This window comes from Lissotriton vulgaris, chromosome 1_1 (assembly GCF_964263255.1).
Source record: "Lissotriton vulgaris chromosome 1_1, aLisVul1.2, whole genome shotgun sequence".
Lineage (NCBI taxonomy): Eukaryota > Metazoa > Chordata > Amphibia > Caudata > Salamandridae > Lissotriton > Lissotriton vulgaris.
In genome coordinates this window covers 921173903-921245991 of record NC_141685.1, presented here as the reverse complement: position 1 = coordinate 921245991, position 72089 = coordinate 921173903, and the positions used below count along the sequence as shown (strand labels likewise).

The window sequence follows — 72089 nt, the reverse complement described above, 5'->3', positions numbered from 1 at the left end:
CCAAGATGGCGGCTGGGCCGGAGACCGGGGTTCTGGAAGGGACCCGGGCCAGCCGCTACGGTGGGGTTCAGGAGCCAAGGTTCCGTCGGGGGAGGCTGGTGGATTGCCCCGGTGGGTTGCGTGGGTGGTTCTTGTCCGGGGGAACAGGAGAAACAGGGGTCCACGACCCACCATGCGGGGAGGGGACGGCCGGCCACGGGGCCTGTCCAACACTATGTTTTGTTTTGCTATGCTATGTTTTGTTTTGCTATGCTATGCTATTTTTTGCTATGCTATGTTTTGCTATCCTATGCTTTGATTTGTTATGCTATGCTATTTTTTGTTTTGCTATGCTATGTTTTGCTATCCTATGCTTTGATTTATTATGCTGTTCTATGCTGTGTTTTGTTATGCTATGCTATGCTGTGCTGTGATTTGTTATGCTATGTTATGATGTGTTTTGTTATGCTACGCTATGTTTTGTTATGCTATGCTATGTTTTGTTGTGTTTGGTATGCTATGTTTTGCTATGCTATTATGTTTTGTTTTGCTATGCTATGTTTTGTTGTGTTTTGTTAACCTATGCTATGGTTCGTTGTGTTTTGCTATGTTTTGTTATGCTATGTTTTGGTATGTTATGCTATGTTATGCTATATTTTGCTATGCTATGCTATGCTATGTTTTGTTGTTTTTTGTTAAGCTATGCTATGTTTCATTGTGTTTTGCTATGTTTTGTTATGCTATGTTTTGTTATGTTATGCTATGTTATGCTATAATGCTATGTTTTGTTGTGTTATGCTATGTTTTGTTGTGTTTTGTTATGCTATGCTATGTTTTGTTGTGTTATGCTATGTTTTGTTATCCCATGCTTTGATTTGTTATGCTATGCTATGCGTTGTTATGCTATGCTTTGTTAAGCTATGTTTTGTTAAGCTATGTTAAGCTTTGTTTTGCTATGCTATGCTGTGTTTTGTTATGCTATGCTATGCTGTGCTGTGTTTTGTTATGCTATGCTATGTTTTGTTATGCTATGCTATGTTTTGTTATGCTATGCTATGTTTTGTTGTGTTTGGTATGCTATGTTTTGCTATGCTATTATGTTTTGTTAAGCTATGCTATGTTTCGTTGTGTTTTGCTATTTTTTGTTATGCTATGTTTTGTTATGTTATGCTATGTTATGCTATGTTGTGTTTTGTTAAGCTATGCTATGTTTGGTTGTGTTTTGCTATGTTTTGTTATGCTATGTTTTGTTATGTTATGCTATGTTATGCTATGTTGTGTTTTGTTAAGCTATGCTATGTTTTGTTGTGTTTTGCTATGTTTTGTTATGCTATGTTTTGTTATGTTATGCTATGTTATGCTATGTTATGCTATGTTTTGTTTTGTTATGCTATGTTTTGTTGTGTTTTGTTTTGCCATGCTATGTTTTGTTATGCTATGATATGTTTTGTTGTGTTTGGTATGCTACATTTTGTTTTGTTATGCTATACTATGCTATGGTTAGTTATGCTATGCTGGTGTGTGTGTGTGTGAGGGTGTGTGAGGGTGTGTGAGGGTGAGTGAGGGTGAGTGAGGGTGAGTGAGGGTGTGTGAGGGAGGGTGAGGGTGAGTGAGGGTGATTGAGGGTGAGTGAGGGTGAGGGTGAGTGAGTGAGGGTGAGGGTGAGTGAGTGAGGGTGAGTGAGTGAGTGAGTGAGGGTGAGTGAGTGAGTGAGGGGGTGTGAGGGTGAGGGGGTGTGAGGGTGAGGGGTGTGTGAGGGTAAGGGAGGTGTGAGGGTGAGTGATGGTGAGTGAGGGTGATTGAGGGTGAGTGAGGGAGGGTGAGGGTGAGTGAGGGTGAGTGAGGGTGTGTGAGGGAGGGTGAGGCTGAGTGAGGGTGAGTGAGGGTGGGTGAGGGTGAGTGAGGGTGAGGGTGAGTGAGTGAGTGAGGGTGAGTGAGTGAGGGTGAGGGTGAGTGGGTGAGGGTGAGTGAGTGAGTGAGTGTGAGTGAGTGAGGGTGAGTGAGGGTGAGTGAGTGAGGGGGTGTGAGGGTGAGGGGGTGTGAGGGTGAGGGGGTGTGAGGGTGAGGGGGGTGAAGTGGTGTGAGGGTGAGGGGGGTGTGAGGGTGGGTGAGGGTGGGTGAGGGTGGGTTAGAGGGTGTGTGGGGGTGAGGGTGTGTGAGGGTGTGTGGGGGTGAGGGTGAGAGAACGGGTGAGGGTGTGTGAAAGGGTGTGTGAGGGTGGTGAGGGTGTGTGAGGGTGAGGGTGTGGGATGGTCAGGGGTGTGTGAGGGTCAGGGGTGTGTGAGGGTCAGGGGTGTGTGAGGGTCAGGGGTGTGTGAGGGTCAGGGGTGCGTCATCGGGGAATTTCCCAGTTGATCGAGAATCGTGGTGCGCGGAAGGCGTGTTCGTGTTCCTGTGCTGTCGCTGCGTCGTTTGATAGGTAAGAGTTTATTTATATGTGTATTTTTAAGTTAATCGAATGTACTGTTGCTAGTGTGTACAAAGGAAGTAATGTTTATTTTTATTTTTTGAAAAATTCTTAGTTTTTTGTTCGCGTCTGTATATGTAATAGCATATTTTCTTGTTTTGAACGAAAGTAAATGTTTTTTAAGTAGATGTATTTTGTATATGTTTCTGTTATTTGAAAATGTATTAATCTATAGCTTTTATTAGAAGTTTTCTGTACACATTCTGTATTTTCCCTTCGATTCAGTATGTACTTTGAATCTATTTATATTTGCTTTGGATGCGCTCTTTTGTAATGCATTTTATATTGAGTTTATTACATTATTGTAATTGTTGGCATTGTATTTCATCCATATTGTGACATGTATTTATTGCGCGTATGTAATTATTGTTTTATTGTGATATTTATTTATATGAAGGTGTGGCAATGTTTTATTTTTTTGAATGTATTTTATTCTTATTTTAGTGTGAATAGAAATATGAGAATAATGTTAGGTAACATATTTTAAATGCACAAATGTTGATGTTCCTTTGAGTTTGCATTTCCGTTTTAGTTGTATGTTCACTTTATTTCTATTTATCCTGCAATCTTTTTTTGTAGTTTGTTTAGCAAAGATTTAAATTTTTGGTGAGTGTTACTTAAAGGTGACATGTATGTACGTAGTATTGGTTTGTTTTTTGATTTGTTGCTAGTGTAGTTTTGATTTACTTTGTGAGTCAAAGATCATTATGTATTTAGTGTTTTATAGAAGATAATTTACGACATTCACCAAGTAATGTTGTGTTTGTGGTTTGGCTTTATTTTTGTTTGTTGTTGTTTGCATCGGCAAAAAAACGATAACGTTGACCATAGCTTTAAATGTTGATGATGTCAAATTTCTAGAAACGTGTCGAGAAATATTGCTACATGTAATTGAATAAAAAGAGCTGTTTATTTTACAAAAAATGTTTTTCCTTTCTTATTAAAATGTGTATTCCATATCATTCAGATTATAGTTAGCTAACAAATATGTTCTAATTTGTGAGTAAATGGTAGCGTTGTTATAACAAGGTAATAGAAGAAGCATGAAAGCAACAGAGTTTTTTTGTGAAATGTAAAATGTATTATTAAAAGTACGAAATGTTTATGGAGAGTATGTCCAGGTTGTTTGTATTCGTTTTTTTTATTTGCGATGTAACATTAGTTAAGCAACGCTTGCAAAGATTCTCCTGGATACCTCACATTCACTACAGGGAGCACGTCTTTTGAGAGTTGTGCATACACTGATGGATGTGCAGGGGTAGATCATATGATTTCCGGCTTTATGGGAAATCACATTTCCAGAACGTATTGTGATAGCTCATACTAATTTTACTTCCTAGACATATCACTGGGACTGTAATTAAACTGCTGTTGCTAAAAGTGCCTTAGATCACAGCCGGTACATTCCCGGACCTTGAGGTATACTTGGCTATGTTAGAGGACGAAGATGGACAGTTGTAGAAAGGATATACATTTGAGAAAACCTAACATGGAGGTAGACTGGGACACACTGGGAAAGTAGCAGACTGAGTGAGACGATAGGATTGTAAACTAGCATTATGAAGCAATGAAGTGGCACATATTATTTTGAGGGAGATGTGCAGGGGTGTTTCTATAATTTTCAAAATTGTAAATATGTATAATTTGTAATTAACTGTAGAGTGCACTATACTGAACGTGGGCTTCCGTAATTTTTTAGAGCATCCTCATGTCACTGTAACGTCCAGTATAAACAACCTACTTAAAGAGTCATGCATGCCTGCAGAGTGACAGTCCTAGGACATGCAAGTCCATCTCGTTGCACAGTGCAAGTTTACCAAAGGCCTTTGAAGCGCTTTTTTCTATGGATGGCAGATTTGATGCAACATCGTTTCTGTATGTGCTACAGAATCTAAGTTTACACAAGATCCTGTCCACATAATACATTGCACTTTGAAATACAGTTATTGTAAGTGCCAACTAAACATGTCTAGCAGCCATATTTTACAGGATTTTACATGGTCCTACCAGCTGCAAAGCAAATCTAAAGGCATGCCATTGCACTGTCATTAATGCCTACTACCTATAGAACAATTTAAGAGAACCCTGCACACTGGGACACAAACTGTGACGTTCCTAAAAATCATTTCAAAGTAGCCCTACATGAACGTTAGTGCAGTATTTATTATTGCCCTGCTTCCACAGAAGCTCAGCAGCCGACGATCGGACAAGATTTCATAAAACTCGGACCACTTAGTTTCTACTTTGTGGCGTGTGTTTCTGATAGGCATATATTTAGCAATGTTCATTTTTTAATAGCATCTTTGGGGATGTCATGTCACAGTATGGATCATAGTGTCATAGGAGTGCCACTGGCATATATTGTGATCTGTACGTCAACGACTAGGGCTGACTTCATTTCCAATATGAAAGACAAATGCTTACATGCCTGCCATGGACACCTGCAGTGTGACCTATTTGTCTCAATTCCTAGACCCCTGATGACAATACTATGGTCAATTTGTAACACGGGCCACTTATGTTTGCTGGGTGTTTATTTATAGACGTTTGGGGCGTGCCCATGTAACTACCATGCAAAACCCTAGTTGTCTTTGCTATGCATTTTTTTTCTTTCTGTAAAGGTAGGTATTGATATCATAATTCCATGATCCTGATACGTTGCTAAGAGACAGTAAGCAAGTTAGATTAATACCCTACCTTGTTGAAAAGAAATCTCCAGTTCAGACAGCGATTTGCAGACAGCCGTTTCCATTACGGGTGGCCACCTCTCTTTTCTTCTAGTTACCTGCTAGTTAGGTGTTGCTAACTTCTGTTTTTTGCTGCCTTCATGACTCTTTTTAGCCTTACTGATGTCTGGTGGTGTGTGTGTGTGCATGGTGAAAATGTGCACTGACGGACGGTGGTGTGTATGCCTGTTTAAATCGTGCAGTGATGCCTGGTGGTGTATCTGTGTGTGCCGGGTGAAATTGTGCACTGATGCCTGGTGATGTGTGTGTGTGTGCATGGTGCAAGTGTGCACTGATGGCTGGTGGTGTGTGTGTATGCCTGATGAAATCGGGCACTGATGGCTGGTGGTGTGTGTGTGTATGCCTGATAAAAGCATGCACTGATGGCTGGTGGTGTGTGTGTGTGTGGCCTGAGTAATGGAGTTTGAGATTTAAAAAAATGGAGCTCCAAGAGCGTGCATGAGAGGAAGGGGGGTTGAATGGACGAACATGCATCTGAGAGAGAGAGGCTGTGGTCTGCGTGTTTGCGATGAAGCATGAAACTTGTTTCATATATTTGTATGCAATGACCGAAACAGCAAAATAAAAGTCTTGCGCCACACTTTGTACTTGTGTGACTTGTATCATATATTTGGATTTAATGTCGACTTGTATCCACGAAAAGATTAGCACGCAAGTAATGAAGTCTGTGACCTGAGTATTGTGGTTGGTGAGCAAAGACCGTGCATAAGAGGGAGGGGGGGGGGGTGGGGGGGTTGAATGGACGACCGTGCATCTGAGCACTCCAGTATCCTGGTGTGGTATCGTCACCAGACGGCCCCACCACTCCCTCTAAAAAAAAGAAAACATGAAGGTCCACAGAATTACCGAGTTTTGTGTTATTTCCAATGTTCTGTGTTGCAGAGGCCATAGTGACTAGGTCTTATGTCACTTTCCAAAAGCCTGATTATCACGCAACTTAAGGAGCAAGTCTGTGGCCTAATTAATATTGTTTGCGATTTGTTTAAAAAAAGGACTGCGAGGAGTCTGTGGCCTGAGTATTGTGTTTAGAGAGCGAAGAGCGTGCATGAAAGGGAGGGGGTAGGGAGGTGGACTGGACGAACGTGCAGCTGAGTGATAGGTAGGCTGTGGTCTGCGTGTTAGCATGTTGGCCCTCAAATTATGGAGCAAATCTGTGGCCTGATTAATATTGTTTGCGATAAATTTTAAAAAAAGGATACAGAGGAGTCTGTGGCATGAGTATTGTGTTTGGAGAGCGAAGAGCGTGCATGAGAGGGAGGGGGGCTGGAATGGACGAAGGTGCAGCTAAGTGAGATAGGCTGTCGTCTGCGTGTTTGCTTTCAGTAAATGAAAACTCCCAAAAGCATGAAACTTGTATCATATATCGATATGCAATAACGAAAACAGCAAAGTATCACAAAGAAGACACAGCATAAACATTGTTATTTGTTTTGCAGGAAAACAGGTGTAAAACAACAGACCGTGGCTGGATTATGGGAAGAAGATTGCTCTCTGGTGACACATTGTGTTCCTCCATGGTATTTAAACAATTAGCAATGTTGTCACGTTTGAAGATGCACTCCATTCACCTTTATTCAACATATTCTCCAAGTTTTCTCACTATCTCACTAGCCTGCCATTCTGTGTGCTTTAGTTCATTGAAATGACTTACAAGTGGGGTTGTGAGGTTTTTATACCTAATCTGGCTTTAATGTCTACGATTAAACTGGTTTTATTTTTTGGGTGGTCCCTACGTGCATGTGTGATATTACCATGAACAAACGTCTTTGTGTGACAACACATTATGCAGCTATCACAACGGTTGTGACCAACAATATTATCTTGTCTAAAATAAGTACCTATATCAGGATGAAACAAAGAAGCTTGAATACTCACATGAACAAAATGGTCCCCGTAGGTTTTATACCTATGCAAACGGAAAACATGGAAGCCTGTTTGGATAATCTGATGGAAGTAATCAATGTAGTGCTGCATACAATATAATCAGTCTCTCTTTAGGTTTCCCCTGCACTGTGCTTGGAAAATCTCTTGTTTTAAAAAAAATTAATCTTAAAGGAGGCTTAGAGCCTGCCCATTACTTACCTTTACTTGCAATTGGCTGGCTCACACATGGCTCTGACATCACTTTACTTACCATTGGCTGGCTTCCACATAGTTCCAGCGTTACTCTTGTTTCCTTGCTTCCTATTGGTCAGGGGCTCCTCCTCGCCTCTGTCTTCCTCCTGGCTTTGGATTCTTCGCATCTTGGAGCCTGGATCATGTTCTGCTTCTGGCGTCCAGTGTCCTTCCACTGCAGACAATCTTTTTTTTACTTTTCAACATGCACTCTCTGAATGCATGTCTCCGTAGTCCCACTCCATCACCCCTACTTATAGTATAGAAAAAGAAGCACTGGTAGCCCCAATAGGTCTCAGCAATCTGAGAGCGATTGCTGTTGTCAATGTTACTGTCTTTTAGCTATGTATTATGGAGTAAGAGTGGGTGTATGTGGAGTGGAGTGGAATTATATGGGTTGTATTGGAATTGTATGTTGTGGCATTGTGTGGTGTCGAGTGGAACTATGTGTAGTTGAATTATGTGGCATGGTGTGCATTGGAATTATGTTAGTAGTAATTATGTGCTATTGAGTGTGATGAAATTACTTGGAGTGGAATTGTGTGCCATGGAGTGGAACTATGTGGCGTGGTATTGTGTGTTGTAGAGTGGCATGCAAGTACTTTGGATGGATCAGCAGGCAGGGTGAGTTGGAGGGGGGAAGAATAAATAGCAAATGTACTGCTGCTGTAGTGATTTTGGGCTACTGTACTGATTCCGAAGGAGATCAACATCATGTGTAAGTAATCTACAGGTTGATAAGATCCTGAACCAAAATGTAGCCCCTGGGGGCCCAGCCGAGATAGAAAGTACAGCAGACATGCCAGAATAGTGACAACTGCAACGCAAACAAATGATGAACGAATGCTGAATAAATAATATATTCACGCCCAGTCAAGGGATCTTGGTTAAATCCATCGTTTTTTTGCTCACCATGCCACCCCAGTTTAGACCCAGCCATATGCAAATCATTCTTGACCCTGTGCCTCATGGGAACAGTCCAGACCGAACTGCCAAGCCAGGTCATCCTTAGACCGAAAACAAACATCCTGGGACCAATTTCTGGGTACTACCCTTCGTCAGCCAGGCTAGCTTGAATCCAGTGGCACAGTGAGCAAGGGACCCAAGTCTGGGCAGACCCATCCCACTTAGGGTGAAAAGTGCTACGCAAGCAAATGATGGACGGAATGCCGAATAAGTAATACATTCACCCCTAGTCAAGAGATCTGGGTTAAATCCATTGTTCTTTTGCTCACCATGCCACCCCAGTTTAGACCCAACCATATGCAAATCAGTCTTGGCCCTGTGCCTCATGGGAACAGTCAAGACCGAACTGCCAAGCCAGGTCCTCCCTGGACCGGAAACAAGCATCCTTGGACCAGTTTCTGGGTATTACCCTTCATCAGCCAGGCTAGCTTGAATCCAGTGGCACAGTGAGCAAGGGGCCCACGTCTGAGCATACCCATCCCACTGAGGGTGAAAAGTGCTACGTGAACAAATGATGGACAGAATGCTGAATAAATCCTACATTCACCCCCAGTCAAGAGATCTGGGTTAAATCCTTCGTTGTTTTGCTCACCATGCCACCCCAGTTTAGACCCAGCCATTTGCAAATCAGTCTTGACCCTGTGCCTCATGGGAACAGTCCAGACTGAACTGCCAAGCCAGGTCCTCCCTGGACAGGAAACATTATTATTTTCCCCGTACTATCCACCCCATCCCATTCTTACTTAATATACCCCTCCCACCTGCTGTTGCTTGTTTTTTGTTTAGGTCTGTCTGCATGCAATTAGGAGCATCTTTTGCTTAAAAGAACCTCACTGGGCTTTAGCAGACCAGCCAAGCAATAAATCACAGAGGCTTTTCAAAGTGAAAGGCTTGCAGGTAAAGCAGATCAACCGAAGCAAGAACAAGAGGCAGTCTCAGCACCCTGAAATAATCCTCATCACCCTGAAATAAGGAGGGAGCAGACACATGGGCACCGGAAATATATAAATAATAAACTGCGCTCTGTGCTAATGAGAACACTAGCGCTTCTGAGAAGGGTGCTTAAAGGAAGCAAAAAGAAGTTCCTAAATTGATCACCAAATGAGGGATAGTGGAGGGAAATTGTGCTTGGTTGCTGCTTTTGAGGAGGAGAAAACACAGGATGGGCCATGACAAATGCATGCGATGGACAAATGGGGAGAAGAACTGGGAGAGCGACGATGGAGCCAGCAAATGGGAAGCCTATGGCCGGGTTGGAGCCCACAAAGTAGACAAATCATATCTCTTTCGAAGACAGCGCATCCGCATATCTGAAGCCGAGACCTAAAAAGGGCAGAATAAAGTGTGCAAATTGTATAATGTGGCTCTCGCTTCCCATCCCCAGTGCCTTTTGAAGGCACTGGCACACATTGAAGTGGCCAAATGAATGCACTTGAGCACTGCAGGACTGTCTGGCTCTGCCCCAAACCTATCTGGTGATCTGTCCCTATGGTGTTGAAAGCCCCGTACACTGCAAGACAAAGTTCATCAAGATTTCTCTAATCCCTCTTCTCATTAGTCTAATGATCCCCCTCCAGTGTGCTTCTCTACGCCCTCTAGCCTGGGCCACTACACGCTCCTCTCACCAGGGAGGCGAGGGCATATGTTCTGTGTGCACGGACACCATTTCTGACCTTTATATGCAGGTGCAGACACATGACCATGATACTCAAGCAAGCCTTAGCCTCGCCACTACCCCTCATTTGCCCTGCAGTTGTTGGGTCTTGCAAGACTGTAGGAGCACTTGGGCTGCAAGGGTAGAGGTGCAATAAAAAATGATTATTTGAAGAACAGAATCACTACTCGTAAGTTGAGGTGGGACAACATAAAAACATACCACTGCACAGTAAAGCGACACTTAAATTTAGGAGAAACATTCTTGTTAATAGGATCTGCAGGGCCGTCACCAACAATCAGATCGTGACCATGAGAGGTTAAATAGGGCATGCCATAAAAATGTTGTTGCAAAGATTTGTATCTCAATACAAACATGTTCATGTTAGGCTTTCGGGATTCTGAGACTGAGTTTGCTGAACCGCAAGAAGGTATGTATTGATTTGCAGTATTTTATAGTACCTCTCGTAGTGTTAAAAACATTAAAAGTGGTCTGTTGTATAGGTTGAAACATGTTGGTAACTTATGGATTCTTGATAGCCAGGTGATTCATTGCATTTCACCATTATACCAGAGGAACTCACTAATTAAGGAAACCTTTGAGTATACCCCTAGGTATGTTTTAATTGCTTTTGCCTGAAACAGGACACACTTAACTGTCCTGAAAAAAATTTTATAAGAACTTCTTGGGCATTTTCCCTCGGGTGAGTCTGCTGGGGTGGCATTGTTCCTACCCCAGTGTGAGAGGGGTCAAATGATGAAGCATGCCTTGATACGTTAAGGGTGAGACGACCATTCAATTATGTTTAATGACCTTCTCTTCCAAGAAGTCCGAACTGAAAATGAACATTGGTGACCATTATTATCTCCAAGTATTTGTTGGTGCTGATGAAAAACGGATACTAATTTCAACAGAGTGGCTAATATGCATATTTCGCAAGATATCAATGTTTTTAAGTTTATCCTTTCTTTAGTAGGAGAGTAGCCTCCAGTCCTTTCTAGCCTGTGCCGTGCATGGTGGTTTTCACCAGCTGGCCTTTAAAAACAAACATTGGCAATGACAATATGTTTCGCCTAAGCAAACTCTATTGACTTTTACAATGTTTTCTTTACATGTTACATAACAGTTAAGCTGCTCTGTGACATGGCTTTAGAGAGAAAAAAAGCGCTATGACATGGACAATGCTGCAAGCATCATTGTGCTTTTAAAACAAATTTCAAGTCATGTTGCACAACAGCTCAACTGCTGTGGAACATGTAAAAAACATTGACAAAGCCAATAGATTTCATATATACGAAACCTATTGGCTTTGTCAATGCTTGTTTAGCTTCAGGGGTTAGGAGGTACTTCTATGGGTGCCCGCGGATATCCTCTAGCCAGTAACTTAGCACTAAGAATTTCTGCCTCCTGGAAGTAGTCCTGCCTCCACTTGCAGTTCCTGCCCGAAAGGAAGACCATCTTTTAGTGCCTTTGGGTGGCTACTGTAAGAAACTGGGCTATTATTTATGTGGCTCTCAGAGTAGCGATGCAGAGCAATCCAAGGCCTACTCAGGGGAGGTGGTGTGGGAGAGTAATCACCATTCTCTGGCACACATTAATAACACTCAATAAATGATTGTCCAGTCAGTGATTTTTCTATAGAAAAAAAGGAAAATACATTAATTACACACACTACTAAACACTACCCTTTAATTTACAAATATATACATTAGGCAGATGGAAAGTACCTTAGATGACATTGCATCATCACCCTTGAACCCCTAAAGGGTCCTACAAACATATAAGGTAAGTCTACCGGCATTGCCAAAGGATCAAGATCAACAAACTACATGTTAAAAACACCATCATTTGCTTATAAATACAATTACCAATCAATCAACCATTTGTAGAGTGTGCTACATACCCGTGAGGGTCTCAAGGCGCTGGGGAGGGGAGGGTGGGCCTCGACTGATCGAACAGCCAGGTCTTGAGAAGTCTCCTGAAGGTCAGCAGGTCTTGGGTCTGTCGTAGGCTCAGTGGGAGGGTATTCCAGGTCTTGGCGGCGAGGTGGGAGAAGGATCTCCGCCAGTGGTTGTTCTTCGGATGCGCGGGCAGTGGCGAGTGCAAGGTCGGTGGAGCGGAGCTGGCAGTTAGGGATGTAGAAGAAAAGTCGTATGTTGAGATAGGCTGGGCCGGTCTTGTGGAGTGCCTTGGGTGCGTGGATGAGGAGCTTGAAGGATATCCTCTTGTTGACGGGCAGCCAGTGCAGGTTTCTCAGGTAGGGGGGTGATGTGGCCGTGGCGTGGGACATCGAGGATCATTCACGCTGAAGAGTTTTGGATGTGTTGCAGTCGTTTGATGAGCTTGGTTCGGGCTCCTGCGTAGAGGGCATTTCCGTAGTCGAGTCTGCTGCTGACGAGGGCCTGGGTGACTGTTCTTCTTGTATCTGTCAGGATCCACCTGTAGATCTTGCGGATAATGCGGAGGGTGTTGAAGCAGGAGGAGGAGAAGGCATTGACTTGCTTGGTCATGGAGAGCGTTGAGTCGAGGATGATTCCCAGGTTGCGTGCGTGGTCGGTGGGTGTCGGGGCTGCCCCCAGTGCCGTCGGCCACCAGGAGTTGTCCCAGGCTGATGGATTCGAGCCGAGGATGAGGACCTCCGTTTTGTCCGAGTTCAGCTCCAGTCGGCTGATCTTCATCCAGTCGGCGACGGCCTTTAATCCTTGGTGGAGGTTGGCTTTGGCGGTAATGGGGTCCTTGGTGAGGGAGAGGATCAGTTGAGTGTCGTCGGCGTAGGAAATTATGTTGAGGTCGTGCTGTCGGGCGACGTGTGCGAGCGGGGCCATGCAAATGTTGAACAGTGTCTGGTTGAGGAAGGATCCCTGGGGTACGCCGCAGATGATCTCAGAGGCTTTGGATCGGAAAGGGGGGAGGCAGATGCTCTGGATTCTGCCGGAGAGTAAGGAGGTGGTCCATTCCAGGGCTTTGTCTTGGATCCCTATGGCGTGGAGGCGTGCGCGTAATGTGCAGTGGCAGACGGAGTCGAAGGTGGCGTAGATATCCAGGAGGATAAGGGCTGCGGTCTCACCATTGTCATGCATGGTCCTGATATCGTCAGTGGCGGCGATGAGGGTGGTTTCGGTGCTGTGGCTGCTGCGGAACTCTGATTGGGAAGGGTCCAGGATTCTGTTTTCTTCGAGGTATCGGGTTAGTTGTCTGTTGATGATTTTCTTGATGACCTTGGCCGGGAATGGGAGTAGAGAGATGGGCCAGAAGTTCTTGAGGTCTCTAGGGTCTGCCTTGGGTTTTTTGAGTAGGGCGTTGATCTCGGCGTGTTTCCAGCTCTCTGGGAAGTTTGCAGTCTTGAGGGAGAGATTGTTGACGTTGCGCAGGTGGGGTGCGATGGAGCTGCTGGCTTTGTTGAAGATGTGGTCCGGGAATGGGTCTGACGGGGAGCCGGAGTGGACTGTGCTCATGGTATTGATGGTGTCATCGATGCTCACGCTGGCCCAGGCTAGCAGGGGGTTGTGGTCGATGGTGTGCATAGAGTCTGTTGTGTTGCTGTCTGTTGGGGCTGTCTGGGTGATGAAGCTGTCGTGGATGTCTGCTATCTTGTCGTGGAAAAAAGTGGCAAGGGAGTCACACAGGGCTTGCGACGGCGGGATGCCATTGGTGTTGGAGCTGAGGTTGGAGAGTTCTTTCACGATGTTGAAGAGCTCCTTGCTGTTGTGTGCGTTGATGTCAAGGTGGTCTTTGAAGGAGGTACTCTTGGCAGTCCTGATGAGGTGATGGTGGTTGCAGATGGTGTCCTTGTGGGCTGCTTGGCTGTTGGGAGTCTGTTCGCTGTGCCATTTCTTCTCTAGTTTCCGGCAGGCTCGCTTGGAGGCTAGTAGTTCTGGGTTGAACCAGCTGGCCCTCTTGCTGGTGTCTCTGTGGGGGTTTCTTCAGCGGGGTGAGGGTGTTGGCGCAGTTGTCGATCCAGCGTGTGAGGCTGTGGGCAGCATCGTCGGTGTTGGAGGGTTTGTGGGTGGGCTGAGAGCGAGGTTTGCGTGTAGTTGGTCTTCTGTGATTTTTCTCCAGTAGCGGCGAGGGATCTGTTGGGTGCGGTGGTGTGTGGTGGGTGTCTGGAAGGAGAAGTGGATGCAATGCAGCGGTGGTCGGTCCAGAGGAGTTCGGTGGTGTGGCTGAAGGAGACGTAGGGGCTAGCGGAGAAGATGGGGTCAAGCGTGTGGCCAGCGGAGTGGGTAGGTGTTGTGACGAGTTACCTCAGTCCGAGGTTGGCGAGGTTATCGATCAGGGTTGTCGAGTTGCTGTCATTGTTGTTCTCAAGGCGAAAGTTCAGGTCTCCGAGGAGATGTAGTTGGTGGAGGTCAGGGCGTGCGTGCTGACAAAGTCGGCGATGGAGTCACTAAACTGGGGTCAGGGTCCTGGGGGTCTGTAGATGGGGGTGCCTCTGAGGGTGGAGTTGGGGTCTGTGTGGATCTGGAAATGCATGTGTTTGGCGGTGCTGAGAGTGTCCTCAGTGCTGGTCGACTCGAGACTAATATTAACGATATGTAAATGCACTTATTAATGTTAATAAATCATATCCACCTTGATCAATAAATAATGTCAACATTATTATGTCAACAAAACAGTTTAAAATTAACAAAGCATGTGTTTTTGTGTGTTTTATATACTTTAAAGCCACATAAAGTGCAATCATGCAAATAACCCCCAACTGCCTCACTTTCTAATCACATAAAATGAAATCATAGATTAAGCCTCTAGAGGGTGCTTCATGCCATGTAACTTCCTTAAACAACATCAAGCCATATTAAATGAAATCATAAAATAAGCCTCTAAAGGGCACTATACTTCCAGCTGTAGAGAAAAACCTCCAGTGAAGATCCTAGAGAGTCATGGTATTCTGTTCCCCGCACAGATAGGATCAGTACTTTATAAAACATTTGGGGAGAGCTGCTGCACTTTCTTTTTCAATGTTGTTGGTCCCCTTGACATCCTGTGGCCATCACAAGATGAGGAAAGCACAGGCAAATCAACCCTGCAAGGAATTATGAGGTACTCCAGCCACCAGCAGTGAATATTTAATTAGCGGCTTCCTGCTGTGCTGGGGAGAGCCGCTGTTAATTTTCCTGGAGCCAGACATCATGCCGCGTGCCTCCTTTGTTTCTTTTTTTTTGTATCCAGACATTAGGGGCAGTCGAGGAAGTCTAACCGTGGCTGTCCAGCCAGCTCCCATGCAGCAGCCTCGCTCTCTCCCTGCCACGGCAGCCAGCAGCTCTGTTATCCCCTGCCCGCTCTGGCGGGCAGGTTATTGGCTGCTGGGTGGCTGCCCGCTCCCTCAGACATGGACACAGAGAGTGGGGGTGTCTACACTTACACTAAAGGGGGTGTAACGGCGCTCCCCTTGTCTCCTGGACTTAAGGGATGGGGATTGGGTCCTGGCCCCCTTTTCTACACATATGACCCGGGGAATAGGGTCCCTGGTTCAACGGACAGTCTGTGGAGGGGGCCCAATGCAACCCCCTCCCTGGAAAATGTTTAACTCAATCATAAGCCAACACCCAGGCCTTGGTCAACCCAGTTGTATTTGTAGGGAAGGCAGCAGAGCCCCATGTGCTTCATTGTTGGAAAGAAAGGGTCAAAAGACACCAATTCTGAAAATGCCATAACTATGGCCCCATTGAGCTGATTTGGGTGATCTTGGACTTATTTTCCTCCTGGTGGTGAGCTCTAGCCGACAAGAACAGTTGTAGCACACCTCCTCACACTCAAACTGGTGTGACCTACTGGGAGCTGGTTCCACTGGCTCCCTGCACCAGCTTTCCTCTTGCTCTTTGTCTCTCAGTGCAGAAGTCCAGGGCTTTTCCCCAACTGGTCCTTTAGGGGGAAAGCCAACCTTAAAAGCCCTTGAGGAGATCCACTGGTCCTGGGTCAACTGGAGCAGAGTTATTTGTCCTTTTTGGGCATCAGGTGGTTGCTCCTTCCAGTTGTCCATGTCAGTCCCAGGGTTCAGTAGCGAAGAGCACAAAAAACAACCAAGAGAGAGTATATCCCTTGTGCAAGAGTTTTTAAAAGAGAGGTGTAAGGTTCTAGAAGTCAGGCACCCCTGATCAATCCAAGGGTGCAATGTCACCTCTTTGCCCCTGTGTCACCCCTCCTGCACAGCATGCTAGGACAATTCAAGATGGCGTTATCCAGGATTCACAAGTCACATCTCCTTTAGAGGCCTCAACTCTGTCCCTCACTGACATCACTGCCATTGCCTTTCTCACCAAATCTTCAAAGCAGAGCCCTCTTCTGTGTTGGCTCCAGAGGTTTGGGATCCCTCCTTTGTTTAGTGGGTTTTGTCTGGCCCATCCTTGGTACAGTATGACAGCTAGATAGAGGCAGATCCTTCATCCCCACCACTTTCCTCCCCAGGAGCTGAATGAAGCACTGCTAACTGCTCTCTTTTGTGGGGGAAGGCATTTATTCCTGCTGCTGTAAAGAAATGTAATTAGCTTGGTACAACAGAGTGACAAAATACCTGGGCTCTGATCCTGAGCTGAGACAGAGAAATATGACAACTCTGGATGATCTATCAGGTGTACAGATATCCTCTTTGAACTCGCAGATTTGATTTTCTCAAAACAGGTTCCATCCCATTTTGATATGTCACTAGACTTTGTAGGCCAAAGGAAAGCAAAAATGCACTTTAAGGTAGTTCTCCCCTACTAAAGACAGTAAATCACCCTGACTTTCCCTATGAGTGTAAACTAACATTTTAAAGCCTTTCTCAGTTCAATATCTAAATCTGCAGCGTCCCCTCTGCATCAGGCTACCTATTTGCAGTTATCAGGCTGCGCACAAAAGTAGTCTCACACGTGCAGCCTACACACATGCACACACTTGTGTTTATGTGTCCATGTGTAACCAGTAGAGTGCCTGTCATCCTAGCTGCGTTGCAGCTGCCTTATATTAAAAGGTCGACACTGGTGATAAACATGTGCAGGCCATTTGTTATGTGATTACTGTAGGTGTGACATGTGGTGAGACTCACCCACATTAAAAAGTTCAATGTACGTAACAGCACGAACATACTCTGTGTAAAAGTCATGGTCATCCTCATCCTAGGGGAAAGAAGTACTTTGCATTTTCACAGGTATTGTTCTAGGCTCATTTGCATAATCGTACTCACAACATATCGATTATGTAAGGAACTCCGAGCTATATTTATGGTATAAAAGACCCACACAAATACTAGATAGGCAGAGGAGAAGCTTCACGCTGACACTAGACGCTGAGGTCCCACCCTGCAGAAGCTACAACACTCAGCGGTCTGACATCCCTTGCAGAGTGTCCAACTTGAGACCAAGACGGGGTCCTTCGTTCTCTCCCATCAGGTAATGGGGTTGACTCTTTCCTAGGGGATACTTGGCTCTACACCCACATACATGCTAGGTACACTTAGGTAGGGCTTGCATCGTAGGACTATGCTTGATTACTGCCCTGTATCTATATCCCTGCATATATTCACTGTTTTAGCACCATGGTAGAATTCTACCTTTTATTCGCTCTGTTGGGGCTTGTAATCTTATACATCAGTTTCTGTCTAATGATTGTTGCAGTAGACATGTTTTATACTAGAATGATGCTGGTTCAATCGACGCTTATTGAAAACATCCCCACTGTTTATTCTGTGTATCTCTCTGAGACTAAGTGAGCACGATTGTTGAGACGGCTCTTTAATTAATTAAGACTAATACTCAAACGTCAATCATAAACCGCTCATGATGTAGATTCCACAGAAAGCACATCAGAATCATGTGTAAAGAAATAATGGTACTTTTAGTAAAACGAATAAGATTGGCATACACGGGAATATTATATATAGTAATGCTGCTGTTTTTGTTGAAATTGATAAGAAAATCATGTCATGTACAGGAATTTGTGTATAGTAATGCCACTCCGTTTATTGAAACTGATAAGAAAATCATGTACAGGAATTGTATATAGTTATTCGCATTGTTCACAAATATTCCAAATGTAACTGTTAAGCGCTCTGATACCCAAGGGTCAAGCCCGCACTATATAAAACACTATAAATAAATAAATAAATAAAAATAAATAAGTGAAAAATACTGTACTGTTTCCACAATCACATAAGAATCAAGGGTTGCCGTGTTCGATATTTGCCAGAAACTATTCACTCCGTGGTAATGTTAGGGGGCATATGGTGGCACTGTGAGCTAGCTGGTCTAAAGGCTAACATATCCTTTGGGGGTGTCTTGAATCAGTCTAGACACCAATCCCTTAGTTTATGTTGTCCAAACATGCAGATTCTATGTATTTTCGGAACTACATGACAGCTTACATTCTCAGATTGCTGGCTATTTCAGAAAGCCTCCTACAATCCTTCTAAAACCGTACATGAAAAATTGCCCTTGACTTCCTTCCACTTGATTCCTCACCTTTCAGTCTTCAAGATGGCCCTTTTCTTATATTCCGCGTGAGGGAGCTGATCTTCTTTCATCTTAAATGCCTCGCAATATGGGCTCATGCTAACTTGAATTGAGCTCACAATGTCCTCTATCTTGTACTGACATCACCAAGATCACATTATTGTTCTTTCTTTTGTTCCAAATAAAGAATTGGAAGTCTCACACTAATAAACTGAAAACTGTTTCCAGAGACCTCTCTGCTGTGTACCAAGGACACTTCAACTGTTCCAGGCTATGGGCATACTATATGTCCATTGGACTATTGAATTAGCTGTGAAAATGTCTGCACATCCAATGTCATGCCACCATGAGACAATAATGTAGTCAAATGTTTCGCATTGCTTGATTCCGATTGGTGCATGTCCTGAGAAATGTGTACTCATGTAGAATGTGAGTTTTTGTCTAATGTCGTATAAAAGGACACTTAGATTTCAATAGGGGGGGCATCCCTTTTCCCACTGTTAGAAGGCAAATCTATGCTGGATTTCACTTAGCACTGTACTGAGTTCTTTTTATTTATTTATGAATTGGGGAGAGGAATTGGCCTACCAGCTAGTGCGGTCGACCTCAAATCTGGGGAACCGGGTTCGAGTCTCGGCGAGGACGCGCTATATCCTGTGATTCTGGGCAAATCACTTAATCTCCTCGTGCCTAACAAAAATGAATGTGTCCTCATGTAACGCAACTGGTGATCCGGTAAAGCGCTCTGATACCTGATACCTTCAGGTCAAGTTCACCCTATATAAAACTCTGTAAAAAAAAAATATATATGCTTTGCAGCTAAATCCACTAATGGCATATTTTTTGTCCTTTTATATAAATCTTTATATAAAGCTTTAAACCTACACCCTGGTCTGTCAATCCTATTGGAATGTATATCACCTGCTACTAAACTTAAAAGACTGACTGCTCCAGTCAGAGAGCACCAAAGTCTGTATCGGGACTACACTGCTTCTGGTCCTAGTTGTTGGCGCACCCCATGAATGAGATTTATAATGCAGTGCTCCGTGCTGACAGATCCTATGCATGCCTTTTAGCCTTTTATTCTTACTATGGCCTCCTCCCAGTTTCTTGCCTTTCTGTCTTATTCTCTCTTACAGTAATTCTGTAATTGGCTGATTCTTCATATTATAGATCACAGCCTCTCCTTCTTTAAAACTCTATCCCTGCAACCTAACACTTGGTAATTACCAGAGCCAATTTATCCCACCAACCATTCACCTGAAACTACCTAGTCCCCACGGATGATCACATATAAGTAATATTAATGTAATCTATCACATAGTAACTGGAGAAAATACATGCTATTTTTTGTTGAGCACACATGACTAATCACAATAACTAACAATAACAACTCGATTAACCACTAACCTTGGTTCTGGAGTAGCGTGATACTCACCCTACACCGCTTCAATGCCTAAATGCCTATTCAAGGGTAGTAAGCGCTACATAGATGCAATTACAAAAAAAATTCTAGCTTACGCTTCAAGAATTTTCAATTCTATTAAGGAGATGGAGGTGAGGATTATGCTTCTCTTTTCTTTACTGTAAAATTTCAGCAGCCAATCACATTAAGTAAAACAAAACTACATTTCCCAAGGAACCCTTATACATCACATATCACACGTCCCAATCACAATAGAGCAACCCCTACAGGCGACTCCATTTTGTGGCATCTTTCTTTGTCAGGATACCATCATAAGTACAGTATTATCCAACATGAAACAAAATAATAGTCTCTAAAAGCCAGAATCAATCTCAAACATGGATCGAACATCTTCCAGGCAATCCAACAGGGATGTCAAACACAAGAACCGGACCGGAAGCAATCTCCTGAACTGATCCTTCAGTCAAGCGCGGTGGATGAGGGCAAGTGGCCCATGCGGTCAGCATGCGGACTGGTCCTCAGGTAACAGGGGCTGGCCTGCACGCCCCAAAGAGGGGGGGGGGACGGACCCACAACATCGGCAGGCGATCACCTGAGCAGAGACCACCACACTCTGCGCGCCAGTTCCCCTACTCATTCGGCAAGGACAAGTTCTACTTATCTGTGTTTCCCTTTTTGTTAAGCCACTCATCCAGACAAAAAGCGCAGTTATTCGGAAGAATGGTACCCCTGCCCTACACACTCATGGTGTCTTCGTTCTGTTTTCACTTTTGCACTTTCTCATCTTTGTTAGAATACTGCTGATATTTTATATCAGGACTCTCTTTTGAAGTAGCGAAACATGCTGCTGTTAACATGATTTTCTACATTCAGTCTTGTGCTCGTAACAGTCAGTCTGGCCTTTAAATTACCATTGTTTCTCAGGCTCACCCTTGTAACAAATTGTGTGACTTAATTTTGATTACAGAATGTATGCATTAGAGATTTACATGCATCCTCTTCCAGTATCAGGGGGTGTATAGAAACAACAAGCAGCCGGGATTGCATTTGGCATTTTAATGTATTCTCTTTCCTTTTGCTGTAAACTGGTGCTGCATTAGCCATCATTATAGAAGGTCTCTGCCAGTAGGCTGACGAAAGGGCATTACAGTTCATACTGTGCCAAAGCAAAGTGCCATTACTCACAGGCAGGTAAATCAATGGTTGAAGTGTGCCTCCGTTGTACTCCGTTCCATGTGCTATGGTTGGCAGAAGCAAAATGTGAATAACACCACAGTAGACTTATGGATGAACAGGGAAGACAGAAAGCCCCTGAAAGTATGTATATTATATATATTTTTTATTAAAAACAAAAGGTTTTGGGTAATGTCTGACCTAAAACGTTCCTGGTAGTGACAAATGAAACGATGCAGTTTCTCCTTATCCAGGACAGGTGTCCAGTGCACTGTCATATCCAGATTTAAAGACACCTCTTGATCGAGAATATTGTCTCAAAGCAGAGACTCATCTAGCCAAATAACAGTTATTTTTTTGCAAATTTATATAGCGCACATGTGATCCCTCCACCGCCCAAAAAAAAGTAATGTAATGGGGAGCTGTGGGCCAATAGCCAATTGGTCAAGAGAGCCGCGGGTCGAAAAGGTTTGGGAACCACTGCTGTATGCGAATATCAACAATACTACACACTTCAAACATAACAGGGTGATAGAAGAAATCACCATATACTTATATGAAAACTTCATGACAGAAATCAATGAAATGCACTTAAATATATAATTTGCATATATTGGGTGGGATAATCCTCGCCACCTTGTCCTTAATAGAATTGACAATTCTATATGTGTAAGCTAGAAATGTTTTATTCTGTCAGCACAGGAGGCTCTGATTATGATTGTTCAAAGCTACGCTACCACTACAGATGCAACATCCACAATCGGTCTATAATAAAACTGTTCTAAATGTAGACTCAGTTGATCTATCAGCTGCCCTCATAATATCCTCTATGCAAAAGTCCAAAGCATACGATTTTGATGCCATGGCTTCTCTTGCGGAATGAGACCCAAATGTGGAGATGTCAAAACCTGCTTCCACTAACAGCCATCTCATCCACCTGGCTAACGTGGCCGAAGCCACCAGTTTATGAGGTTTTTGTACAGCAATGAGTAGTTGGCCACCATCCTCCTATCTCAATTCACGGGTTGAAGCCTCATATTCTTTCAAGCATTGACCACCAACACACAACTGAGAATTACCAGGAAAGGCCAAGTAGGATGCCAACCTGGAATTTGTTTTTGTACGACAAGTGTTGTTGAATGTAACTACATCTGGGGAAAAAAACCCTGCCTGCTAATTCTAATGCCCAGACATCAGGAACCCTTTTAAATAAAATTATGCATAACAACATAGTGAGCTTAGCAAAAAGTTGCTTTATGATAAATGTCTGTTTGCTGACCATTGCTCCAGGAATCTGAGTACAACATTCACATCTCATAGAGATTAGTATTTCGGTACAGGAGGATTGGACATACAAATGCCCCTCATAAGCTTAAATACCAAGTGATGTTCACCCACAGGTTTACCTTCAAGAGGGAGATGCCCTGCGGAAGTCATAGACCTGAAGTTATTCACAGTTGTGTATTCCAAACCAGAAGAGGCTAGATCGGAAAGGAAATTTCTTACCATGCAATAATCTGTCCCTGTGGGATCAACAACCCGCTCAATGCACAAAGCACACCATCTCCTCCAAGCTGGGGCATATTGTTTGTGAGTACTGTCTGCCAATGCATGACTGATGAAAATAGCAGCCTGTTGTGAAATGCCTGGGGTATTCCATCTTTCCCTGAAACCATCCAAACCATCAACTTGAGTTGACCGCACATAACCAAAGGATAGGGATGAAAATTGATCAAATAACAGATCCTCGTGTCAGCACCCCTGCAACAGTTTTTGTGTCTAGCTTGCCCGCAGTCCACTATCAGCTGCTGCCTGTCTACTTGCTGCCCTCTGTTGAGCCTCATCTGCTCATTTCTTGCTCTGTTTTGTCTTTTCTGCTAATTTTTCTGCTTGTTTTTCTGCCTGCTGTTTTGTCTTTTTCTACTAGTTTTTCTGCCCTCTGTTCTGTCTTTTTCTGCTCATTTCTCTGCCCTCTGTTTTGTTTTTTTCTGCCCTCTGCTTTGCCTTTTCTGCTTGTTTGGTTTTCTGTCCTCTGTCTTGCCTTTTTCTACTCGTTTCTTCCCTCTTACTGTCATTTTCTCATGCCCAGTGGCAGGAGAAGTTAACACAATGGAGACCTCGCACCCCAGTCCCCAGATACTCCCAGGGGTGACAGTGCAGAGCTCTAGAAATGCTGATTGATTGATTTAGATCTGGTTGGAATAGTAGTTGAACTTGAGGAGCACTTACTAGAGCCAAGACCACAGGCAACCAAGGTTGAGCTCTCCAGAATGCAGTCAGGAGAATGATCTTCGACTTCTGTGATCTGACTTGTGCCAGGACTATGGGTATCATCAGGATAGGAGGGAAGGCATAACCCCGAAACTGAGAACAGGATTCTGGAACCGGACGCCAACTGAATAACTTCGATATCTGACAATTGAGCTAAGATGCAAGCAAGTCTACTCCGCATCGGCCCCATCAGTTGTTAAGGTCCTGGAACACCCTTGGATACAGCCTCCAGTTGCTGAAATCCCATCCCTCCCCCCCGCCCCTCCCCACCCCAGCTTTTTGACGTAACGAACAGCTGAGATGTTGTCCATGCTCAGCAGGATGCAAAAATCCGTCTTTGAGGGAGTGAGACTCTTGAAGGCATATGAACCTGCAAGGAGCTCCAGTCAATTTATATGGTGACTCAACTCCTACTCTGGCCAATGACCCCCAGTGGAGAGGGACCCACTCCTCGTTCCTAACAGCTGGCATCCAATTATATAACTACTGGATGGATTAAACCCAGATCTGTGACTGGGGTGAATGTTTGACAATGCTCAACATTCCGTCCATCATCTTTTTGTGTTGCATTTTCACCCTAAGTGGGAAGGGTTTGCCCAGACGTGGGTTCCGTGCTCACTACGCCATTGGAGTCAAGCTATCCTGGCTGATGAGTGCTGAGAGCCCGAAACCGGTCTTAGGATGCTTAATTCCTGTCCAGGGAAGACATGGCCTGACAGTACGGTCTGTTCTGTTCCTATGATGCACAGGTTCAAGACTGATTTGCATATGGCTATGTCTGAACTGGGGTGGCGTGGTAAGCAAAATAACAATGGATTAAACCCAGATCTGTGACTGGGGGTGAATGTTTGACAATGTTCAACATTTCGTCCATCATCTTTTTGTTTTGTATTGTGTTCCTCTTGCCTGGAAGATATCCTCTGTGATAGAGATCTGGTGACTGAGACAAAAAAAAATCTAGAAATCTTTGGCAATCTTTTGTAGTAGACGGAACTTCACCCCCCCCCTCCCTCCAGCTTTTTGAAGTAGCGAACAGCTGAGATGTTGTCCATGCTAAGCAGGATGCAAAAATCCATCTTTGAGGGAGTGAGACTCCTGAAGGCATATGAACCTGCAAGGAGTTCCAATCAATTTATATGGTGACTCAACTCCACCTCTGGCCAACGACACCCAGTGGAGAGGGACAAGCTCCTCGTCCCTAAAAGCTGTCATCCAATTATATAACTACTTCTGGTGAGGTGCCATAAATATCCCTACCCTTCCAGGATTCCATGTGTCCCAATCACCATGTTGTCTCTTTTCTAGCCTTGGCAGAAAGAGGGACCTATTATGCATAAGAAAGACCCTTCCTCAAATGTGGAATATCAATCTTAAAAGGGCTCTGTACTGGAGGGGACCTGGAAAAATGGCCTGGATTAAGGAGTCCAGTAAATCTATGGTCCTGGCAATCGATCTCAACTGTGGAGTTTGGTTGCACAATGCAGACCTCAATTCTCTCTTGATGTTCTAAATCTTCTGGGAGGGAAGGATCAATTGGCTCTGGACTGAATCTACTTGGAATCCCAAAATATCCATCTTTTGCACAGATGACAGCGCTGATTATTGAGAGTTCATTATGAAACATAAACTCTGCAGGAGCTGAATGGTCCAAGAAAGGTGGGTCTTGAGTGTCTGAAGATCCTGTGCCATTAAAAGAAGACTGTCTAGATACACAATTGGCCGTACTCCCAGAGCTCTCAGCAACTTCACCACAGGTCTCATCAGTTTGGTGAAGCATCAGGAAGCTAATAAGAGACCTAAAGGAAGGGACATAAATTCTATCCATTTACTCTGCCAAAAGAATTACAGGAATCTCCTGTGAGGCCGAAAAATGGGAAGTAAGAGGTAGGTGTCTTTCAGGTGTAGGCAGACCACTCAGTCAACTTCCTGCAGACTATCTCTCAATACATGAATGACCTCCATTTTTAAAGGCCTGTACAATATCATTATCCAGGCATTTAAGTCCTTCAAGTTTACAACCAGACAATATCTGGCTCCCTTCTTTTTGATCAGGTATATGGGAAATATAAATCCTTTAGGACAGTGGTTCTGAAACTTTTTCGACCTGCGGCTCCTTTGACCTGTTGGCTGTTGGCCGCGGCTCCCTAATATTTTACTTTTGTTTGGCGGGTACTGGGGATGTAAGCCCAGCCTCTGCAGTACTTCCATTTTTCTCCCTGAAAATAATTGGGATGAAGCCAATGAAGGTATTATAATCATAGATGTAATCCTAGCCTATCCCCTGCAGAGCCCCATGCAGTGCCAACGACTGATTGGAGGGATACGGAGATCTCAAAGAAGTAAATTGTTACCTCATTGCCATGTAGAGCTCTTTAAAGAAGTGTATCTTCAGCTCATTCGTGAGCAGGGTCTTTGAGGCCCTATAGAAAGAGGAATGTTGTTACAGAATTGTGTCTAATCTGTGCGCCGCAACACTCGGGTGGGCCATCAAAACTAGCCTTGGGGGCAGCGCATGAAGGGTATCAGTAGAGGATATGAAGCGTTCAAATGAGTATCACTCCGTGTTCGCCTCCTACTCTTGTGTGATGCTTCTGCCTTTGTGTAGCTAATGTGCATGTCTCCTTCCATGGAAACTATGTTTATTATCACATGTATGCACCTGCCAGTGCCCCCAGCTACACGACAAATCTGTGTGCCTTTCGATTTCCTTCAAAGAAAAATTAGTAGCTGATAACTATCTCTAAAATTGACCAACAAATGAAGAAGAAGAAAAGCATCTCAAGCAAACAAGCAACAAGGTCTAATCCACTCTAGGCGTTTCGTTTCTCAGCAGGACTTGCCTGTTCCTGGTTCTGTGTCTTCTTGTGTACGGACTAAAGAGATTGGTACATGACTTGTGGCGTATCTCTGTGCTTGTTACATGACTGCTGTGGCATCTTTCTCTTCTTGTTGTGTGATCGCTGTAGCAACTCTCAGGTCTTGTACCAAGATTGTATTGGCATGTGCATCACCTCTGTGGTAATAACGTCTGCTGTGGCATATTGTTGGCCTCATGTACAGAGGGTTCCTGGATCACCTTGTTTTGTTCTTGAAGTATAAACACATTTGTAGTCGTTCTTCTCAATGTCATGATGCTCTTTTGCCCACATGGATCACAGTTTGTGTTTGATTGGAGGGAAATAGATATATTATGAATTTATTTGTGTCCCTTATGGGGTCTGATCTGCTGCCCACAAAGCAAAGCTATTTGAGCCCTGAGCAGTAATTGTGAAAACTCTCTTGTGGCAACCCCTGCCAGAACCAAGGGTTGTTTTGGAGAATCTGGTTTTGTGGTAGGAGCAGTGTCAGCCCTCACATTCCAGTCTCTGCCTGCACAATATTTAATAATACTTTTTATCCTAATGATGAAATTCTGAGCTCACCCTCTCAGCTTTGACTTTATGCCCATACAGGTGCTTGTCAAAGAGTGATCCCTGTATTAAATGTTTTCAACGAACACAGCCGCAGTTCATATCTTTTCTGCAGATTGACACCCTTCAAAAAATGTACCAGTCACAAATTGGAATGTTATTTGGATTGCTGCAGCCCCTGAATAAATGGCATCATTTTACAGGTCTTTTCCACTGTCTATACCAGTGAGCATATTTACCGTTGCTGGAGATTAAAGCAAGAATGCATGATTTATTGAAGTGTCACACGTTCATGCCAGAGCCCATCTGCACTCCTGTTTCCCTTGGAGGTCAAAGTGCAGCTGGGCAGGTATTTTCACAGTGTTTTGTTTCTATTACTCTTCGCTTTGCAAGGCAAATGTTGCCTGTTCGGTCCGCAGAAGTTTAACGTGAATTAAAAAATAATTGAGCAGTCTCAGAACTTCCCTAAAGAAATGCCTAAACAAGTTCGACCAATGTCTTTCTCTTAATACACTACTACACATTCAGTCTAAAAATACAGATAGTGATGGGTAGTGTTACACCCTGCAGTGGTTCCCAAGCTCTGTGTTTGGTGCGTGGCGCCTCTGGCAAGTTTTGATGGCGCACTTGGGTGCCACGGCGCACAGATTGGGAAACACTGCCTTAGGATCAATCAATCAGGTGTTTGTATAGCTCAGCTACTCACCCGTGAGGTTCTCAAGGTGCTGGGGGACGTTGCTGGTCTGTCAGGGTGTGGAAATTCAGTCGAAGAGCCAGGTCTTGAGGACCTTCCTGAGCTGTGTCAACGACGCTGCTTGCATGAGGAAGAGTTGTAGGGTCTTCCAGGTCTTGGAAGTGAGGTAGGAGAAGGATCTTCCTCCTGTCCTGGTCTTGTGGATCTGTGGGATGGAGGCCAGGTTGAAATGGGCGGAGCTGAGTTGTTTCGTGGATGTGTGGCAGTTGAGGCGGTGTTTGAGATATGCTGGTCCTGTTATGTTATGTTATGTTAGCCGGATTTGTAGAGCGCACAGATGCCCCAGCAAAGGGGCGGCCTGGCGCTGACAGAACAGAAAACCGGACAAAAGCGATAACAGAATTCAAACACAACAGCACTAGGGGGCTGGGGGAAAAAGGAAAGTTTTTACAGCCTTCCTGAATGACAGAAGTCCGTCAATAGCACAAATATGAGCAGGGAGGGAGTTCCATAACTTGGCAGCAAGCACTCTGAAGGAGCGGCCGCTAATCCTAGACCTCTTAAAACGCGGCACTATAGCCAAGTGGAGACCAGAGGACCTCAGAGACCGTGCTGGAACATAAGAGGAGATGATGTGCTCCAGGATCTGAGGGGAAGAATGTTTAAGGATTGTAAACGACAGACAGAGGGACTTAAACTTAATTCTCTGAGCAACAGGGAGCCAGTGGAGCTTGTGAATGTTTTTTTTGGCTGAGCAAAATCTGGGTAAGCCAAATGGAGCCCTGGCGGCAGCATTCTGGACGCGTTAGAGGCGAGAGAGTTCAGCCTGATTAGCTCCGAGAAGAAGAGAACTGGCATAGTCTAACTTGGACAGAATCATTGCTTGTACAGTGAGCTGTCTAGTAGGCGCGTCAAAGAATTTACTTTGTGTCGTGGAGAGCTTTGTAGGCCTGTGTGAGGAGCTTGAAAGTGATGGAATTGTCTGAGTTGTTGTGTCATTTGGCTGTGGCATGTGATGTCGAGGACCAGTCCGGCAGTTTTTAATGTTCTGTAGTTTCCTGAGCTGCTTCTGGGTGATGCCGGCATAGAGTGCGTTGCCGTAGTCTACTGGTAATTAGAAAAAGGTTCATCGTCTTTCTGGATTCTGTGGGGAGCCATCTGAAAGTATTATGAAGCAGGCAGAGCATGCGGAAACAGGAGGAGGATACTGCAGTGACTTTGCGGTTCATTGACAAAGCGGAGTTCAGTCTGATGTCAAGGTTGGGTGCGTGGTCTGTGGGGGTTGGAGGCGTTCCTAGCGCTGTGGGCCACCAAGAGTCGTCTCAGGCTGAGGAAGTGGGTCCCAGGATGAGTACTGCAGTTTTGTAGGAGTTGTGCTTGTGGCAGCTGTCTCACATAAAGGTAGGTAGGATAAACGACTGAAAAGCAAATTGCTTTTTTATCCAGCAATGCTTGTATCTCTGAGCCTATAAAAGACTGCTCTTTTTGGGGAAAATATATCTGTCTTGATGGGGAGGATTGAACAGGTATGTCATAAAATTCCTGTTTGAAGCCTAGGATTTTCTCCAGAACCCAAGGGTCCTGGGTAATCTATTTCCAATTTTCTGGGAACAGACCCACTCTGCCCAATTAGGTTACCTCTGAAACAGGAATAACTCTCACCATTAAATGAGGCATCCTGGATCGCTCCCTGAGATCCTCTGAGACTGCCTCGATGGAAGCAGGGGTGACCTCTGCAAGCCTGTAAGGCGTAGAAGGTATTTCAGCTGATTCCCCATACCATCCACCTCTGCCTTGGGGATAGTATCCTTCTTAAGAGATTTGAAAGGATCCCCTGCCCGACACATACCCTCCAAAGCATCCGGCATCACAAAAACACTTTTCCGAAAAACTTTCTTCAGTGACAGTTGGGCCTTACCTAGGGTGGAATAAGTAGATAGAAACCTAGCGAGCTCACTGACAAAAGTTCCCCCAAACAACAGACCCTCAGCCACTGTGCCAGCTTCTGAGGTGGCTAAATCATTACGTTTAGGGTCTATTCTCATAAGAATAGATCTCTAGTGCTCCGAGGACATAGCGCTGTATTGCCCAACAGCTGTCTGTGCCTACCACACTACAACATCCAGGTCAGCCAGGGAGTTTGATTTTTTTGCGTGGAATGCCTATTCAAGTATTTTTGTTAATGGACTAGACATATTGACTAATTTGTCCTAGCAGTTACGCCATGCTCGGACTAGGCCTTTCTTAGGGTCATTTGAATATTTTCTCATAAAGATGATGGTGGTAAGGTCAACCTCCGGGGTATCAGTGACTTTTGCTACAAGACCTGGGCGAAGGCATTCAGCTCGAAGATGAGCGCGGACTTCCTTATCGAAGCTCTGGCAAAGGCGCAATTGGACATAGTCAGCTATCTCCAGAGATGGAGCCCAATTTGAAGTTCTGGGGTGTATAATCTATGTGGGCTAAAAAGTAAGCACTCGAAGGTTCTTGGATGAAGAAGAGCGTTTCTTCATGCAAGGTACAGGTTTATCCTCCTCTTCCCGGTTCTCAGAGTCAGAGGATGAGGAGTTTGACTCACAAGGGTTCAGCAAAGGAGGAGCTAGTGTGAGGTCTCTCCCTGAGGGGAAGAGCTAGATTCATGCTCATTTTCCCTGTTGTGCCTTAGTTCTTTTTTATTCTTCAGCATGTACCTAACCCCAGACAGAACTCTGCTCCACCAGCGTAGTTTGTGGAGCTCCGCCAACTCCACACTTCGTTGAGAACGTGGAGTTTAGGAAAAACTCAAGACTCTGCAGCAGAGCAGAGTTAGCAGGCCCCTGCCTACGCCCAAAACATGAAAAAAGCACTTACCTGCTGGGTTGTCTCCAGGCTGCCCTCCTCCTCATCGTGGTCCCTCTCTCCCCTGCTCGTCGTCACCATCCTCGCAAAACCCTACGATGTACGTCTTGGAAGGACCGCACATGGGCGCGCGCAGGCGCAGTTCTCGCAAGACATACAACATAGGGGTTTGCGAGGAGGAGAGACCACGGCAAGGAGGAGGGCAGCCCAGAGAGTCGCAGCAGGTCAGTGCTTTTTTTATACTGCTTTTAAAATTTCAATTAGGGAGGGTGGAGGGGAGAGGAGCGGAAGTCCACTGAATTTTTTTCCAACTCTGTGGAACTCGGCGTAGTGACACTCTGCTAACTCCTTCCGGGCTGACATGTGCCCCCATATGGTTCTTCGTTTTGGCTTTGCCCTTTTGTTCAGGGGCAGCATTACTTTCTACTGCAGGTATCAAGGGTTGCCAGTCCTGTTGGCACACATAATCACGCAATTGATGAGTAAATGGGCCCAAGGCCTGGACTAGAGCTTACTGGCTGATTGATGCCCACTGCAATCAAGTGCATCTACCGAATCCAGCTCCAACTAGTCATCAGCCTCATCAGGGAAAGCCTCTATATCAGCCTTATAAGGTTCTCAATGTGTTATTTCCTTTGTGGTGTATGGGCTGGTAGGCACTTTAGAAAGGGAGGAATGTGGACCCCAGCCAGGCGATACACAATGTACTTCTGATAGGATGTGGAGAGAGCAACCTGGAAACACTCTAGGCCAAGCCTGTGTCAAGTTGTACGACCCTGCGCTATTTTCAGCACTCAGGGCGTCGCGGAGCAGTTCTAATGAGCCATAACACACGAACCGGGTAGGAGCTGCCAGTGATGAAAGAACACAAACTCTATTAATTTTGAAGAGTCATGGGCCAAGTTGCGCTTGCACGTTGGGCTCTAGTTGTTAAAAGTAGAAAGAGAACAATGCCCATCTCATGGGCGGACATAGTCCACTCCTTGCTCCCGCACTGTTAAATTCGGCACCGGGTGACATCCAAATTGTCACAAACACTTGCCCCGCTGCATGCACACGAAAATAAATAAACAAATATTGCTCAATAATGTTATTCACAGCCCTGCCAAGTACCACACATCAGGTGTAAGACTAATGCATTTCAGTGTGGTGGTCTGCATCACTGCACTGAAATGCATTATAGTGCCTCTCAGCTGTGAAGCCGGAGCGTCTATAATGCACCAATGCTGAAAGCTGCAGGGGTAGCACAATGCATGCTGCTCTGGCAGGCTTGGGGCTGGTTCTTCTGGTGTCTGCTCCTGTGCTAAAATGTAACATCTCTCGACACCATGTGGCCTGATGTCAGAAGAGAAGTCATTATCAGTGCAGAATGGCAATGGTCATACATTGTGAGTCTCTCAGAGTTGTCAGACTCAATTTAATAGGGCAGCGAAGCAGTGAGGGAAGGGCATTTCAAATTTAGTAAATGGCTATGCTGCACAGTTGCAGTGTGCATGGGATTGGCAGTGCAGCTGAGCATGTCGTTTGCACCACGGTTGCGGCGGCGGTATAAAGGATCCTGCGGGTCGGACCCTCTGAGGCTTATTCGACCCCCATCGCTGGCGGCAGATGACTCACTTGCCGCTGTGAGCCTGCTGCTCCACTGTGAGAAGAACTGTAATCATGCTGAGTAACTGAGGTAAGTAAAAGTATTTTCTTTTTCAAATAACTTGTGCATGTTAATTGTCTGAACTCGCAGTAGTAACGGGCAGCAGGCTTGACCCCAAGGCCATTTAAGTAATCATTTTTATACTGGAGTGACATTTTGAAATAATAAAGCCAACCTGGCTTTGACCACTATGTATGTCACACAGCCTCTACTGAGGCTTGCCTAATCATACTGTCAAGTCTGACTGTGGCGGCCGGAGTCCGCGAGTCAGCTGACTCTATAATTATTTTATGGTATAGGCCTTAAGCAGCTGAGATCTGTGTTAGGGCCTCCTCTCACATCTGTGTATGGTCTGGGCCCATGTCCTACTTGGGGCAGAGAGAGCAGCATGGAGTTCAGTGATGCTCCTCGTCTGCTTTATTATTTTATTGAATGGCAGGAAGGAGCCGGGAGCCAAGTGAGTCGGCGTACTACTATGCTGGTTAAAGCTGGAAGGATTGTTTTTCTGCTGTCCCTCACAGTAACAGGTGAGGTGCCCCATTTTCACTTTCCTTGTGCCCCAGCCCAAGTCCCCCAGAATTGTTGCTGTCACTTGGCAACACTAGAACTCAATCTGTTTAACAGTGTCTGACTTAACGTGCTCCAAGTCCGGGGGACAGAGCCAGCTGAGCGGGAGGTCAATCAATCAATCAATCAGAACAATTTGTAAAGCGCGCTACTCACCCGGAAGGGTCTCAAGGCGCTGGGGGGGGGGGGGGGGGGGAGGGGTGGTCCATTACTGCTCGAAAGGCCAGGTCTTGAGTTGCTTCCTGAAGGAGAGATGGTCCTGGGTCAGCCGTAGGTTGATGGGGAGGGAGTTCTATGTCTTGGCGGCGGCTCTGCGGATGCATGGTACGGTGGCGAGGGTGAGGCTGGTCGATTTCAGCTGGCGGGTGGGCGTGTAGAAAGTGAGGCGGTTGTTGAGGTATTTGGGGCCCAGGTCGTGGAGAGCTTTGTGTGCGTGGGTGAGGAGTCTGAACGTGATCCTCTTGCTGACGGGGAGCCAGTGCAGGTCTCTCAGGTGGGCGGAGATGTGGTTGTGGCAGGGGATGTCCAGGACGAGTCGTGCGGAGGCGTTCTGTATGCGTTGAAGTCTTTTCTATAGTTTGGCAGTGGTTCCCGCGTAGAGGGTGTTCCTGTAGTCCATTCGGCTGGTGACGAGTGCCTGGGTGACCGTCTTCCTGGTTTCGGTGGGGATCCATTGGAAGATCTTACGGAGCATGCGCAGGGTGTTGAAGCAGGATGACGATACGGCGTTGACTTGTCTGGTCATTGCGAGGGCGGAGTCCAGGATAAAGCCCAGGTTTTGTGCGTGGTCCGTTGGCTTGGGGGTGGTGCCCAGGGCAGGGGGCCACCAGGAGTCGTCCCAGGTGGAGGGGGATGATCCCAGGATGAGGACTTCCGTCTTGTCTGAGTTCAGCTTCAGGCGGCTGTTCTTCATCCATTCGGCGACGTCCTTCATTTCCTCGTGTAGGCTGGCTCTGGCGTTGGCCGGCTCGTTGGTGAGGGAGAGGATCAGCTGGGTGTCGTCGGCGTATGAGATGATGTTAAGGTTGTGTTGGCGTGCGATGGCTGCGAGGGGGCTCATGTAGACGTTGAAGAGGGTGGGGCTGAGCGAGGATCCTAGAGGTACGCCGCAGATGACTTCGGTGGCCGCGGATCGGAACGGGGGAGGCCGACTCTCTGGGTTCTTCCGGCGAGGAACGAGGTGATCCACTCCAGTGCTTTCCCTTGGATTCCGATGTTGCTGAGGCGCTGTATTAGGGTGCGGTGGCAGACTGTGTTGAATTCTGCAGAGAGGTCCAGGAGGATGAGGGCAGCTGTTTCCCCGTTGTCGAGCAGGGATCTGATGTAGTCGATGTCTGCGACGAGGGCGGTCTCGGTGCTGTGATTGGCTCGGACACCGGACTGTGAGGGGTCGAGGGATCCGTTCGTCTCAAGGAAGGCGGTGAGCTGTATGTTGACGGTCTTCTCGATGACTTTGGCAGGAAAAGGGAGGAGCGAGATGGGGCGGAAGTTCTTGAGGTCGGTGGGGTCCGCTGTCGGTTTCTTCAGGAGGGCGCTGAGCTCGGCATGCTTCCAGCTCTCCGGGAAGGTGGCGGTGTTGAAGGAGATGTTGATGATGTTCCGGAGTTGGGGTGCGATGATGGAGCCGGCCTTGTTGAAGACGTGGTGGGGGCAGGGGTCGGTAGGGGATCCGGAGTGGATGGTGTTGTCTTCGGTGCTGACCGGGGTCCTGTGGCAGAGGGTGGTGGTGGGGGACGTTGTTTCGGTGGTTGGGTGAGTGGTTGGTGAGTCAAAGCTGTTGTGTATGTCGGCGATCTTGCGGTGGAAGAAGGAGGCGAGTGTGTCGCAGAGGTCTTGCGAGGGTGTGATGTCGTTGTTTACGGCGCTAGGGTTGGAGAGCTCTTTGACAATGCTGAAGAGTTCCTTGCTGTTGTGGGTGTTGTTGTCCAGGCGTTCTTTGAATGATGTCCTTTTGGTGGTGCGGATCAGCTGGTGGTGTGTGCGGGTGGCGTTCTTGAGGGCGGTCATGTTTTCTGTGGTCTGGTCATGGCGCCAGGCTTTTTCGAGGGTGCAGCAGTTTTTCTTGGATGTTTTGAGTTTGTTGGTGAACCACAAGGCTTTTTTGCTGCCGTGTCTGCTGGGAGGGTTCTTCAGTGGTGCGAGGTCGTCGGCGCAGTTGATGAGCCACTGTGTGAAGATGCGGGCTGCTTCGTTGGGGTCCGTCGTGTTGGTGGGAGAGTTCTGGCTGAGGGAGGTGGTGAGCTGGTCGGCGGTGATCTTGCACCAGCTCCTGCGGGGAACCTGTTGCGGGTGGTGGTGGGTCGTGGTTCTCTTGAAGCTGAAGTGGAAGCAGCTGTGATCGGTCCCGTGAAGTCCGGTGGAGTGGCTGAAGGCGATGTGCTTGCTGGAGGAGAAGACGGGGTCAAGCGTGTGGCCGGTATAGTGGGTGGAGGTGTTCACCAGTTGCTTGAGTCTGAGGTTGGCGAGGTTGTCCAGCAGGGTAGTGGTGTTGCTGTCATTGTTGTTCTCCAGGTGGAAGTTGAGGTCCCCTAGGAGGATGTAGTCAGAGGAGGCGAGGGCGTGCGGGCTGATGAAGTCTGCGATGGCTTAGCTGAATTGTGTGCGTGGTCCCGTGGGTCTGTAGATGAGAGTGCCTCTGAGGGTGGTCTTGGGGTCGGTGTGTATCTGGAAGTGGAGGTGATCGGCGGTGGTGAGGGTGTCGTCGGAGTTGGTCGTGATGCGGATGGTGCTCCTGTGGACGATGGCGATGCCTCCTCCGCTCTGGTTGACGCGGTCCTTCCGGGTGATCTTGTATCCGTCCGGGATGGCTATGGCGATGTTGGGTGCTGAGGAGGCGTTCGTCCATGTTTCCGTGAGGAAGGCGACTTCTGGAGATGTTGAGTCGAGCAGGTTCCAGAGTTTGACGGCGTGTCTGTGGACGGAGCGGGTGTTGAGCAGGATGCACTTGAGGTGGTTGTTGCTGGTGCCTGGGTTATTACATCCGCGGTCCATTCAGGTAACAGCGGTAACAGCGGTGAGGCGGTGGGGACGAGTGGAGGGGGATTCTGAAAGACGATGCAGATGGAAAATTAAATAAATAATACATTTTCCCTCTGCATCGTCCGTCAAAATCCCCCCCACCCAGCTCCACCGCTGTTACCAGCACGGACCGCGGCTGGGTTATTATCTTTAAAAGCCAGGTCAGGTTGCACGCCTCTCTCCAAACAGCAGCAGCGCAGAGCCACCAGTTCACAGAGAGCTACTCTCGCCAGCGTGCGTCATGACTGTCACTTGAGACAGACTACTTTTGCATTTACCTGCGCATAGCTGCTACCAAAGTTTCAGGTTGCTGTGTGACATTTTCATAGTTTCATCATAATTATGATTTCGCCGCAGCAGGTGTTTGTAGCAGTTTTAAGATCTTCTAAGAGTTTCTCGTTGCTCAAATGCATCTAATTTCTGATATTTTTGTGTTTCCCACGTCTTCATTGCTTGATTTTTGCTGGCAAGAAAGTGTCACTCATGGTCGTTGAAATGTCACTCATAATTACACTGAAATTATTCAAATGTCACAAATAGCAATCTGAAACCTTTGCACCTATGTTTACACAACGAAACCTTGGAAAATCATTGCGATATTAAGCGCACGAGAATTGACAGAAGGTAATACAAACCAATACCATACAATGTCCACATCTTAAACAAACATGGTAATATGACTGTGTTGCGGTATTAAGCGCACGAGAATTGATAGAAGGTAATACAAACCAATATCATACAATGTCCACATCTCAAACAAACATGGTGATATGACTGTACTTATCTGGCTGCAAAGTAGCAAAGAAAGAGGATTCAAAATGGAGTTGACAGTACTTATAAGAGTTGCTCTATCATGATTAGCACATGTTATATGACAATATAAGGGTTACACAAGACATTTGGTTTTGTCTTAATTAAGATGATTGACTGCTGATATTTTTGCAGAGAAGAATAGAGAAACATAATCGGAGCCTCAGGTAATGAAACAGAATTACAATTAATAACACGCCCTTGGCAACCACCACTTTTTGGGTTATATTTTTGGAGAAAACGTCCACTTGAAAATGTTGTGCTCAACGAGGGGATCCACACAGAAAAGTAGTAAAGCCTCTATTGCAGGGCACTCTAATCCGATTAAATAAAGTCTCTCTCTCTCTCTCACACTCGTCGAGGCATGTGTCCCATTCCAAAAGGGCGGTCGCCGTAACCAGCCAGGATCGTCGAGATGGAAAGGAGACTAGATCCCACGCGTAGCCCAAGCTCCGCGCACGCGCGTGTGGTTTCCTCTTTGGGCTGTGTTCGTAGCATTGGGCTCCTTTGCCGAGGGCCCTCTCGCAGCCATGCCGACCGGCGACTACGAGTGAGTGGAAGACTGCGGACTGTTTCTTTTCACGGGGAGAGGGGGTTGAGTGGAGCTCCGTGTCTTACCCCATCCCTCTCTTTTACAGCTCGAAGCCCAGCTGGGCAGACCAAGTGGAGGAAGAGGGCGAGGATGGAGAGTCCGGGAGCCTTCCGCTGCTCGCGTCCACTGAACTACCCAGCTCACCGGGTGAGTGCCAGGGGCGCGCACGTTACCATACGGGCCTTCAGAGAGTGATCATGGTGTCCTGAATACATTCACGCGGGGACTATGCAACAGAGGACGGTGACACGAGGGATAGGGCACTTCGGAAAGAGACCTGGGACAGCGATTGGGACTTTCACGTCGTGCTTGAGTAGGATTAGTTTGACATGAACGTGCAGAGAAGGGTAGCCAGCCATCCCGCATTTTGAAGGTTTGTCCAACAGTCGTGGTTCCTTTTAACGCAGCCCGCATAGAGGTATTGCGGGACACCTATAGTCCCCTGTTTTGGTCCATCTTTACTTTTAACCCTAGTAAAGACGAGCAACTCCCTGTTACAGACCGTTTTCCAGTATATTGCGCCATTGATGAGGACATTTCGCGGCACACTTGTGTTTTGTTTGCAGGAATTTACTTTAGTGACATTTAATAGTTATAGCCATTAAAAAGGATTATGAAGGGGAAAAACATGGTGTGTGTGCGCTCTCCTAGTCACAGCAGCACGAGGCTCCTCCTTTTACCTACACCACTGTGCTTTAAAAGAAACATTAATGCAGGTGCTCACCTAATGGAGCTGTGGACAGGTGGTTGAGGCGGCTAGGTTTTTAAGTTTTTCAAGCTTTATATGGAAAAAATCTGCATGTATTGTAAGAATGTCTGTGAGAAGTGGACTCGAGATAATTATCTCAACATTTATACCAGGCAATAAATATGTGTGACACACTGTTCAGGCATACATATAGTCAACGTCTGTGCTCGATAGGGCTACCAACTCAATCTGAAACATTCAGTGAGTTGGCAACCCTTTAACGATGCTGGAAATTGAGTCACCAAATTCCTGAGTTACATGAATGGCAACATCCTAATAAATACATACTACCGCATTTGTACTTGTGGCCAATTTCTTTGGGGCGGAGTAAAAATAAAAATGCCCAAAATCGCAGGCTATTCAGCCGATGCCGGGACTTCAACCTCATTCCACAGTTCCAAATGTGACAGCTCTGGCCATTTGGCCACGCCTCCTTTGCTGGCCCCCACTGTTACATCTGCTAACTTTTATTAAAGTTAGTGGGATGAGGGATACTCCCTGACAGTTTGAATTAATGCAAGTTTTACATTGCACAAGGCACGTATAACTGGCTAATACTCATGTTGCTTTAGCTGTACAACATGTCAACACATTACAGGCGAAACACAGAAACGGAGTGTAGCTGTCGTAGTTAAGAAAGTGTTACTTAATGCTGCAGCAATGGCTAACGCAGGACTTATATCCTGCAGTTTACTAGTAGCTGAAGGCATTCTTAATCTTCTTATTCCTTCTGGGCTTCAATTAAAAGTCCTGGAGCTGTGTGGTAGTCCTGCTCGGCAGAGGTCCTCCAGACTTTTAGCTTGTGATTGAGGGTGGACTGTGGAGTTAATGCATCTGTTCACTTTTTTTAAATCTATTTATGAAAGATGTTGGGTTGGGTAGATGTGATAGCTGGTGGTTACGTTTAAAAAATGATGGTTGCTTGGTAGATGTTAGTGCAACAATCGTCCCTCACCCACTTTCAGAATGCTGAAAAAGAGCTGACTAAAGTGTCATTGATTAATACATAATATAACACACCACTTGGGGCCTGGTTTTTAAGTTGGCGGAAAGGAAACTCTGGTGTGATGGCATTTTTGCCGCTATGTCTGTCTATCTGATTTAGATGGACAAGCATATAGCCTTTTTCCAATGCCCATTACCACAAGGAAAAAACTTTCGATAAGGGGCATTGAAAAGTGATCAGTGCCCCCTCACTATTGGAAAAACCCCACTTTGCAATGAGGATATTTTTTTCTTTTTCAAAAAGAAAATCTAGCTTTGTTTTTTTTTAATAAATAAAAAACTTTGTACGCTTGTCGTATAGCTCCGTCATTTTGACAGAGCCGTATGGCAAATTTACAGTGCATTGGCAGGAAAGTTCGAGCCAGATGCCTGGCTCTGCTTGGGGTATTTTTGGAACAATGAACCAAGTAAGAACCAAGCTTTAACGGAAGGGGATGTAGCTTGATGGATACACCGGACACCCATGTAACATCCGGAACCATGTTCATAGCCTGACATCTGCTCAGCATCCTGTGAATCCCATCACATGTCCTTGTACTGTAAAAAGAAAGTTTAACATTGTTTCTGTCTGTGATGCTCCCTTATGTCCTTTGGCTACGTTTACAATATGTAAACTGCCAAAAATAATATGTGGATTCTGCCTGCCACACATGCTCTAATCTCATCCTCTGAGATTTAGGAACAAAGCATTAGCCTTTGAGGTCAGAAAGAGATACCCATCTAGTGGCTTTATTGCACAGCGTGAAAACTGAAAAACCTGGGATCATTCGTGGCTTCCCTATTTGACGAAATTGTGTGATCTTAGGCAAACACTTAATTTCAATGAGTGTTATTTTTGTTCTTTACGACACGAGAGCACCTTCAAATATATTAATTCAGGATGTGTGCTATAGAAAAAACTTTCTCCTGTTTGATGTTTTAACCTATGATGTTTTTTCATCTATAATAAGAATCCGGAACAGATAGTGAGGCAAGTCGGTTGTGTATTTTCAAAAAGAATTGCCATCTGTGTGGGAGCAGGAATGTTTATCAATGCATGTTTGAAAACTCTCCGTTTTAATCAATACTTCTCAAAGCAGACCAATAATCTGATGTACTAAAGTGAAGCATCTGAAGGAGCAGATGAGGGAAAAGCGAGGAGTAGTAAGAAATAGTTTAAAAATAGCAGACCATACCTCACAAAAGCTTGTACTTGTCTTCTGGAAACTCTTTAAAAAAGATGCGGATACTGGCCTGGCTCTTTCGCTTTCCCCTGTCCCTGAAGTAACTCCAGTGAAAGTGAAGAGGAGAAAGAACAGAGGAAGGACATGTTCAATTATTGAAAACACATTTATGGTTGTTGGCAAACAGCTAAGAGATATGCTGTTGTGCTATCTCACAGAGGAACATAATAGCGTGGTGGTATTTAGGGCAACTAGGCAGCCTGCATTAAAACAATACCTAAATCACGGAAGCTTCGTTTAAACTTTTTCACAGCACCGGGGCATGAAATTGTGGGCATTCCGCACATTGGCCATTTTTGCAGTAAATATGCGATTTCCGAAAAGCTGGGAGATCTGCTTTGAGCTGTAAAAGTGCACAGTGCCGCTTCAAAAGTGTTAAGTCTAAATGCAAATCTTGCCACTTGCTGATAAACGGTCATTATTGTGTGAATAAAAACCATGTCGGGGACCTTTACTGGGAATTACTTTTGTCCATTGAGCTGGTTTCTAAGCGCTGTTACATTGTCAGATCAGTAGACAGAGGTGCAGGAGAATACAGTATCATTTGCTCTTGGTCACTCAGTTTGGTAAAATAACCGACTTGAGAATGCAGCACACTACTACCTGCTGCAAAGGCTATACATTTACCACGGTATTGTATTTTGGTGCGTTTACACACTTCTCCACTCCTCCAGGTAATATCCTGTCTGTTTTTAACCATGCACTTACTAGCAGCTTTTACATTGATCCCAGATACTGTCTTGCCAAAAGGGAGCAAAGCAATCAGTTAACAAAGGATTGCACACAATTTGGCCAAATAGGGGGGGCAAGATTAAATGAAGTCTCCCGGGCCCACATTTCCCACTAGACAACAACTGGGGTGGCAGTGATTCTGATGGCAAGGCCACGTGGCTGCTCTTCACAGGGAAGTGCCACTGTGTTGTTTCCTTGCCCACTTTTAGAATACAGTGTTTATTTCCGCCTAAGACTAGTTGTACATTTTCTGAACAAGTATTTAAAAAGTTGCAATAGCGAGCAGGCCAGGCTTACTCGAAGAGGTAGTAAGAGATGAGAACTCACATACAGTATAAATTGTAATCGCATTCAGTAAGCTAAATCTCCGGTTGAGGTATATTTTTTAAAAAGGCATGATTTAGAAGACTGGGGCTTAGAATGAAACTCAAAAATGAGTTATGTGACTCATGGTTCCTACTCCCCAACAAACGTCTTGTGATAAAATAAACATGATTTGGATAAATTGCAGATCTCCATGGCCCTCCACAATTCAATCCCAATAGATCGTATCATTTTAAGTCATTCCTTGTTTTGGAAAGTTTATATGTTACATTCAAGCAATTCCAAGATTACAAAACAAACCTTTACCACCAAATATATGTATACAACCATTCAAATGTGTTTATATATTACAGAGTGTCTGTTGCCACTTAGGGTTACCATAGATAGGGATATTTTTTTTATTTTTGTCCCTTAATCACTTTCCACCCGTTTTATGAATGTTTGCAAAACTCTGCAGACCTGCTGCACCTGTTTCATTGTCAGAAAGAAGACCGTTTCGCAGGGTCTTGAAATCTAATGCATTTTACACAGATTACTGTATTTTGTGTAGCGCAAAAACGGGCAGTCGGATTTTGCTGAAATTTGGAAGTATTAGATATTAGTTTGCTTAGACAATTCTTTGGGGGTACAACAGGCAATTAGAATAAGTATTTTTAAATTATAAGGTTTTTCAACTTAGGGATATCTTGTAGCACAATACTACTAAAAGTAGCAAGGAAGCCCAAAAAGTAAACTAGACTGCATATGTAAAGTTTCAGATTTACTACACGAACAATTGAAAGACCCATTTATGGTCGCATGTTAATGGAAGCTAATAAACCAATATATACTGAATATAATACATCTTAATCTACATAAGTTTTCGTTGCATTCTCTCTGGCTCACAAAATAAAATTGGCCCAACCAGCCAAACAAAAAACATCTTTGTTATGCACCACTGTGCAACAAAATGCTAAATTGACCAAATAGTGGGCCACACAGACTGATATTTGGAGGACATGCTATATAGCTACTAGGAAAAAACGAACATTTGGAGGACATGATATATAGCTACTAGGAAACAAATAAAAATCTCAATTTTTATAACAATGATTGCCTTTTATATACTTTGGCTTTCACACGTAGGACAAGCCTACTAAGGAAGCCTAAAAAATAAACTAGACTGCAAGTAAAGTTTCAGATTTACTACATGAAGTGAAAGACCCATTTATGGTTGCATGCAAATCGAAACCGATCAACAAATACATAACATATAGAATACATATTGATCTACATAAGTTTTCTTTGCATGCTCTTTAGCTTACAAAATACAACTGGCCCAACCAGCCAAACAAAAGCCATCCTTCTTATTTTTCCCAGTGCAACAAAATGACAAATTAACCAACCAGTGAGCCAGACAAACTACTATATGGACGACATAATCGGCCACTAGGAAAAAAATATTAATCTCAATTTTTAGAACAGTGATTGCCTTTCAGTTACTTTGGCCTTCATATGTATTACAATCCTACTAGAAGCAAGTAACACCAACAAATAAATTAGACAACATAGGTAAAGTTTCAGATTTATTATATGAACAAATGAAAGACCCGTTTATGGTTGCATGCTAATAGAAACTTATTAACAAATATAATGCATCTTAATCTGGATCAAAAAATAACTGTGCCCAATAAACAAAACCATTTTCCTTATGTATGTATGTGCAAAAAAATTGAAAAGTGACCTAGCAGTGAGGTACACAAACTACTATATGGAGGGCATGATAATTGGCCATTGGTGGGAAAAAAATCTTAATTTTTATAACCGTGATTGACTTAAATTTACTTTGGAATTCACATGTAGCACAATCCTACTAAATGTATCAAGGAAGCTCAAAAAAGAAACTGCATTTATAAAGTTCCAGAATTACATAATCATCTAAAAGACACATTTATGGTCACATGATTATGTAAACCAATAAACAAAATACATAACCAATACAGTAGATAAAAAGAAAGAAATCACATTAATTCTGATTGCCACTCTGTAGTTATAGTTATACCCAGAGATAGGAATTCCTCGGATATTAGCTGCCTAATAACTTCCCACCTGTTTGACGAATAACCACAACACTTTCCATATCTCCATCTTTTTCTACATGTTGAGATGATGTACATTTTAGTGGTAATTCATTAAGGGGGTCCCAAACGCGTTTTCTCCCAATGCATTTTCAAAAGACTATTGTACTTAGTGCGAAAACGGCTGAATGGATTTATATGAAATTTGGCAGTATTATACATTATGGTGCTTTACACTGCATACCATAGTCTAGATTGCTGCTACATTTTATATATATTTATATATATATATATATATATATATATATATATATATATATATATATATAGTATGCCACGCCACTGTAATCACTCCACTATACGCTATTCCACTCTACGAGACTCCACTCTGTGCTATTACACTGTATGCAATACAACTCCACTGGATGCTACTCCATTACCTTCTAGTCCACTCTACACCATTCTACTTAATGCCACTCTACACCACTGTATGCCACTCGTTGTACTCTACGCCACTTCAGTGTATGCCCTCTACGCCACTTCATAGTACGCTATTCAGTTGGACCCCTCACAAATTTACGCCACTCCACTTTTTAGGTCTCGGCTGAGCCAATGCGCTTGCGCATTGCTCCGGCGAGATTATAGTAAGCGGAAAAGAAAAGTCTACCAAAACGGCTGCGGGTCGCATGCGCGTGCACACCATCGCCAGCCACATAACACACCACCATTTGTCTGTGCCTCGACACCAGACTTCAAAGGCTGCCGCTCCACCGCCCGCATCAGACTTCAAAGGAAAGCGCTCCTGCTCCCCGCCACCTGCCACAGCAATTCGGAGAGCTTGTTTCTGGACAAAAGAGAAGGCCTACTGTGCTTGTTTACAGTAGCCTTGCTCCTCAAATGCTTTTGCAGTGTTGCCATCTCTCTAGCGACACAGCTTGAAAACACTCTACTTGCTAGCTGCAATGCTGCATCCGCTGTGCTTTGCTTCTAGACACGTTGATCCCTCACAGACTGTGCTGACTCTGTCCCTCCTGATTCTGAAACTGACCAGCGCAGTCACCACGCAGTCTCTTCTCTCTGTCTTATGTCTGCCCTGCCACCATTTACATCGGACCCTCACCCCTGTCACCCTCACCCCAGTCACCCTCACACCCCCTCACCCACCCTCACACCCCCTTTCCCCCCACCCACTCTCAAACCCCCTCACCCCCTTCCCCCTCCTTTCCCCCTCTCTCCCTCTCTCTCCCTCCCTCACCCACCACATCGCTCAGGGGCACCACCACATCGCTCTGGGGTACCACCACATCGCTCTGGGGTACCGCCACATCGCTCTGGGACACCGCCACATCGCTCTGGGACACCGCCACATCGCTCTGGGACACCGCCACATCGCTCTGGGACACCGCCACATCGCTCTGGGACACCGCCACATCGCTCTGGGACACCACCACATCGCTCTGGGACACCACCATAGCACTGTCCTTGCTTGCTACCAAAAAGCATTGCCATAGCCAATAGGACTCGCATTAGGAAAGTGTAAGCTATTGGATTTGTGAATAACAATGCTATTCATTTATATTTTTTTAAAGCCAACACATATTAAAAAAAATTGTCATTTACAATACCAATAGCTCACACTTTCCTAATGCGAGCCCTATTGCATTGCAAATGCTTGTTTTTATTACACTCTACTCCTTACCACTGTACATCACTTCACTGTACACCACTGCAGTGTGTGCCACTTCATTCTACCCCACTACACTCTATGCTATTCCAATGGACACCACTCCACTGTATGCTAGTACACTACCCCATTCTAGTTTACACTATTCCAGTCTACACCATTTCCCTGTATGCTACTGTACACCACTACACTATACGCTATTCCAGTGTATGCCACTCCACTGTACGCCACTCCACTCTACACTATTCCACTGTATGCCTTTCGACTATACACTACTCCACTATATGCCACTCCATTGTACACCACCCCTCTCCATTCTACGATAATCCATTGAACTCCACTCTACGTCATTTCACTAAATGCTATTTCACTCTATCCCACTCAAGTGTACACTACTCTGGAATACACCACTCTCCTATTCTACTCTATTCCACTGTACGCCACTCCATTCTGCACAACTTCAATCTTTTCTCCTCTACTGTATTGTATTCCACTGTACCCCACCCTCCGGCACTGTGCTGTAGTCTATCACACTCTACCCCACAATATCCCACTCCACTCCACTGTACTGTACTACACCGTAGGCTTTTACACTTTATGCCACGTCACTGCACGCTACTACACTATACATCACACCACATCACTCCAGTCTATGCTACTCCACGCCACTCCACTGTACACTATTCCACTTCGCTACACTCCACTGTACAGCATTCCACTGAGCACCCTTCCACTGTATGCTACTCCACTTCACAGTAAACCATTCTACGCCACTCCAGCGTGCCCTACTCAACTCTATGCTGCTCCACTGGATGACGCACTCCTCCATGCTATATAACCCAACTCTATAAAAGTCTGCCACACTATGGCACTCTACAACATTCTACTCCACTCTATCCCCATACACTCCACTGTCCAACTCAACTCTGCCCGTACACTCAAATGTACAGCACTATTCCACTATGATACTTTTCTACGTGACACAACACTCCAGTTTTTGTACGAGCTGCCACTCCAATTTATAACCGTTTACTACCTGCACGCCACTCTACGACACACCTATACACTATTGTACCTTACGCCAGTACACTCTGCATCACTCTACAACACACCAATGCTCTTTATTGTACTTTATTCCACATTACACCACTCAACTCTACTCCAATGTACAAGACTTTACCTCCCTGTATGCTCCTACACAACAATCCACTCTGTGCAGCGCCACTGTTTCACACACTACTGTACTCTGTGCACCTCCACTCTACTACACTGTATGCCACTCTGACACTTTACTCCTGTCTATACCCCTTCACTCCACTGTACTATACTGTATACCACTGTAAAATACTCTACTCCACTGTACAATACTCTAGTCCACTATGCAACACGTTACGCAACTTTGTATGCCACTGCACCCCACTTTACTCCACTCTACTCTACTGTATGCTACTCCACTCAATGCCATTGTACTCTATAACGCTGTATGCCACTCAACTGTTCCACACTCTACAACACTACTGTTCACCACTCCATTGTGCAAAAATCAGCTAGACTTAATTATTGGAAACTGATGTAGATTACAACAGAGTAGAATACAGACACCCCACTGCACTCTACTGTACTACACAGTACTCTAGTTTGACACTTAACTCAATCTACATTACCCTACTCTAGTGTACTCCACTATACTTCACTTCATCCCACGCTACACCACAGTGCTGTTCGTCACTCCACTGTGTGCAACTCCACTCTACAACACTGTACGACACACTAGGCCACTCTATACTCCAGTCTATGCCCACCCACTCTACGCTGCTGTTCTACAATGTATGACACTAGTCGACTCGCCACTCAACTTCTCTCTACGATATGCCACTCTGACACGGCACTCCTCTCTACGACACTCTACTCCACTGTACTCTGCCACTCCACTTGGAAATTCAGTGAAAGAGCTGTTCAAAGTTGTAAAGGAACATACCAATCCGCTTGCATGCAGCTCGGCTAGCATAGCCTCTCAAACACTGTCACTCCTTGGCTTCATATTTTGAATTTTAAAAATAGACAGACTATATAGTAACTTTCACACCAACCCATTGGCGTCAACAAATATAGATCTTGACAAGGCATCTGGACTTAGCTTTCAGGTTATTATAGAAAGATTTGAACCTATCACCCAGTCTCAAGTATTGGATCTTCTGACTACAACAAAATCCGGGTCTCCAGCAGATCTCTGCCCCCCTCATGTCATAGCCTTGCTATCTAGTTCTCTTGCTCCAGCGGTCATAGCTCTCTGCAATCAGCAGCACTGCCGAAAGATTGGAAAACCACTTTTGTTGCACCTACTTTAAAAAAGCCATTGGCTAATCCTATGGAAGTATCAAACTACCATCCTATTTCTCTGTTGCCCTCAATTAGCAAATTGCTAGAATCTCATGTCCACAGACAACTCTCCTCCTACTTAGAAGCACATCTGCCCGATTCTTCTCAATCTGGTTTTTACCCTCTCATAGTACAGAAACCACTCTTGTAGCGGTAGTCGATTTACTTGGAGTCTCCTTAGTTGCAGGTACACTCATGATATTGGTCCTGCTTGAAATGTCAGCAGCATTTGATACTGTGTCCCCTCCCATTCTGATCCAACATATGTTTGAGATGGGAATACACGGTACTGCACTGAACTGGCTAAAAGACTTCCTTAAGGACAGAACTCCAAAAATCACGCTTGTTCCTTTCCAATCTAAGGCTGTCTCTAGGAAGGGGAGTCTCTCAGGGCTCAGCTTTGAGCCCCACAATTTTTAATATCTGTCTCCCTTCTGGCTCAGCTGGTCAAGCCTTTCTGTTTTGAAATACTCTCATATGCTGACGACATACAATTGATTATTGACCTGAGGTAGAGTATGTTTAAACCCATTTCACCAATGTATGAGAAACATTGCTAAGTGTATGTCCTTAAGCCGTCTTCAGTTGAATGGGGGGTGCGAAACGGAGATTATATTTTTGGGAAAAGCACAGTCTCTATGACCATCTGATTGGTGGCCAACGGAACTTGGTCCGGCGCCTTGCCCAAAAAATACAGTAAGAAATCTGGGCGTTCTGATAATGAACTATCGATGAAAGAGGAAGTCACTGCCGCTTGTGGCTCGTGTTTTGGGATAATGCACCACCTTAAGAAAATATTCCAGGGGCTCTCGGTGTTCGTCCGGAAGACCCAAGTCCAAGCACTTATGAGTCGCCTGTACTATGGCAATGCGCTACTTGTAGCAACCAAAGAATCTCTTGTATCAAAACTATAGGTAGTACAGAACACGACAGCCCGGCTGATAAATAAACAGCCATTAGGCACTGCCACTATATGAGACATGCCACTACGCTTTACTACACTGTATGATATGCTACTACACTCTACTCCCTCCCAATCTACAGTACTCCAGTTTATGACAATAGACTTTTCAACACTCTCCACCAGTGTACTATGTGACACTTCAAATAACTCTCCACTTGCGACACTGGACTATCATAATTTGAAACACATTTTTATAAAAATTAAAAAAATTCAAAGACAAACAAAGGTTAAAGCTTAGTTATAGTCGGGACAACATATTTTCCCTAAACAAACCAAGTCTGAACTACACAAACTTAAAAAATTCTAAAGATATAGTAATAACTTCATTAACAATTCATCCCCTGCTTTCGAATTATTAGACGTAGTGAACCTCTTGACGAGCTCTTCTCAGTTCACTAACCAGACAACATTAACTATACCTCGCCACTCCATCATGCACTGTTTTTACAAATGATACTCCACTGTACAACACTACACTGTACGAGACTCACCACCACTACACTGCTCGACACAACCCTGAGTTATAAGGCACTCTACTGCACTGAACTCCGCTCTGTGCCACTGCATTCTGCAACACACCATGCCATGTAACTCTACTTGATGGCCCTCCACCACACTCCATTTGATGATACTCCAGTCGACAACACTTGGCTCTACTGTTCGACATGCCACTATTCAACATCCACAATACGATGCAACACTCCACTGTATTAAACTGTACCCTAAGTCACTCTACTCTACTAAACTCTACAACACTAAACGCTGTCGCTCTCCTTCGCTTTACTGTACTACACTCCACTTTGCGATACTCCAATCAGTTATTGTTATTGTTATTGTTATCTGGGTTTTGTATAGTGCCAAATCACCGTCAGGTCTCTAGGCGCTTCTGACAGATACAGCAACAAGAGTTTGGTAGGTAAGCAAGGAATTCAGATTATAGCAACCTAACTCAAAGAGAGCCGAAGGCGTCTCTAAATAAAAGTGTTTTCAAAGACTTCCTAAAAAGGAGAAGGTTAGTTTCTTTACGAAGGGGCTGCAGTAGTCTATTCCACATTTGTGGGACTTGGATTGAAAAGGATCTCCCGCCCTTGGTGGCACTACACACTGCGATTTGAAACCTATAAACAAAAATAACATACAATTCATAAAGCAAAGGTTATGGATAATTTGTAGTTAGAAATACCTTGTTTTGTTGCTATACAAACCCAACTTAAAACACTCAACTTAAAACACTCAAACATAAATAATTATAAAGTTATAATCACAACTTCAATTTATAATTTACGTACCACCTTCAAACTATGTTGTGCACCTCCAAACGGTCTTGTTACCTCACTCACAACATTATATTAACTATAACTCATGCCTTTCCGCTTGCATAATAGATCACTTACAGCATGTGAAATCATAGCGTTCATAACACCACTTATAACTTCTCAAATTACATTATTTGTCACAACACAATAGACGGTAGAGTGGCATGTTATAGTTTGGTTCAGTGCTTAATTTGAGCTGTTTTTTTCCCGGTGCTCGACGCCGGCACTTAATAATTAGCACTGGTGCTTGTGACAGTCTGCCACAGAGTTGTGTTGCCTGCCAAATTTGGGTGAGAGTGCTGTTTCTATTTAATAATATAATGTACTTTAACCCCTTCCATGCTGATGACGAACCCCAGCCGTCATGCACTACGGTGCTCGTGTGCTGATGACGGCTGGGGTTCGTCACGGCCTGCTCCTGTTCGTGTTGTTTACAGCACACCAGGGAAATCTCGGCCGCATGGAAGGGGTTAAGAATCACTAATACGTGCCACCCAAGCCAATCTTGTAGCTTTGGGGGCCCTGAATAGTATGTATTGTCACATTTGTAGGAGTGTAATGGGTAATAGATGTCTTGGTAGGGTAATTGGCAGCAGAGGCAGTGGATGGTGCAAGCTGTTGTGTCCTCTGGCACTTATTGTGTTAATATATATTCTTTTACACAAACCACTTGATTACTGTTGAATGCTTTGTAGGCCAGGTGCCTCCTTCTTGATTAGTGGCCATCAAGTAATATTCTTTCTAACAAACATCCACATGGGATCTAGGAGCACTCTGCAGGTTCCATATCGCTTTATTAAAACCATGTAGACCCGTTTCAGCGAGATCATGCCGTCAATACTGGTTAACAAGAAAAGTATCCATTTACGAAACTTGAATGAGTCCCTTCTCGTTCTTATTGGACGACATATTATGGCTAGCAAAAGGGGACTGCATATTGTTCATAATTTAGTGAGTCCTATGTACCATCAGTGTGTTTTATTTAACATTAGTTGATTTCACTGACCTGCCTATTTACATCATTTTAGTAATGTTTTTAAAACACAATGGATGCGAAGCATACGGTTCATGTATTTGACCCACACTGTTCAATTATGCGATTGCAGTTCCCCAGCCATTTTGACAGTTGCAAACTAAACTGTACCAGTTTGTATCCCTCGTCCAGCCATTAATCTGACTTCATGAAGCACTTACCTGTAAGTTCTGGTTTCGTAACCAACTTGACATTTAATGTCAAATTAAATGTAATTAAAGTCATGTAATGTCCCAACCTTGTGTTAGCAGGCGTGCCATCAGTTCAGTCTGCGGCTGTTCTGACAGCATTAAATCAATCCTTCAGACCCAACTACTTGATTATCGTTGAACGCTTTGTAGGATGAGTGCCTCCTTTATGTTTAGGGACCATCACGTAATATTCTTTCCAACGTGTGTGTGTGTGTGTATGTATGTGTATATGTATCTATCCAAAGCTGTAATACTGTGCCTGGAGTGGTAAAAGTCTTTTGTCATTTTACAGCTCGGCAGGTATAGCACTTGAAAACCTATGCTTAAAGATTTTGCTGCATAAATGTCATAAGGCTTTGTTCCTTTCTAGCTCTGCATGGGTGGCACTGTGCTAATCCTTTGCTTAAAAACTTTGCTAGAAAAACAGGCATTTGAGGTGAGCACATTCAGAGTGTCTCTGGTGTTGCAGGGTTCTCTATAAAGGAGCTGCTTTCCACCTAATTTAGGGCACTACCCAAAGTTCTCTGCTTCCTAGATTGTGTGTGTATGTATATGTGTGTGTATATATATATATATATATATATATATATATATATATATATATATATATATATATATATATATATAATTATACATTGACATCATCCAAGCTGTGTTTTCCCGCATATTGCTGTATTAAGTGCTATGACTTTACACATAGCCTAGTTCACATGAACAATCAACCACAGATATACGGGAAACCCTTCCCGAGTGTGGTGTTAAATCTGTATACAACTGTTCAGAGAAAGCCAAAATAGTTAATGCTAATTCCAAAGCAAATGCCCTACTACAGACAGCTTTTATCTGTATCAAACCCCTGGCAAACAACGAACCTACATTAAGAAATGAAGTTGATATCAGTAGAGAACGAGTACTGTAAACAGTGCTTACTCTATAGCATAGGCCTTCAAACTTTTTGATGCTGAGACCCCCCTTAGCAAACATTTTTAGGAATAAGCACCCTTCCTGACACGTTTCTAGAACCTGGTGGTACACCTCATTAACCAGCATAAATGCCCCCAATTCCCACAGCAAATAATTTTTACGGTGGGGGGAACAGTGTTTAGCAAACCAAATGCCAGTAAGATTTTAGGCGTGGTCAAAGGTGTAGCTAAAAACAAAGGGCCTCATTTATGAGGAATTGGCACAGGGTAGTGCTGCAAGTGTTCTTGCTGCGCTGCCCTATGCCCGTGTGAAAGGAATGCACTGTATTTACGAATACTGTGCATTCCTGTCCTTTCCCATTGCGTTGGCACACAAATTGCTGCCTAGCACCAATTTAGGCAGAATTGTTTTTGTGCAGGAAGGGGCACCTTCCTTCACATAAACAATCCCGAGAGGTGTTTTCCCCTTTTTATGTGAACTGCAAAATGCAGCACACACACACACAGAGGAAAACACTAGGAGAAATGAAAACATTTCTCCTCGTTATGCCTCCACTGGGGAGGCGCAAGGTTTTGGCACTGCCCCAGGTTTACGTGATTTTTATAAATCTGGGGCAGCATCCAAGTCCACTCAACGCCCATTATACGCCTCCTTGACGCAGAATAAGGCAATGGCGTGACTTGCGCTGCTTTGTCTTGCTCCATATCTATGAGGCCATGCACAGTGACTGCGATGCCTCATACATATGGTTGAGGCGCTTCCACAGCATCAAAATAAGTGATGCTCTGGTGATGCAAGCCTCTCATGAATAAACCCCAAAATATTCTGTAGGTTTTCTAGGTCTTTGACCATCAGGTAGATACATATACAATAATGGGAAGCTTAAATGAAAAATACATTTTAAAAAAGCTGTTACACAGCGGGAAATGCACTGTGGTACAGTATATGAAACCTCTATTAGTTAATGCACTGCAGAGTTCTGTGTGTAATGAGAGAGCCCCAGAATTACATCTTGGTTTGTGCAGTGGAGAATAGTAACTTCTGTATTTTTAGTGTTATGAGGGCAAAGCCTTTGACAGAAAGCACTGTGAATATGTAAGTCATTAGTTTATACTTGCATTACATGCAGTATAAGATAGCTGATACAAAGTGTGATGGTTTTAGGATTAAATGGTGCTTCCAAAATGAAGATGTTAGTAGTACTAGAGCATGTGTCATGCAATTTTGTTACATAACTGTCCTTCAACACCTCTTTGTCATCACAAATCGTCGAGTGATGCGATCAATTAAAGGCAAAACTGGCTCCCAAGCACCCTTGGTGCCAGTTATTATGAACCATCATTATGAACGACTGCCTGTCCAAAGGCTTGTGAGAAGTTGGCCTGGTATATGCTGTCCACTAGTTAAAGTGGTCACCTTGCATCGGTCCGAACGACCCTTATTGATAATTAGGTTATAGCCAACCTTTATTGAAAGCTATCCTAGTGGTAGCTGTGGAGAGCAGCCTTCAGGCTAAGTCTCGAAGGAATGTAAAGCAGCTTGGTTTACCAGATTATAACCTCCTGAATGACCAAATGAAAGGAGAACCACACAATGAATATATGTATTTATTACTAAGCACTCTCTACTAACCTCTTTGAGATTAGAGTACAAAGCACACTATTAAATCACTAGAACAGTAAATAGCACAATACACAGTGGGCTCCAGGGGGAGACCAAACCATATTCTAAGACAGTGGTATAACAACCACGACTTGACACCGTGCCTAGAGCACGTAGAATCGCTGAAACTACAAGGAACCACCCAAGGTAGTGACATAGGGGACCCACGGAGGCCGGGTGCAGTGTGAGAACACAGCCGCGAGCTCTGTACAACTCTAACTGGGAAATTCGCAGTTGGAATTTTGAAGATTAAGGACACTTAGGAGAGGACTTCAAGCAAACACTGTGCAACATAGAAGGTTCTAAGGCCAGCACCCTTGAGAATACTGAGGTACCTGTGTTGCCTATCCCAGGGAAGCCAGGTGCATAGGGGTCAAGTGGTGTCGGAAACGCTTGTTGATTTCAATGGCGTGTTGTGAAGAAGTGCTGCTGCCAGGAAGATAGTGTCCGATGTGATCCAAGCCTGGATTGGAGCTGAGAAGAACCTGAAAGCAGAGGGGAAAGTGTCTGGGTTACTTCAGGGTGACCAGGGGCTCGGTAGATGAATGCCCACCAATGTCTGGTGTTTCAGGTGCGAAGAGGTGAAGCTTGATTCTGCAGCCACGGGGACCAGGAGACGACGACGACCAAGTTCGGAGGTGAACATTCCCACGAAGGATGTAGAGTGCTGGCGGAGGGTAGGTCAGTGTCCGGGTTGGAGACGAACACGCCTTTGGCAACTGCAACCCATGCGGTCAGAGGAAATCTGCTTTGGTGAGGACCAGCAAGGTCCTGGGGGCTCTCCGAGCAATGGAGAGTCAGGGCACGTCTGGAGCAACCAGGAAAGCCCACTAAAAGTTTAAAGTTACCTTATCAGGGACCCACAGGCCAATGGACCAGGGATTGCGAAGTGACCTAGAGAGGAATCGCAAAATACCAGCCCATGGTTCACTCTGGGAGTGTATGCAGGAAATATTCGGTGGAAACACTGCTTGGGGTCAGGACTACAAGTAGCCCAAAGCACAGCCTCCGGGGTCGCCAAACAGCATATGCTGCTTCAAATGTACACGGTGCCCAGTGGTTCGGGTGGCACAGTCCCCATGAGGGATGCGGGCCTCAGAATAGCTGAGAGCGCAGATCAACATCGGAGACCACTGTAACCCACCTTCTGTGTTGCAGAAATCTTTGTAGTACTTCAGGAACTGCTTAGAAGCAAACCGGTCAGATGTGTTTAGGTGCCTGGTTAGCAGGGGAGTAACTCCTTTACTCCAAGGGAGAGTCTTCAGTCGTCCAGCGTTGTTCAGATCGGCGAAATACTTGGTTTTCTGTAGCAGAGTTTAGTCCAGGTAATATCTAAAGTCCTGTTGTCCGGGGTTCCTACTTTATACCCAAGGAAGGGGTGGAACAAACTCTGGGGACCCACCTATGGGAGGATCTGGATAGAGGGGTAGCTACACCCATGTCCTTTGTCCAGATTTGCGCCAGAGCAGGAGCAAGTGGCTCCTCTCAACCAGTTTGAGCTGGACTATGCACAGGGACACCAAATGTGCCCCAAGTGCAGACATTAAAGCACTCTTGGAGTGCACCCACCCAGCCCCAATGCACTAAAGCCTGTCTGGGAGGTGGGCACACCTCCCTGTAACAGGAAACCTATTGTCAAGCCTTCCCTTGCTGGAGTTTCTTCCAGCAGCAGGAGGGCAGACTCGTGTCTGTGGCTGGAGCGTCCATCTTGTGATGCCAGGGTCGAAAAAGCTGGTACCGGGTGTACCAGTGTAGTAATTTCTCCCTTTAGGAGGGTGGAATCATACCTCCCTCGCCAATTACTGGAGGGGGAGGTATGCTTCCTTGCAGCCGTTTTAAAGTTAGCATTTACCGCAAGGTTATAATGCACTTAACAGTATATGGTTGGCTGCATCACTAAAACCCTGGAATATAGGTCCTGAAGGCTGCAGAGGGACTCTGCTCATGCAGGAGCACCCTCTCACATAAACCCCAGCACCCTACCTTCATGGTTGATAAGGCCTGCCATAGGGGTGACTGCTAGGTTTATATGTGCAGTGATATAAGGTAGATATAGTGAACCTATATCTATGTAAGGGGTGCATGCACCACCTTATACAGGGTGCTGTTGCAGACCTGTGGTGTCATTTTGAATGGTCTCCCAGGAGTGGCATAATACATGCTGCAGCCCCTGAGGGGCCTCTGGGGTACCTATGCCCTGGGTACATAGTATACCATATACTAGGGACTTATAAGGGTACCCCAGAATCCAATCTGGAGTGTACCTAAAGTAAATGTAATCAATTTAGAGGAGCTAGGCTGGGGCCCTGGATAGCAGGATCACAGCCAGACTCTGTTGAACACAGAGAAACATCAGCCAAAAGTGGGGGTAACTATAAGAAGCAGATCCTACTCTCCTACAAGGCTTAGTTAGGATCTAGAATTGTAAGTTTAGATTTTTGAAGTAAAATGCAGAATAGGAGGAAGCTTTCTATTAGTAAAGTGTATGCTTATAAAAATTATTTTAAATTCATTTCTAAGTAAATCTTTAACCCATTAGGATAGATGTGCTGTGTGCTTGGCTAAGACTAACATTACATTTACCTCTTGAGTTCTGTGTGATTTGAATGTTCAGAATCTCTTAACTTTTACATTGTTGGCTTTCTTGAAGGATCTGGAAGTTCTGTTGCAGCTTCTTGGTATTGTTTTGCCTCATTGTTGGGATCTGCTTTTGGAGTTTTCATCTATAAAATCTTCTATCCTTGATAACCTTTAGATTCTTCTTTCTTTTAAGAATATTTTGATTGCAGTAATTTCCTCAGAAATGGCGAGAGCTTGCATTTTTTTATGATCTTGGGTTGTGTATTGTGCCCGACATAGTGCTTCTCAGAACCCATTCAGCATTTTATTAACCCCTTTGCTGCTGATGACGAACTCAGCTCGTCATCAGCCACGGTGGTCGTGTGCGGATGACAAGCTGAGCTCGTCATGTAACATTGCTCTTTGAATTTTGCCGCACAGCGGAAAAATAACTGCCGCAGCGAAGCGGTTAATTTAATTTTAACCAGGCTTTGATGCCGGTGTTTTTCCTGGAAATATTAAAGCATGCAACCTGGGAGTTAGGTCTACAAGGTGAATATGAAGGCCAGTGTATTACTAGAGCTTTTGTTTGGGGTTTTGTAGGTAGTGACACTTTGAAAGCTGCCAGTGAGTAAATAATGCTGTAGTAAATTTTTCTATATAAACAAGGTTGTTATTAACATCTCAATATTCTGAAAGAACTGTTGTAGAAATGTTTCTTTAGGGACCACATTCCTCGCTGCTGCTTTGCATTGCAGTTGTCATCTTCATTATTGGATCTATGTACACATCTGTTAGGTTGGTTTCCTGGACACCCATGCAGATTATCATTTGTTTTTTGTTATCTTGCTTTTTTGTAGGGGTGGATGCACCAAAACTAGTTCTCGATGAAAACCATAAGGTTGTTATAGATTACAAGACAGACGAGGATGGCAAGAAGTTCAAGGTGAGTCTACGATGTGTAGTTTTGTTCTCAAATCCATGGTAGCACAAGGCTGGATTGCGGAGGCTTGCAGGAAAAGTGCCTTTGTCTGCTACCCACAGCTCTCTTTCTAAGATGTCTTCCCCGAGGAAGGCAGATTTGACTTTGATCTAGAAATTGCAACCATTGCATAGTTTAGAGGAAAATTGGCAGTTACTAGCAATTTCTGAAAGTTTTGTATGACTAATTTAAGCGTTTACTACCACTATCTTGAATACTTAATAAACCATCATCTTGCAAGTGATCCTACATCTGGTGGCAGCCTTTTTCTCCTTAATCAACATTGCTTGTAATGGTTAAAGAGGTCAGGAGTTTCCCCCCACAGAGCTCCAGCTTTCTGGATTGAGCTCTTCTAATATTATTGCCTGTCCAAACCTGTCTTTAAAAAAATAATGAAAGCATTTCTGACTTAAGCTTGGTGAGGCTATGGCATTTTAGTGATTGGCGTTGTCATGGTGCTCAGTAAGTAAATGATTACTTTTTTTATCAATCCATCTCTTTGCCTATCCAACATGCTCTCATTAGCATTTTCTTTGCTATATCTGCACTCGTCACTTCATCATATTCTGCTCTCCATTTATCCTATTGATTTTGAATTGGGGGGGGGGGGGTCCATGCTACTTCATTGATTGTCTTGAAGGCCAAGGCACGTCTGTAAAGTTTAAAAGTGAACAGACTGCTATGAATTTTCCTTGTCTCATATTAAAGACTAATTGAGGGCACACATGTACACCTTTGTAAACTTATTAAAATGTGATTTTTGTTTTTCATTTGCTCCAGTATAGTATTTCGAACCTTCTGCCTAATCGATTCAATGGTAGTTTATATACTGATTCTTTCCTTGTCCAACCCCGCTCTGTGTTCCCCTTCTAACTATAGAATAACATGTTTTCAGACCTGTTGCCAAAGAAATTCTCTTTAAGGAACAACATTTGTTGAATCACTTAAGATGACATGCTGTCTGTCGCTCCTTGCGAGAGTTGCCTTCCAACCTCTTTTAATCAAATGATTTCCTTATTTTTGCAGATTATCCGCACCTTCAGAATTGAAACGAGAAAGGCCTCCAAATCTGTAGCAAGAAGGAAGGTAAGCTTAGTATTAGTGTTGTCAAACTCATAGTGGATTTAAATGATTTTCTTCTCTCTCTCTCTCCCCCAAATTGGGCCTTTGTTTTATGAATTTATTTATAGCATTGTCAGTCAAGAAGCTGGGCCGTTTTCTCTACCCAACGCATATCTGTTCAGTAATTTTCTGGAGAATTTTTTTTTTTATGTCAGTACACTTTCCTTTCATGACTGTACCCAAGCATTATCCAGTTTGTGCTTCCTTGTGTCATATTGACCCTTTCAAGAACTTTTGTTACCCTTCAGTGAACCCCCTTTTTGCAGCAGAGACTCAATCAGAAGTATGTGCAGCCTTGTGTTTTCTCTTCCTTGGGCAACTGTGCTCTCGGTCTAGTGGTAAGCCAACCACACAAGACCTTCTACTGAGCTTCAGATTAATCTCTGGGACACTTCTAACCTGTTTCAGGCTTCTGCTGAAGCTGATGTATGTATTGGCATTTATATAGCGCACTACTTACCCGTAGGGTCCCAAGGCGCTTCGACCGCTGCGAAACCCTTCCTGGCTTCCCTGAGAGATGGTCCCTTAATGGGTATCTCCAGGGTGAGACCAGGCATCCCCGGCGGTCTGGTGGGGCCGTTAGTGAAGATGAGGCAAGCTAATGCCCAGAGTTGCCGAGTGTGATCGCTGATCAGAGTGGGCACCGAGGCGAGAGAATTATCGAGTCCGCTGACCCTGGTCCAGAAACCTGCCGCGCCGGGAATCGAACCCTGGTCCCGGGCCGTCCTCTGCTCTCGGGTCTGCCGCCTCTAACCAGTGAGCCACACTACTTCATGGGAACAGTCCAGCCCGAACTGGGTGTGAGTGTTTGATTCAGATGCTCCGTCCATCACCACCCCCTTTTGTACCGCTTTTGGCCGCCATAAGTGTGGCAGGGTATGCTCAGACGTGAGTCCCTTGCTCACTTTGCCACTGGATTCAAGCAAGCCGGGCTGTAGACGGCTGGAATGCCAGAAACCGGTCCTCGGAAGCTTGTGTCCGGTCCAGGGAAGACATGGCTTTGCAGTTCGGGCTGGACTGTTCCCATGAGGCACAGGGTCAGACTGATTTGCATATAGCCATGTCTGAACTGAGGTGGCAGAGTGGGCTAAAGAACGGTGATGGATTAAACCCAGATCTTTTGACTGGGTGTGAGTGTTTGATTGATTAAATGCTCCGTCCATCACCACCCCCTTTTGTACCGCTTTTGGCCGCCATAAGTGTGGCAGGGTATGCTCAGACGTGAGTCCCTTGCTCACTTTGCCACTCGATTCAAGCAAGCCGGGCTGTAGACGGCTGGAATGCCAGAAACCGGTCCTCGGAAGCTTGTTTCCGGTCCAGGGAAGACATGGCTTGGCAGTTCGGGCTGGACTGTTCCCATGAGGCACAGGGTCAGACTGATTTGCATATAGCCATGTCTGAACTGGGGTGGCAGAGTGGGCTAAAGAACGGTGATGGATTAAACCCAGATCTTTTGACTGGGTGTGAGTGTTTGATTTAGATGCTTCGTCCATCACCATCCCCTTTTGTACCGCTTTTGAATCTTTAGGAACACTTTCTGATAAACCTCTTAACACCGGTCTTAAATGGTGCCAGGTTTTACTCTTCCACACAATTATTGCTCGCTTGTCTTGCATTGGGTTGCTTCTTCATCTCGCTGGCCTTTAAGCACTTCATACTTGAGTACATTTCACATACATTTTTATTTCTGGTTTCAATAAAATCCATTTCTTAGGTTAGTTTTAGTCACTCTTAATGAAAATTGGTTTCTTTAGATGATGATGATCGCCCCGCCAGGAGTTTGTCTGCATCATATCTCCACTCCACTGCTTTCCCTTCTCGCGGCTATATGTAATTGTTCGCTGGTGTACATACTATTACAGCAGCTTCTGTGTGCTTGTCAAAGATTAGCTTGTGATTCTTTCAGTGGTTACACTTGACTCCACCAGATCTGTGAATTGGTTCCTGATGATGGTTGGCAAAAAGCAAGGGGTGCACCCTTCTTTATTTCCTCAAATGTCAGCGGATACATTCTGTAAATGAAAATACTATTTGATATGGGGTCTGTTTAATCTATTGCAGTGCATATAGATTGCTGTTTATGAAATCAGGACAGTAGCTGGTTTTATGTGTAACCTGTGTATGGTCACTGCAAATATATCATTTTTGAAAGAAGAGGGTATCTGAGTAGTTTTAAGCAAACTCTCTGGTGTCTTTTTTTTAAACCTCATTTAAGGACATCTCTTTTCTTTAGTGAGACTTCTGTCTCAGATGCAGATCGTCATAATTGTGCAACTAGAACGTTCCACAAACAGACTAGCCACCAGGCAGTGTATGTCTGCTCCTGAACCTGTTGAAATATTTGTTTTAAATTTCAGACTGTACTGACAAGTTTTGGTACTAAATAGAACCAAATGTTTGTAAAATGGCAAACACTGATCCAGTTCATGTGCTTCTTTAGTAACTTTAGTGCCTAAAAGCAGACTTGAGCAATGATGTAAAGGCAAGAGTGTTCTTTATCACGGCCCCTACTATTCCATAATAGGTGTGCGTGTAGGAAGCAGGCTCTTTATATAGTGGGCCAAAGAGAGATCCACAGTGTACACTTTATAAAGAGCCCAGCCAAACACCAAAGGTACAAATGACAACCCAAATACTCTTTTGTGGTAGTGCAGATGATCAGTTAGGCATGTCGTAGGTAGTGCTAAGCAAATATTACACACTCAAAGTAAGTGAGTCACACTCAAAGAAATCCGACACCAAACATGTACGGCATTCAGGCATTTCACAGGGACTTACGGAGCCAATCTCCTGAACTTGAGGTGAGTATGGGGCAAGATCCAAGGGTACTCCCAACAGGTCACCTCTGGAGGCTCTAGAGCGTCCATGTTCAGAAATGTGTTATGGTGTCTGGTGTCCCATTCACTTCAATGGGGAATGGTCTGGTTGCAAAGAGGCTTCAAGCTGGGACTAGGAGATCAGTCAGGCTGCCAAACAATGGGGCTCAAGTTTCACAATCCTCGGGACGTGGGGACACCTTCGGTCCTCTTCTCCTTGGGCAAGGGTGCCTAGGTGTAGAGGTGTTCTGCGGTGGTGGGTTTTCCTCACTGGAGTCACTGGAGGTACAGTGGACCTGCACAAGGAGGCTGCAGGCGGCGCCGGTAAGTCCACTGAGGGCAAACCCAAGTGGGCTTTGGGGGTCGGGGACCAAGCTGACACGGTTGGCCCACTACATTTCCGGGCTAGGGGTCACTGGTGCAGTGGTGCTTCCCGGAGTCAGGTTTGCGGCGGTCCAGAAACTGTAGGATGAGACTACTTTGGCACAAGTTTGTCTGGAAGAGCAGACAGTCCGGCAGGGTTGATGGCAAGTTAGTTGCTTCTCCACAGTCCTTGATGCTCTTTGGTGTCCTTCTTAGGTCGTCAAGAATCTCCTTTTCTGGTGCTAGGAGCTTTCCTAAACACTAGATTTAGGGGCGTTAGGTGAGTGTAGGGTTGTAGCTTATAGTCTCCTTACCCCGCCCCTCTCCCAAATGACCCACTACCTGTGGGAAGTGGGCATAACCCTGCTCCAGAGTTCCTCAATTTGTCATCACCAAGATGGTATACTTTTAAATTTTTGGCATACCCTCACCTCCGAGGGAAGCCAGATTTGCATACCAAAGGAGGTGGGCTCTTTGAAGCTCCCTGCCTGGGAATGTTAATTTACAGGTCATCCTGTTGGAATGTGGGGTAAACACCTCCTGCCAGAGCATGCTTTGTTCCTGTCCTCCTGAGAGCATAGGCGCTCTCCACTAGAGGTCCGAGGTAAATCTGTGATGTCAGGCTGGTCAGAACCAGTCAACCAGCACACTAGAAGTTCAAGTTCAAGTTCGGGCAATTTGTATACCACACTGCTCACCCAGAGGGTCTCAAGGCGCTTGGGGAAGGGGATCATTATTTGTCGAATAGCCAGGTTTTAAGTTCTTTTCTGAAGGAGATGTGGTTCTGAGTAAGGCGGAGGTGAGTGGGGAGTGAGTTCCAAGTCTTGGCAGCGAGTTCCAAGTCTTGGCAGCCAGGAAGGAGAAGGATCTGCCACCCATGGAGGATTTTCGGATGCGCGGGTCTGCGGCGAGGGCTTGATTGGACGATCTTAGTTGGCGGTGGGTTTGTAGAAGGACAGTAGAGTGTTGAGGCATTCGGGTCCTAGATTGTAGAGGGCCTTGTGTGTGTGTGGGTGAGAAGGCGGAAAGTAATTCTTTTGTTGACGTGAAGCCAGTGGAGGTCTTTTAGATGTCTGGTGATGTGATCTTGGCGAGGGATGTCTAGTATGAGTCTCGCTGACGCGTTTTGGATGCGTTGGAGTTTTTTCTGTAATTTTGCTGAGATTCCGGCGTATAGTGTGTGTCACCATAATCCAGTCGACTCGTGACCAGTGCGTGGGTGACAGTCTTTCTTGTTTCGACAGGGATCCAGCGGAAGATCTTTTTGAGAATGCGAAGTACGTTGAAGCAGGAGGACGAGACTGCGTTGACTTGTCTGGACATCGAGAGAGAGGAGTCTAGGATGAATCCAAGGTTACGTGCATGGTCTGTGGGTGTGGGTGCTGTGCCCAAAGCAGAAGGCCACCAGGAGTCGTCCCAGGCTGAGGGGGAGGATCCTAGAATGAGAACCTCCGTTTTGTCTGAGTTGAGTTTTAGGCGGCTATGTTTCATCCATACGGCTACCTCTTTCATGCCTTCGTGAAGATTGGTTTTGGCGGTGTTGGGGTCTTTGGTGAGGGAAAGGATTAACTGGGTGTCGTCTGCGTACGAGATGTTGAGGTTGTGTTGACGCGCGATGGAGGCGAGAGGACTCATGTAGACGTTGAAGAGGGTGGGACTGAGTGAGGATCCTTGAGGTACGCCACAGATGACTTCGGTGGCCTCTGAGTAGAATGGGGGAAGTCGGACTCTTTGAGTTCTCCTGGCGAGGAATGAGATGATCCAGTCCAAGGCTTTTCCTTGTATGCCGATGTTGCTGAGGCGATGTATAAGGGTGCTGTGGCAGACTGTGTCGAAAGCGGCAGATAGGTCGAGTAGGATGAGGGCCACTGTTTCTCCGTTGTCCAGGAGTGTTCGGATGTCGTCGGTCGCTGCAATGAGGGCGGTTTCGGTGCTGTGTTTGGCTCGAAACCCGGAATGAGATGGATCAAGGGATTTGTTGGATTCAAGGAAGGCGGCGAGCTGGCTGTTGACGGCTTTCTCAATGACTTTGGCTGGGAATGGGAGGAGGGATATGGGTCGGTAGTTTTTAAGTTCAAAGGGGTCTGCTGTGGGTTTTTTCAGGAGGGCGCTGAGTTTGGCGTGTTTCCAGCTTTCTGGAAAGGTGGCAGAGTTGAACGAGCAGTTGATGACATCACGGAGATGGGGTGCGATGATGGAGTCAGCTTTGTTGAAGATGTGGTGGGGGCAGGGGTCGGTTGGCGAGCCAGAGTGGATAGAGTTCATTAGGCGAATGGTGTCTTCAGTGGTTATAGGGTTCCAGGCGCTAAGGTTGTTAGTTGGTGGAATAGGATCTGAGGGTGCTGGGGAGGGTTGATCGCTGGGAGTGTTCTCGAAGCTGTTGTGGATGTCGGCAATTTTGTTGTAGAAGAAGGAGGATAATGCGTCGCAGAGGTCTTGGGAGGGAGTGATGTCGTTAGGTGCTGCGGTGGGGTTGGTGAGTTCTTTGACAATGTTGAAGAGTTCCTTGCTGTTGTGAGTGGTGTTGTCGAGACGATCCTTGAATGCTGATTTCTTGGCGGATCGAATCAGTTGGTGGTGTTTGCGGGTGGCTGTCTTGAGGGTGGCCATGTTGTCGGAGGTTGGGGTTTTTCTCCATATCTTCTCCAGGGTGCGGCATAACTTCTGGTTTTTTTTTTAAGGTAATCATTGAACCAGGGAGCCTTTTTGCTGGCTGATTTGATCTGGTGCTTTTTCAGGGGTCTAGTAGAGTCCATGGGGTATACCTCTACAATACACTATGGGTGTATGTATTAATAAATCCTTCAATGGAATCAATATGGGTTTAGTAATATGAGGTGTTTGATACCAAGCACCATACGTTTCGGTGAAGCAATTATGTAGCTAGGTAACTCGTTCTGACCAGTGCCCAGTACATACCTTAACATAGCTTCCCTGCTCAATTGCAATATCTAGTGATGGAACTAGACCTCACAGGGGCATATCTGCTCATGCAGAATTGTGCCTCTCACAAAATATAATGCACCCTGCATGGGACTCAAAAGCCTGCTGTAGGGATGACTTACATATATTATATGCAGTGTCTTTGGCATGACACACAGGATTGTCATTTAAATTTTTTTCCCCTCGTGGTTTGCACCATGTCACGCAGCCTGCAATGGTAGTCTGTGTGGAATTTGTGTGTTGGTCCCTTAGTGTGGCATAAGATATGCTGCAGCCCTTTTGGACCCTTTTTTAGCACCCATGCCCTAGGTGCTTGATGTACCATTTACTAGCGAACTCACATGGGTGCTAAAATCAATAGCCCGTTGTAGCACAATTAGACAACACCTTGTTTTGCAGAAGAAGTACTGGCATAGAGGGTCTAGTTAACAGGCCTCTGTGCACTGTCCAGTGTTGAAAATCTGCATCTTGTAGCTAAAAGGGCGGCAAAGGTGGGGGGATAACTGCAGATTGGGGTTCTGCTTAATTAAATTCTGAGGCCTATTTGTAACGCGGAAGCTCCAAATCCGTATCTGTACATTTACAGTCTCAAAAGCTCCTCTCCAAAGTCCATACAATCACTGGAAGGTGTTACCGCAACACCAAATCTCTAAAGTTTCTAGTATTCCACAGCATATTTGCAGCACGGGATGCTGCCCTTATCTGCAGAGCCTGTCCTCACATGGCAGATCTGAAAAAAACCTAGCTATCCTTCTCTACCAATGCACCTATAACTCCATATACTCAGCAGCTTGTGAGGTTTAGTACCAAAACTATGTCATTTTTTCTGTTTGTTTTTTTGCTGAGTTACTCTGAACAATGTAATCAAGCGACACGGATAGACTGAAGGACTTCAGCATAGTCTGTTGTGCAGAACACTGATTTCTACTTCTTGTACTCCTAACTCTTATTGGAAAGTGGGCGTGTGGATCAAAGACATTGGGATGTAAATGTACTTTTCAAGCAGTGCAGTGTTTAGTAATTGGGATGTAAATATACTTTTCAAAAGCAGTGCAGTGTTTAGTAATGTTTTCTTTTCCTTCTTCATTTTTGGATCATTAGAACTGGAAGAAGTTTGGGAATTCTGAGTTTGATCCTCCTGGACCGAATGTTGCCACCACCACGGTCAGCGACGATGTACTCATGACATTCATCAGCAGCAAAGAGGTAGAGTGAAATCCAGTGAAGTTTTGTAGAGATTAGTGGAAAATCAGCCTTTTCATCTTTGCCTAGATTTCACATGTTTATCAAAACGTTAAGTGAGAAGTACACAATTTATTGTACTGGAATACTTCAAATCTGTTTAATGCACTCTTTTAAATTCATTTCTTAGTCTTTTATAAAAAAAAATCCAAATCCGCCTCAATTATAGAGGTGTGCAGTTGCCAAGGTTCTTTGCCAACTTTGCAATCTAAAAAAATCTTTGAACTTAATCAAATGTTTAGAATGAAGGGATACGTTTCTTCCTAACAAGATTTGTGATGTAAAGAATTCTCTAATGGAATTATTTTCCTTGTGGAATTGATATCCTCAAGCAAAGTTGGGGATATTCTTCAGGCTGAGAAAGCTTGCCAATAATACATGTAAAGTTGGAAGATTCAGACACCACTAATAAATATATCCTGATAAATTTGTGAAACTTGGGTTCATCCAAAGAGTGGCTTCATTCGACAGTCTTAGGTTTTAAATCTAGAGCTTCTTTTCAGTAAAGGATGATGGTGTGCATTTAGGTTAATTGCTGTATCTGACTTTCAGCTCAGAGTAACTATGACTAGTCTATCATAACAAAGATTAAGCACACTCCACCACATGGATTTGCTACCTACCAGAACAGGAGAAACAGCACCTTCCGGGCCAGGATTTATAAAAAAAAAAGCAGCGTAAAGGCCTTGTGGGTGGAATAATGGTATCATGGTAACTTCAGCGGTCATTAAGATTAGGATTTGGAAAGGTGAATATTAAGAAAGCTCATCATGGAAACCCAAAACATTTCACATCCCTACTACGTGTTTTAAATGCATCTAATCCCTCCCTAACACCAATAGATTTGTAATTCACCTCATGGTTGTATTGGCTGAATGAATAGTAATATCTTTAATTATTTTATGCCATGTACTTATCCCTGCATATCTCGGAAGGCTATTGTGCCCTCAGATGGATAATGGTGCTCCAGCATCTCTCCTAATGCAATTAATCTGTGCCTGCCACTCCTAAATCATCTGGTCTCTTTATAGCATATTGTCCAATGATTCTCTATGGGGAGGTGCGCTACGGTTTTTGTATCTTCACAATATAGCATGAACAATGTCTTAGTCAGAGACCTGCCCAAAAGGAAAGCAAATGTATTCAACCTTGTTTCCATCTACCTTCCAGATCTGGTCTATACATGGCCTTGCAAGAAAGCAGAATGAAAGATACCTTTTTGCAGCATTCCTTTAACTGTCATGCTAACAAAAGTAAAACAGCTGCTAAAATAATATGGTCATCTTGAACACTCTAATAGTTATCATTACATTCGATAATGTTAGTTTTCGAGGCTATAAGCGTCCCACATGCACACCCGAAGAGTTAATGCTTTAGGATTATCATACAATTTCGGCTGATTTGTATGTAACATGTATATTTTATATATATTGCACTGTCGACCGTTGGAGAATATTTCATGCTTCGGAGCAGGATGAGTAGTTAGTAGACTGCTTACAAGAGAGATATGGAAGATTGTTATCCTAAAACATCAGTTATTCCAAAGCTTCTGTTGAACATAAGTATGAAGGTGAGAAATTCCTCCACTAATTCTACAAACACTGATTGCCGAATAGTAAGAGCAATAAAGTAAGTCTTTGAACAGTCATTTGTGTAAGATGGTGTAAAATGAGACCTTTATAAATGGCCTTCATTTGTTTTTAGGAAATGAGCATTGTTCACCTTTAGCTTTCATCACCTCGAGCTCACCTAATTGGCTTTTTAATCTTAAATGTAGGACCTGAACCCTCAGGAGGATGAGGACCCGATGAATAAGCTGAAGGGCCAGAAGATTGTGTCTTGCCGTATCTGCAAGGGTGACCATTGGACAACACGATGTCCTTATAAGGACACTTTGGGCCCAATGCAGAAAGAGTTGGCAGATCAGCTGGGGCTAACTACTGGAGACAAGGATAAAGTTCCTGGTGGAGGTCTGTGGACAAAGTTGTCTTTTAAATGCAATAATCAACTCACTATCGACCTAAATAAATTAATCAACTACCAATGTATGTTCTGTTTAACTGTGTTCATTTCTATGCAGAACCTGATGCCGCGCAAGCTGCGAAGAGTAGTAGCACCACAGGAAAATATGTACCTCCCAGTCTGCGAGACGGGGCCACCCGGCGAGGAGAGTCCATGCAGCCAAATCGCAGAGGTATGCCTCCGGTTAAGAAACCCAGTTCTAGCTCCTCTCAGTTTAAAATTTCGATTAAAATAATCCTCTGCTGGTAATCTGGTGAAACAATCCAGCACCCACCTACCAGTATGATCAGTAAAATCCATTTAAAGCTAAAGTGGCGTAGATTGGGTCTACAGGTGTGGCCGTGAAAAACTTCCCATAATATGTTTAACCATAGAAGTGACTGTTGGATGGAAACTAAAGGAGAGTCCCCTCCAACCTCTTTCCTCCCACCCTGCAACATAAACCTGGAACGAGCGAAAATATGATCAGTCTGCACGTCCTTTCATTCACAGGATTTTTCTGAACCCAATGTAAATGCAAACAAATACTGACTTTATTCAGTGTAGCCAAGTTTTCAGATCATTGTGGTTTGATCATTCACTAGCGGTTACAAGTAAGTGCATCGGTTTGCACCCCATGTTTATAACAATTCCTTTAAGCAACCTATTTGCCCCAAGGTTGAAAATGGAGTCTTGGGAAATGCCTAGTTTTTTATTTTAAAAAATCGTGCAGAGCACATCCAAAGCCATTAACTGTAGATCGCTTTGTGATCTGAGAAGAATTTGGGAGACAGAGCAGTCTTAAGCTACTTTTGTACCGTTTTCCCGACTTCATGTTTTGTGGCATTATGTGAAGCTTGTAGCTCAGTTTTCAATTCGTGGTGTAGAAGTACTTTACTTCTCGAGTATGAACTGTGGCCAGCCTGTGCTAACCATCTTTTGTCTCTCCCAGCTGATGATAATGCTACAATCCGAGTCACCAACTTATCCGAGGACACTCGAGAGACCGACTTGCAGGAGCTTTTCCGGCCTTTTGGATCCATCTCCCGAATCTACCTGGCCAAAGACAAGACCACTGGACAGTCAAAGGTAGGTAATCGGCAGCCATTCACAATGGTTGCAGAGGAGAAATCTGTACAGCTTACAGTGTTGTATCTGTTGGTGAGTGGTAGAGTGTTCAATACTTGATATATATTTTTTTTTTCTGTTCGTTTTCTACTTTATGTTGCGATCTTGTTCTGTGTAGTGTACAGATGTCTTTGAGGTGTAGTTGCACTTTAGAAGTCGTTTTATGGTTAAACAAACCATCTTTTTGCGTGAGCACCTTCATTTTTGTGCTGACTGGTAGTTGAGCTCTGCACAGTGGTGCACTGCGGACCAGATCCTAGTTTTCATCTCCAAGAACATGAAAAAATTGCCTACTTCCCATTTGGCCTACATAATTTTAGGTCCTTAGTATATGGTGCTGAAAATACACCCATGGCATGAAAAGTTAAATGCATCAGTGACCTGAAGACCATATTGTGCTATCCACTAGGCTGAGCAGGAAAACCTGGTTTCAGGCCTACTTGTGTAGTGTGACTGCTGCAGATGTTAAACCTGCAGACAGGCCTGACAAAATAAATATCCAGGAAGGTACCAACCAGTAAACCTTCTAGCTTACATGGCAAGGCACCTAGCATTTAAAAATGTGCCATACCTAGTGAATTCCTCTTATATTATTAGATCTCCCAAGGAACCAATAACAAGTGGAGGATGGATAAAGGGAACTGGAAGCAGACTTTATTTCTTGTGTGTCTGCCACAGTTCTGGAGTGAGGCTGACATTTTTCAGCACTGCTTTGCATGTTTGCTGCTGATGCCTTAGTAGTTCTAATTGTGGTGGGTTGTGTTCCACTTTGCACAGAAGCCCACCATTTCAAAGCTGTATGAACAGAGAAGTATACATCTGGGTGCTTGCTATTTTCTTCTCAATGTCCTGAATTGAGACCTTCATTCTCTATTCTTTCTCTACTCAGGGATTTGCCTTCATCAGTTTCCACCGCAGGGAAGATGCTGCCAGGGCTATTGCCGGGGTGTCTGGCTTTGGTTATGATCACTTGATCCTGAACGTCGAATGGGCCAAGTAAGTATTTTATCCTGTTGCTGTACTGCCTTATCCATTTGTTAATCTGAAGGAGAGCCTCCCTTGCAAGGGGCCATTTAAGCCCAGGGTTCTTATCTGTTTTCTAGATCTTGAAAGCTCCTGAAGCAAACGTTTTTGTATTTGTTCTAGATTGCCTACATTAAAGCCTGGGGAATGGGCTAGACTGTCTTAATTTTGCTCAAAGTACAGAAATGTATCTTGTGATAGTGGCAGATATATAATTTTTAAACATTTTTTGCATCAAGCACGTGATTGTTGATTGACGTGCGCCTGTTCATTGTGAGAACTTTAAATATATATATACATGTTTTTTAGGACGAGATATAGCGATCAATACAGCTTTTATCAACTGTCTATTCAAAAGCATAGCCATTGGTGCATTTCTGCACGGTGCCCTACATCATGGTGGAGTTCTTAAGTTCATATCCTAATGCTCCTAGGTTCAGATGGCCTGACCAGTGGTGAAAGGGCCCTGTTGGATTGGGCTTAGCACATTTATTTAACACTGCTCCGATGGTGCTTTGGGTGGTTATCTGCGCTGTCCCATCGTTGTGCATCATAAATGCCTGCTTCAAAGCATACCCAGGCTTTTAATGTTAAGGCAACCAATAAATCAAGGCTTTTTTATGGTCGGCAGTATTACAACGGTTTGGTGCAAGGCAGTCTGACCTGGAGTACCTGCTTTAGCCTCCTTTAACTTTAGTATGCCAAAGGTGAATTTCTTCACTCCAAGAATGTATTTAAGGTGGTTCTTCCGCAACACGTAGGCATTATAAAACACCCACATCTTTGTCATTGTACTTCTCCACTGGATACATTGGCCGATGAATCCAGTGATGGAGGTGAACTGCACTTTCAAAGTCGTCCCTTGCAGTCACCATCTTACTTTGTTAAAATTCTGCTTGGCTCCTGGCACGTCAAATTCCAATCTCGTGTTGTAGGAAAAAATAAGCAGACTGCACCATATACACCTAGCTAGTCTAGGTTTAAGTTGGGATGCTGAATTGAGCAGGTCAGAGTATACTGTGCAGTAATCTGTAAATGCTGGGAAACATATTAGTAGAAGGGGACAGGCTGTAGTAAGTGGGGACACCATTTTTTTAATGCTAAATATCAGTTGGATGTTTCTAAGCAGATGGCTCCTGCAAATAAAAACATGAAATCCCTCTTAAAAATGTATGCCTTCCCCCTACACTTTTTTACTTACTTCGGTTTCTGATTGTCCAAAGCTGTCTTCCACAACACTCTTCTCCAGGTGGTTAAGTTATGCATCCGACCACATGCAGGGCTCTTGGGTCTTTAAGGATTAATTTTGAAGTTTAAAAGAACTGTCTGGTTTGTGTTATATTATTTGTTGGGTCTCCTGATGGGGCTATGTGTTTTTTTTTTTTTTTAAATGTAGAATGAAGGCATTCATGCCCTGTTGGTTTGTGACTGTACCGTGATGCCACTTCCTGTGGCTCCTCACCGTAACAATAGTCTTGTGCTAAACGCGTATCAAACCAGCAAACGATCTCTAAAATAATAGATTTTCTTGTGATTTTGACTTTTATCTTTTTCTATAACTGTAATTTAATTTCTCTTTTCAACAGACCTTCAAACAATTGAAGCCTTGACTTCAGAACACCGAATACAAGTGAATGATTCCATGTTGTTGACCAGAAAGAGTAATATTGAATAAAAGATTCTTTCCACACAGTCTGTTGTCTTTGTGGTAGTCGACCGTCCTTCTTAAAGATAAAATGTAAGATTGTGTTTTGGAAACTATTTGTATGCCAATAATTACTTTTGGAGACATGTCAAATCCTAAATCGCTAATGTTGGATCTGATTCATTTTCTGACCCTAAATTCCACTTGTTGCAGGAGAAAAGCTACAATTGTGGATTTTCCTCTTCCTTAAGAGTATGGCTAGGATTGAGAAACCTGTGGAGTGCGGTAATGTTGAATCGTTGTGTTGTAGGAAATTAATCTCTTTGAAGCCACACAAGTGAAGCTGCCATTCGGAAACAGGCCACCAGTACTGGAAACAAGAGCTTTTCTTAGCCACCACATTAACAATCTGAAGAGCAGCCTTTTAGACATGCATACGTTTCCAGGGGGTATCTTTTCTCTCCCCTCCACACTGGGAAAAAGGTGATCACTAGACTGCTCCATCTATTGTCGAGCTGCCCATAAGAGTCCGCTCTGCCACATCCTGTCCACTTGGCTACCTGGACCTGACTGACTCCCTGAATAGTTCATAGATGTAGGTTGGTCGAACCCTGCCAGTCGGCTCCTAGCAACAAGTTTACTTCAGATAGCCATCCAGGGGATGGATATCTGAAGAAAACTTGGTGAAAGTCCTCAATTCAAGAAAAGAAAATCTTGTAGCTCCATCTTGGTGTCTGTATTATGAACCGCCCAAAGAAACAGCCCATTGCGGTCAGCTAACTGCACCTTCACCTCACTGTAAAAAGGCAATTATTAGATTCCATGGTCACCCCTTAATCCAAATACCCCTGAAAGAACCAAATTGTCCCGAACACTGACCATCCCATGAATTCTTCCTAATGCCAACAGCTCCCTGGATGTTTTAATAAGCTCAAAGCAGCTGGGATGAATAGGAAAGTCTGAATGAAGAAGCAAGAGCTTAGTCACGTGTAAACTAGGGGTCAGAGTACAGTGTTTCTGCAAGGATAGATCACTCAAGAAAGGGGAGCGCAGAGTGGGAGACATGGATCTGAAAGGGGTGTGACGTGTAGAGCAGTAACTGCACTGATTTGGGGATGGGTAATTGGCTATTTGTAGACCTGACGAAGTGTGGCTGTTTCAAAGACTGAAAAGTTGAACTCTAGATATGTCACTTTGATGGCTTGTGCTTGGTTGACCTCAG

At 44.6% G+C, this 72089-nt stretch overlaps 1 protein-coding gene across 1 annotated transcript; it reads left to right on the top strand.

The window, feature by feature from the left end:
- Nucleotides 1-36626: 36626 nt before the first annotated feature.
- EIF3G (eukaryotic translation initiation factor 3 subunit G) lies at nt 36627-70914 on the top strand. The gene is made up of 10 exons (XM_086959077.1): nt 36627-36759; nt 36848-36948; nt 56463-56548; nt 57611-57670; nt 64930-65034; nt 66848-67040; nt 67151-67264; nt 68024-68160; nt 69089-69195; nt 70809-70914. The coding sequence occupies exons 1-10, from the start codon at nt 36740-36742 to the stop codon at nt 70822-70824; spliced, it is 939 nt and encodes a 312-aa protein (XP_086815203.1). The 5' UTR covers nt 36627-36739; the 3' UTR covers nt 70825-70914.
- Nucleotides 70915-72089: the final 1175 nt, after the last annotated feature.

What these genes read in the sequence shown, in the direction of transcription:
- EIF3G (XM_086959077.1), top strand. Translation starts at nt 36,740, where the DNA reads ATGCCGACCGGCGACTACGA. An exon ending in CATTCATCAGCAGCAAAGAG is followed by an intron (nt 65,035 to 66,847) that starts GTAGAGTGAAAT and finishes TCTTAAATGTAG; the next exon opens with GACCTGAACCCTCAGGAGGA. An exon ending in CATGCAGCCAAATCGCAGAG is followed by an intron (nt 67,265 to 68,023) that starts GTATGCCTCCGG and finishes TGTCTCTCCCAG; the next exon opens with CTGATGATAATGCTACAATC.